This window comes from Sinohyriopsis cumingii, chromosome 12 (genome assembly GCF_028554795.1).
Source record: "Sinohyriopsis cumingii isolate HCF-2022 chromosome 12, ASM2855479v2, whole genome shotgun sequence".
Classification (NCBI taxonomy): domain Eukaryota; kingdom Metazoa; phylum Mollusca; class Bivalvia; order Unionida; family Unionidae; genus Sinohyriopsis; species Sinohyriopsis cumingii.
This window is the reverse complement of record NC_142972.1, coordinates 99,925,910-99,997,998: the sequence shown is the minus strand read 5'-3', so window position 1 is coordinate 99,997,998 and position 72,089 is coordinate 99,925,910. Positions and strand designations below refer to the sequence as shown.

The following is a 72,089-nucleotide window of genomic DNA, read 5'->3' as shown; positions in this document are numbered from 1 at the left end:
GTACGGCTGGGACTTCATCGGAGACTTCAAAATGGTGGCATTCCTGATCGGTCTCCAAGGCAGTTTTACAACGTTTCTCTGCTATATTTGCCTTTGGGGCAGCAGGGACACCAAGGCGCACTATGACAGGCAGGACTGGCCACAGTGGACCAAGTTCTCTGTGGGGAGGAACGACGTCAAGTGGGAGCCACTGGTGGACCCCAGATGTTGATGATACCACCACTGCACATCAAATTGGGCCTTATGAAACAATTTGTCAGAGCTCTAGATAATGAGTCGTCAGCCTTCATGTACCTTCAAGACTTCTTGCCTAAGCTGTCTGAGGCAAAGGTCAAAGCCGGTGTCTTCGTCGGACCACAGATAAAGAAAATCCTGGAGTGCAATGAATTCCCCAAGAAGCTCACTAGTAAGGAGAAAGCGGCTTGGAACAGCTTTGACGCAGTGGTTCGGGGTTTCCTGGGCAAACACAAGGCCGAAACTATGTGGAGCTGGTTGAGACTCTGGTGAAGAACTACGGCACAATAGGCTGTGGAATGTCCCTCAAAGTCAATATCCTTGATGCTCATCCTTATAAAGTCAAGGCGAAAGTGGGATCGTACTCAGAGGAGCAAGGCGAGTGCTTCCACCAGGATATACTGGAGTTTGAACGCCGCTACCAAGGACAGTATAACGAGAACATGATGGGATACTACATATGGGGGCTGATTCGTGAAACTGATTCACAGTATAATCATAAATCTTGAAATACCACTCATGTCTAAATGTGTTTTGGCCATTTTTGTATTACCTAGTATAAATACATGTTAATTTTGATTCATAAGTTGTTTGTTTGACTTTATGTGAACGAAACGACAACATTTCGCCCGTTTTCTCATTGGCAATAGGTGCATTTCAAAATATCACTGTCCTGGTCACAAAAGCAAAGTTTCTGGGGAAGAATGGTCACTTTCTATACTTTTTAGGCATAAGCAATTACTAAAAAGCACTTATTACTCAGAAATAAAACTTGCCTTACATAGCATAATCGTTTGAAACAAGCTAATCACGCATATAATATCCCTCAAACACCTGCCACGAATTTCCTTTATAATCCCCATTCCACCACGAATACCCTTTTCTCATCTGATATATTATACTTATCATGAATTCATTGTGTCTACTAAAATGGGTATGTCAGAAGTTTTGCACGTTTAACAACTTTAGATATTAGTGACATGGTTTAAAGAATTTATGTTGTAAGCAAAACTATTAATAATTTAACCCTTTTAAGAAGTGACTAATATGCTTTAAAAAAAAACAACACCGCATTGTGTATATTGTATGCAATGACTGCGCTTGCAAAATATTTAATACAGTGTGCTACCTTAGATACCTTTTTATTTATCATCTTAGTGTCACATCATTACCAATATTGATTTACAATGCTACCCTAATGCCACGAAGAGATGTTGGAGTTCCAGATTGTGAAGGAATTTGAGATACAACATGAACTGTCAGTGATTAAGCGTTCCCATTTTGTAGTCAGTTATTTTTGGAGAAAGAAGAAATGTATTCTACAGTGTACTGACTTAGCCATAACCCAGCATATAGCTATGTAAATAGCATGCTTTAGAACTGACTTTAAGCTGACCTAAATACAGGTCCGAATCGCTTTCTATCATACTAGTATCATGTTACTAAGAAGTTATTCACCGAAATCAATGCTATTGTTTTTGTGAAATTATAATATACCTTCATCTTACATGTGCAAAACTGTTATAGAAAATAATTTTAGATTGGGAACGTTTACTTGAAAATGCATTGGTCACTATACAATAAATCATTTTATCTGTTAGTTGTGCTTGATTGAAATGACCATTTATTGTACTTCAGTTTGGTGATATTAAATAGATCTTATTACACTATAGTGAGTTATAACAAGGTCAACATACTAATTAGAATTTACCTTCCCTACCCTCAAAATGCAGTTTTCATTTCAAATAAATAATTTGTATTTATCTGTAGACATAGAAGAGAAAGTTGGACATCACCATTTTATCTGAAAGAAAGGATGTTTTATTTTGTTTAATAGACACAGTAGAATTGAGAGTACGGCATGAACCAGTCTGATTACAAAGTATAAGCTTACACAACTTTTTTTGGCTGCAGATACATGAGATCAATAACTCCAGTCTTTACACACATTATCAGATTTCGCCATCCTCTCTGTAACTGAATATAAGGCTTTGCGACCTTGTGTATTAGATACAGTTTCAGTCAATAATGGGCAGCTTAGCTCCTAAGTACTTGTTCTGGATCCTGTATACACCTTTAAATAACATAGACTAGCAAGGCAAATGATAATGTCGGCAAGTGAAACTGCGTTACAAATTAGAGAAAAGTTTGGATCCGAAAGGGACATGTAGCTCGCAATATAGGAATTGTTCAAGGACGGAACAAAGGCACGTGCACTATTACATTCCCTACAATCACAAAACTTTTAGGTCAAACAGTCTGCATTCAGTCTTGAACAAGACAAATTATTTGAATCATATGTATGAATGAAATTTATATTAGCACAACAAATGAAATTTTAAGAAGAGCCTGAAATTATAAGATAAATAAAAATGGGATTAACAATACTTGTCTCGGCTTTCAAATGACGTGAAGGTTGCCGTTAACGTAAATTTAAATTATGATTTAGGACTAATAGGAAACACCATACTAAAGTCTGTGATTATGTCATAATAAGCGTTTGAAATTTTAGTTTATTTTCCCTGAAAATATCAAATATAATATAAGGGAGATAACTCCATAAAATACACAAGACGTAATGTTTTATCTTTCCTTTACTTTATTATCCGCGTAATATAAATTACTTCATGGAAACATGGATTACACTGTAAGGGTGAATTAAACTTTTTTCTTCAGAGATAAGGATGCTATGACATGCAAAGCAAAATAAAGTTCACCAAAAGACTAATATGTGGAATGTAGCCATGTGAGAACATGCCAATATACCATATGTTGTTCTGGATTCATGTGATCGTACCTAGAGTTAAACATTTGGCTTAAAACAAGCTCTTAGTACGTTTTCCTGTTGTACACATGATACTATGACTAGATTTAATTGTCGCTAGGTCAACAGGCCAACATGCCATACAATTTGTGTCTGATATAACTATCGTTGCCAATTTCTTTCCTCCACAGCAGGCACATTTTGTTTTCTTTGCATTCATCGATTATTAAAAGCCTGTAACCTGTTCTCCCAAATGCTCTGTGTCCATTTAGTTTTACTAAAATTACACTATTATGGCTAATAAATGGTTTTGACGTGTTGTTATGGTTACACTGCGATGCTCTTGTTCCCTATAGTGGTCACGCGCCAGATACTTGATATTGTGTACAAATACCACAATACAAGTGTTCTCTGCTCCACTACAGCATACATATGACACACTGTCATATTAAGAAATCTAAGTTTGACAGTTTGACGAGGACAAAACCGAAGCACTTGCATCAGATAATCCTGTTTGAACCAGACAAAATAAGAATTATTCTGTCAAAACTGATGCATTTTCACCGATGTGTATCCCACTTGGAAAACAACAACAAAGCAATCATAACGAAAAATATAATTTAAATAGAAGTTAACTTAATGTCATACATTGCCAAGTAACAAAACATTTTTTTCAAAGCGTGACAGAAACATCGCTCCTTACATAATGCACAATCCAACAAGCTTTATCTATGAATACGATGCATTTGCCAATACCTCTGTCCCTTGGTTATGCATCATTGGTACATTCGCTTCAGTGTAGACAATTCAGAGATATCAAGGTTTAGTAAACCAATATTAAGCATTCGATTTAAAACACTTGGGAATCTGCTAATAATATTAAAGAGAATATGATAATGATGCTCTAGTCGACAAGTCAATGCGTCATTGATTCATGGTATGGCATTAAGGTAAAAAGGATCGATGTAAAAGAAAACTATACGTAAATTATTTTTACATTGCTCCTACTTTTGACCACTCCAGTGGCCTAGTGGTTAGAGCGTCCGCCTCTGATGCGGGAGGCCGCGGGTTCGAACCCCGGCCGAATTATTCCAAAGACTTATACAAATGGTACTAACAGCTGTCTCTCTAGGCGCTGGAGCTCATCATTAAGAGGTTAGTCTTAAGACTGGTTGGCCTCGTGCCAGGATAATGTGACTGTGTGGGACATAATGCTACATGTCTGCAGCATGCTGTCCCAGTGCTCTACGTCACTATAAACCGCCACACTGCACAAGTCGTAGCGATATAATTGAAAACATGTTAAAGCTACGTTAAAAATCCAAATCACACACACACACACACACACACACACACACACACACACATTCATCTCATTGGATACATTTGGCATAACCATTATGTCAAACATATTCTCCACTTATATTGCAGTTTTTTATATCATGGACTCTATATTTTATAACAGATAGATGCGAAAACATTTTTTCATTTCTCACATTACCATTTAGTGTGATATATGAATCATTGGGATCAAACGTTATAGTAAGTAATTCCGTATGCGTCAGTACTGAAAAACAAGCATTCATTAAAATAGGAGTGCGCATCTTGATACTTACATACAAACAGCATGAAAATACATCGCATTCCTTGTTGTTTCCTTATATATGGTAAATTCGTTTCAAATTTATTATTTTCTCCTGCTGAAAATTATGCTAACGTGGTGGTGCAATAACTGCAGGTTTTCATACAGTGACATGTGAAAAAAAACAAACAAAAGAATGAAGTGTAACGTTGCTAATGCACAATATATATATATATATATATATATATATATATATATATATATATATATATATATATATATATATATATATTAGCAAAAAAGACTGATTGTTCCATAACATAACCTTTGCTCTTAAGGGAATAAAGGGTAATTTGTATCAATAAATTGTTCAAGCTGTAACAACATACCTAATAATTAAATACAGAAAACGGGTGATACCAATATGGTCCGTGCTATTACATAGCTTCATTAAATCAAAACAAAAAATATCATTCATTTCTTATGACAAGTCAATGGAAGATCATAAAGTTTCGTTGGGTCGTTGTTGACATAGAGTAATGCTCACAATGTAAATGCAATTTCTTTCCCTTTTTCGAGTTTAGATAAACTTTCTAAACAACATGATTCGATTCAAAGTAGCTGTCATCAGGGTCCTTTAAGATATTTTCTACTGGATACGAACCATTTTGTGTCTATCACTATGGGTGGCAAGCTCGTCCTCCTTGGTAGCTATTTTTATTTCAATGTCATGATAATTTGATGTGCCTTACACGACCTTAATTATTGAACGATATTTGTGGAAGATATCAAAACTTTACTGGGTAAAATGAACATATTTATTTATTTTCATAAAGGTTCATATATGATAGACCATTTTGTGGATTTGATATCAAACACAGTTAACTGCCTAAAATCAAAATGGCGAATGTAATCTTAATACGCAACTACTAGCAATATATTATCGCCCGGATGTGAACAAATAATTGACAAAAGTATTGCAGAGTCAATAACAAGGCGAAATATACGTAAGCTACTATGATGCCTGTTATCATGTGCATTTCTAAAACGAAATAAAATTTTATGAAAATTCAGCGTCCATGCAAATTGTTGGCAGTGTTGATCATTGAATGAATGAATACATTGAGATGTAGGCTCTCAGTTTACGATTGTAGGAATATAGATTGGCGATGATAAGAATTATCCGGAGATTTCAGAAATACTTAATCAACATTGGTCATCTTTCATTTTTTATTTTGCGAGAAAACTGTATTGGTGAAACAAACATAGAAAAGCTCGCATGAGGGGACTTTTGCTATCAGAATACAACTAGAACAGGGCAGAATTCAAAAGAGCTACATTTAGCATAAGTCGTTTCATACGACAACGTCTTCCTTGTATGTATTGCTTGTTAGTCGTACACGGTACGATTAACATCATAAAGACCTTAGTTAAAATTTATGAGTAATCGATATGCAATCAGAAACTGACACTTCAATCCGATCTGAAGGGCAATCTAACAACACCTGTTAATAACTATCCTCATTGCAGGCATGCATACAGTCCACATTTTAATTTATCCTGACATGTAATAAATATCATATGTGTAAACAAATATAATGCACAAGGCATGTGTGAATAACATCAGCACAAATAAATTGACGAAACAGTCAAATTAGGAAATCAAGGTAGAATCAAAGGTGACGTTAAACTATGATCATCTCGTTTCTTTTTCGTTTTTGTCGTCTGCTTTAAACTACCTTGTCGAATACGTTCGTAAAATCAACACCTGCCTATGTCTAGATTATCACAAAAGTCAGCACGTGAGCTCATATGTTGTAAAGAATGAAAAGAATGTAAATATATATTTGTTTTTATTTTAGATTTAAACATTCTAAGCGCTAAAAAAAACTATACGTGGCGGCCAGAGTGGAGGCATACTATCCTAATTAGTTATTGCATATTACCCTTGCTTTCATGTTTCCTGTAGCCTGAACGAGAGAGACGAATATCACATCTCATCTGAGAATAAAACAACTTGAAATTCTTGCTGATTGCAATATACGATCTTTTCCACTTATATTGTCTACAACTCTCAAACGACATACACACTTGGGTTTATGTGGTACAAATAATTCGATGATGTATATAAGAAATATATTATTTGAAGGATATATGTAATGGGCATTTTTATATTGCAGCGTTGCATGGGAAGAGTAATATTACTTTATACTTAAAATGCAAATGTTCAAGTTTTGTTTATCGTCAACTTTATCTTGATTAGATCAGCTTGACATGTGTTTATATTCAAGATTCAAGAAAACAATATTTAAAATGGACAACCAAAGATGCACGGATTCTTAGAAACTTGAGTGAGAAATTCGGTCTTTCATTTGCATAATTTAAGCAAGTAGTTGATTCAATGAACGTGTGTATTAATACCTACTTTCAAAGGTGTTCAGTATAAAGAAAAGGCAGTCAGAAATGGATTCATATGAATTAAAGTTAAATAGTGTATAACATGAACAGAACATTCATTCAAACTCTGCTTTAGCTGTAGGTCATAGCTTACGTTCGATATTTATCAATACGAGTTCATGTGGTGTTAGCACCTATTTTGATATATGACATTGCTATATGACACATAAACAGCATAAAGCATAACTATTTACAACATGTCGATTGAAAAATAATCTAATCACAAAAGAGATGCATTTAGACATGAACATATGATACAGGCGATACAATACCTGTACCGAATCTAAGCTTAATCGTATGAAAATTTCGAGGTGACATTATTGCCTGAGACAAATATTTGAACTCACTAAATAGTTGTATCACCTCTCTCATAACTGTTGATCAGAGAAAAAGTTTGTTTTGTGTTTTATTTTATCATGACTAAGAAAGCGTGTGTAAAAATATTCAGATTATTTTGTGCTAGCTGTGCTAGCTCAGCTATGTGGGATATGCTCGTATGCCTCAAAAGGGTAAACCTAGTTTCAAATTTATAATTGTGGTGTGACTTTATGGTATTCCTATACCAATGTGATATCTAAAAATATCATAATGTGCTAGTTGGCATAATTTTACGATTCTTAAACATTGTTTTGTTCCACAATTTCACAATCCACAGATTATCATCGCATGAGACTCATTCCAATAAAACATGCTAAACATACTTATTCTGTGCAAATATTGTAGAAAAGCACAATTGTCCGACTCCATGAGTCTGCGTATTAAACATAATTATTTTATCTCATTGATTCAAATTTTACCATTGCATTAGATGCCAATAACATATCGTTTTTTGTGAATATAAATCTCCGTTTATGTTGCTGTTCAACTGAATACTTTATACGTACACGCTAATCAAATTATCCCCCAAATCGACGATGGAACATAAAGGTTATGTCAGACTTGAAGAAGCAACGACATCAAAATAGTACATGAACTTCGATTAATATTTAAATTGTATTTAAAAACGGGGCAGAAGCATAGCGTGAAATCACAACAAGGCGAATTACAAATAGCTGTATATTGATTTTAACGCTTACGTTATCGATTTATATGTAATCTTGTTACACATGATAGAAATAATGTGTCTCAAAACCTGTTCTGAATTAATTATTTAAAGTTTAAGCTTAAAATCATATCGCCCTTTAAAATCATTCTAAAGTATGACAATATGGCAAGTATTCTCTTCCATCATAAACACCAACCAATCTCATTTTGGTATTAATCAATGCCCATTTATGCAAGTCAGTGTGACGTAATTGTATCATAGAGCAAATCAATCGTATCACTTATAATGATTCGTGAGTCTTGTAAATTCTTTAACCATATCAGAAAGTTATTTTAAATCTTTAACCATGACCGAAAGTTATTTTAAATCCTTAAATCTGTCCGAGAATTCTGTTAAATATTTAACCCTGTCCGCGTGTTGTTTTAATCTTTAGCACTGTGAAAGGTTTATGTTAAGTCTTTGACCCTTTGCAAGACATGTGTCAAAATTTTGACCATGAGTTATGCTAAATCTTTTACCTTATGAGAGAGTTATGTTAAATCTTTGTAAGAGGATAGATATACAGAGTACAATAATCTCTTAGCATGTGATAGTGTAATGGTGTGTTTAGTATGTGGTAGTCTAATTGTATTCCAAGTAGGTGACATATTATAATTTGTATTCTCAGTCATGAATACAGGTAACATATGAATCAGTATATTCAATACACGAAGAAACTGTCGATCACAATCTGATTCTCGGTGATTGAATCATTACATGTGCAGCTTCCACTGAAATATATTTCACAGGTACCCAATGCGAAATCCATGGTGGCGAAAAACGCATATGACTGATCTGCAAAATTAATTTCAGTTTATTTAATTACGTTTACCTCTGTTTCCTGATTTTGAAATTTTAGAGTAGTGCGTTCATGTCCAATTAACCTGTAAACTTCGCGATTAAAGAAAAGAGGCTTTATCAGTTAGTTATTTCATTATATTCTATAGTTTACTGGAAATGAATCAGTTGTTGATTTAGTTTCAAAAGATTAGCAAAGAATTAGTCCCGTTAAGAAATGAAAGATATGTGGATTTCTTTGTCTGGTTGTGTGAGAGACAGACATACAGACGGACACAGACAGACAGAGATTCTGATATTGTAAAGCTGAACACGTCGATTGGCATGTGTATCCCAAAATACTATCAAGAGTAAGTGCATACGGTCTTAGATATTAAAATCAACAAACTACAATTGAAGATAAAGTCAACTTCTTTCAGTATTTCATTTAGGCCAAAATGACGCAAATAAAATGAACATGTAGGAATGAACTTGAAAGACCATTTCATATATATCTATGTCTCTCATATATATATATATATATATATATATATATATATATATATATATATATATATATATATATATCCGCAAATTATGGCAATATGTTTGATCAATCTAACTTTGAGCAATATACTTTAACTCTAATTGTGTATTTATTCTTACTTACAATATTAGTTATTAAACACTATAAGCATAATCTGAACGTAAGTGTTTAATGTTGATGGCTTAACGTTATTATTAACACGCAATATACATGGCAGACAGTATAAATGGTGGAGGAAGGATCGGGAAAACCAAGGTAGACGACAATACAATTTTAATACGAAATTTGCAAGTATTTATTCTATACCAGGGTGCAGTATAGGTTAGGTTTAATTCTACAGATTTCCAAATATGCACCTTATGAGAAACACTATATTGAAGTTCACAAATAGACAGATTACTAGTTTTAAATTTCAAACGATCTAAATATAACAGAGATAATGTATGAAGACAAAATCTTCCTTGTATGGGTTACATTACAGTCGAACATGCTATGGTGAAGATAATCAATGTATTATCCTCAAGGAGTGTAAGTTCTTCTTCAGAAAGGTATCATCACTTATTCAAATGTATTCGCCATATTACACTTGTTTAAAAATGCCGAGAAAGAATGAACAGGATATAGGACATAATTCAAAGAGCTATGTATAGCAAAAGTCGTGTTTGTTGAAAAGTCCTTTTTTTTAGCATTAACATCATAACATTGACACCTCACTCTCAAGGGTAATCTGAGAAGAGTGATCCATAAGTAACTTTAATGCATAATAGATGCAATTCACAAGGAAATGGTCGAAACGAGAAAAAAAGAGTTGATTAATGGAGATGTTGATGTGCGATAAGAACTTCCATATCGTGGGCTTTACCCATCTTCCACGCTTGCCTTAATTCAACATCTTTGTCTAGTGTATCAAATGAATTCGGAACGTAGCACAAAGAGTGTAAGGATATTATTCGGTATTTTTTTGTTGCTTTTTTTTGGGTGGGTTAAACGTTTCGCAGCAGAAGATAGGCTTTACATGGCGGCCAGTATAAAAGGTAAAGGAAAAACCCTGGAAAATCCCGGTAACAACCACATACAAATTGGATACTATTGGCAGGTTTCTCACATGAGCACTAGTCTCGAACCCTGTGGTGAAATCGCAATGATTGGCAAAGGCGAGTGCTTTGCACCATTAGACCACCCGGGGCCATCAAGAATCAAGTATATATTTAAGAAAGTTTCCAGATTAGAGGCATATATATATATATATATATATATATATATATATATATATATATATATATATAAATTAGGCATATCATTCTTACGTCAATATATTACATCATCCTCGTATATATTATTTCCTGGATCCTGGAATAGAAAGGGAACTTCAAGATTTAAAATGTGTCGTTTGGGAAGAATATAACATGATATTCCCAGGTCTCCCAAGGTAAGGTTCTGTTAGTCTGAATTGTTACCTTAAAAATGTGATTGAAAATCAGCATTTGTTTACATTAACGATATCAAAATTATAGTAGTAGAAATTTGTCTCACATCATGACTTTTACATTTTATTATCGGAATTATAGTTAAAGTTTAGCATCATGAATACAGGTTTCTATTAACCTCGTTATGACAATGTATGTAAATGAATTTACATGCATTAAAGTTAAGCAGTGCATAACGTAAACATAACGTTCCTTCAAACTCTGTAAGGATGTATGTTATGGTGACCTTCATTGTGTTACGTTCCATATGAATCAATAAGCGTTTATAGGCTGTTAATACGCATGTCTGGAACATGACAGTGCGTTATACGACACATAAATAACATACAACATACACTATATTAAACGTTTCCATTGAAAGAGATTCTAATGATGATAAAGATGCATTCAGTCATGAACACAGGACATACGTGATAAAACACCTATGCCGAATCTAAATATAATAGCAAGAAAATTTCGATGTGACATTCTGCTAAACACAAACATTTAAGGTCATGAAATAGTTCTATAACCTTTCTAATAACTGTCGATTCAAGCACAGTTTTGTTGTGCTTTAGTTAACGCTGAGTAAAATAGCTTGTGTTATAAAAAATCCGATTATATTGAAATAGCTGTATAGGAGGCGCCTGCAGTAATTAGTTTTGTCTCATGTGGGTCTGTACTATCTATGCCGAGTAGGAGGTTTGCTTTGCATAATTATAGACATCCTCTCTCAAAAGGGTAAACATAGTTTCCTATTATACGTGTGGTACCATGTTGTGTTATCCCTATACCACTGTTATATTTAAATCACCTGATAATGTGCACAAATTTTCTTCTTTTCAAACATTGTTTTACTCACGATTTCCCAATCCACATATTATCATGTTGTTGTTGTTGTTGTTGTAGGGTTTAACGCCACATACCCACATTGGCTGAATCCGAGACTCGAACCCACGCAGACAGAGGTGAGATAGCAGTGATCCGTAACGGACAGCGCTTTAGACCACTCGGCCACTCGGGGCCCCTATTATCATGTTACGAACCTCCTTCAAATACAACGTGTTGAAGATATTTAATCAGTGCTAACGTTGTAGCAAAGAACAATTTTCCCACACAATAAACATCATTATTTAGTTTAGTGTTTAAACTTTTGCCTTAAAATTAAATGCCAATAACATATCGTCTTCGTGAATGTAATTATTCCGTTATGTTGCTGTTCAAGTGGATACCTTATATGTATATGTTCATTAAATTATCTCACAAATCGACCATGTTAAGTCAAACTTTTGGAATAATTCGTGAAAGATCGTATATTTACTTTGATCAATAATGCATTGTATTGAAACAAATATGACAGAAGCATGACATGAAATCATAACAAGGCGAATTCTACTTCATTTTGAATCTTTTTTAAACATTTATGTTACTGATTTATATGCATTGTTGTTACATGTGACATAAATACTGAGTCCCATGTGCGGCACGTATTGTATGTCTTCCCTGAGCACCTGCTGGATTCAAAAATTGTGCGGAATTAATTACTCAAAGTATTACGCGTGTGTCAAATCGCCCTTTGAAAACGTTGTAGGAGAATAAAGTATGAGACGTTGTGAAATTATATGGCAAATATTCTCTCGTGTCACAAATATCAGCCACTTCTAATTTTGTATGTATCGATAACCATCTGCACGTAAATGTGACGCAATTCTATCACAGAGCAAGTAAATTGTGACAAATTTTAAATTTATGATTTTCTATCCCTTCTGGTGGTTTGCGAGTTATTTTAAATCTTTCAGCCTGTGCGAGAGATATGTTAAATATTTGAAAGACCACAGATATACAGCGGACAGTAATCTCCTAGTATGTGATAGTCTCATGGTATTATTGTAATCTGGTGGTATTCTTAGTATGTGATAATCTGATGGTATTCTTTGCATGTGATAGTCTAATCGTATTATTAGTATGTGAAAGTCAATGGCATTCTTCGTATGTGAGAGTCTGATGATATGTGTTGTATGTAATAGTCTAATGGTATTCTTAGCATGCGACAATATAATGGTATTCTTAGCATGCGATATTCTAATCGTATTCTTAATATGCGAAAGTCTGTAGTATTCTTCGTATGTGAGAATCTAATGGTGTTCTTAGTATGTGACTGTCTAAGGTATTTTTAGTATATGATAATCTAATGGTATTCCTAGTATGTGATAATCGAATTATATTCGATATTTCTTCTCGCAAACTGCAAGCTGCATAGCCCTTTTGCCAGTCGTTTATGCGTTACTAATTCGTGATTTAACTTTCTCAGTTGGCTTGGATAACGCTTGTTCAATGAAGGATTGATTGTCTATTGTTTTCTTATGTGCGTAGAAACATGAACTGGAAAAATACGCGTGCATAGTTTACCAGAGTTAAATTCAAAATGCATAGTGATCATTCTTGTAAAATGTAAAAAGAGATACAAGCTTGTCTACCTGTGCATGGATTAATGTAAAATTGCAATCAGTATTCGTAATACAACCAGTAAACTGTCGGTCACTATCGGATTTTCGGTTACTTAATTATTACATGGGCAGATTCCGCTGAATTATATGTTTCAAGTACCCAAAGCAAAAACCATGGTGGAGAAAAACACATATCATTAATCTGCAAATGATTTTCGATTTATTCAATTAACCTTTTTCCTGATTTTGAAATTTGTAGCATTGCGTAATTGTCCAAAGTAGCGTACAAAGTTTGCAATTAAAAAAACGATGCTTTATACCTTACTTATGCTAATATAATCTATAGTTTACTGGAAATCACAACTATGTCTATTAAGAAGAATTTCAATGTTTGCAGAGAGAAACCACGAGCCATCACTCTTTATGGGCCTCAACAATGCACGCAGTTTTTAAAACATCCTAAAATAAAGTCAACTCGCATTTTAAAACCTGATAGTTAGTCATGACTCCAATTGTTGTCAAGACTAATAAAGCTAAGCTATGAGATATTAATATCTACAAATTACAATTGAAGATAAAGTCAACTTTTCTCACTTTTTCATTTTGGAAACGATTTTGTGCAGAACAATATAATACGACTATGGGCCTAGATCCAAAGTTTATCTGATCTCAAAGAGAAGTAATCAAGCACACAGCCAAGCCTAAATCATCAATTCATTTTGGCCTCATTTAATGTCAACATGTTAAAATAAACATTTAGGAATGATTCATGAAAGATCATATATATATATATATATATATATATATATATATATATAGAGAGAGAGAGAGAGAGAGAGAGAGAGAGAGAAAGAGAGAGAGAGAGAGAGAGAGAGAGAGAGAGAGCCCTTAATATTCAATAAAATATGCATGGTAGCCAGAACAACTGGTAGAAGAAGAACCCGGGGAAATCCAGGTAAGAACCACCGACCGTCGTGTACACAATTAGACTTCAATGAAACCTTAATGAGTTTTTTCAAGGGATATTTGATAGTATTTATTTTATACCAGGGTGCTTGTTACAAAAGAGCGCGTACGTCAGGTTTAATTCTATACACTAGCAAGTACTTATCTTTTGAGACACGTTATAGCGAAGCTCACAAATAAGATATTTCTATTCGAAAAAATATAAGGATAAACTTGGAAAGATCTATATATAGCAAGTATTGCATATGACGACAAAAATCTCCCTTGTCTGTTTTGCGTCACAGTCGAGTTAGGTCTCCTTTTATTAATTTTTAAAACTATGTCTTGAGAAAAATCCAAAATTGTTTATCAGACTATAAAACTGTGGGGTGGTAAACCATACAGTACGGGAGTGTGTGGTTTAAGAAGACACGTCAGTGGGTTATTTACTATGTATTGCCCTATATTTGTGTTTGTGTTTTGTCTATTTATGGTCCTTATGGGGTGTTTTTCCAGACTCTTTCATAGGCCTGTCCACTTCGCGTAACGCCATGTGACGTTATAGCCTTGTACTTTCCCCATAAAGATTCACTGTATTTCCTTATATATATATATATATATATATAGTTTAAATAAAAACGTCCGTACATAGCTATGAAATTTTCAAAACATTCAAAGAATTAACAATTCTTAAAATTTAAATAGCTATAATTTTATAATTAGTTGGGGCCTGTATGTGGATTCTGGGATGAGGTGGGGGCTCTAGCCTGCGCACTGGCAGTCACGCACCCCTAGTGGGTAACATACCAAAACACCTCCTCCAATCCCTCCCTCCATCCAGGTCCCATTCTCCCTCTATTTAATTATTATCATTTTAATTTAAGAATTTGACTAAATTAAATTATTTAAAGGCTATAATTTAAATTTAAAATTTGAATCCTTAAAATGGGCTTCTAAGGTTTGGTGGAGACCATGTCTGGGTTGGAGGATGAGGTGGAGGCTCTGGCCTGCGAATTGGCAGTATCACACCCCTAGTGGGTAGCAAACCAAAGCACCCCCTCCCATCCCGCCTCCATTTTGCCCCTCCCTTTCCTTATTTATTTTTAAAACAGTTTCTTAACAAAGTATTACATCTACTTTTTACCTCCCTATTACTATTATCTGCCCAGAGGCTCTCATTGTTCCAACTATCCTGTTTTTTTATATAATGTATTTCTATCGAATCTCCCATCCTAATATGAAATGTTTTTTCTTCTTTATTTATCTTTTGTACAGATTTCGTGAGTACTTACATTCGTGGTTTTGCCTGTCAAAGTTTGCTTATTAGTAGGTATTTAATTTCATGGTTTAACCTCTGTAAATACCTGGCATGTTCAATACTTAACACTGTGTTTTCGACCAAGTTAATAACATCAATCGAAGCCGACGCAGCCAACAGCACTAAAGCAATACTTCCATCTATATGAGCACAAAAAACACGTCAAGATTAATCACTTTTGCCATGTTTTAGTTTGAGTGCTCAACATCAAAGGAAACCGACGCAGCCAGCAACACTAGGCCAATCGGTTATCGAAGCACATATGATTGATCTCTTACTTAAACCTCTGACCATCACGTTGCACCATCAGTACTTTCGGACGATCATGGCGTTAACACAGTGTCTTAAGAGTGGTAAAATCCAACTTAGACCCCCCCACGCTGAATGGATAAATGCAGCTCACGCGACAATGAGTGAACGCTCGTACCTAATTAACAGTGGTTGTGAGAAGCTGGACTTGTTTAATTTAGCAATTTGGTGATTATTTACCTGAGAAGCATTAGTGTGTACCATGAGACTTGATTGACACGATGTTGTTACAGTGGCTTTGTCCAAAAATGTGTGAAGTGTGAGATTTAATACTCTGCTATAATTAGTGTTTTACATAGTGTTTCAAGAAATACTAGTGCACATACATAGCATTTCAAGAAATAATTATAGTATTTTACAGGATTGTTGTTTTTGCGGATTAAACATGAATGGATAAACTGAAATAAACTGACACTAGATTTAAACCGGTATTGGAACACTTTTTGAGCAAAAACAAATTAGTAGATGTATACAGAAGACTGAATATGCTAAAAATGGAGTATACCTTTGAGTAAAGAGATAAAGGTATAGACTGGTCAAGTTTTATTGCACTAACTTTGTACATGTAAAGTACATGTAAAAACAGGAATTAAAAACATAAAAGTGTCTGATCACAAATTAATTTGCCTAGAAATAATTAAAAAGGAGAAACATAAATGGGGAAAAGGGTCGTAGAAAATGAACAACAAAATTTTAGAAGAAAAAGAATCTGTAGAGGACATAAAAGCAATTATAAAAGACTTTACCAATAAAGAAAATAAGGACATTATTAATGAGTGAGACACTTTAAAAATTATTTTTAAAAAGAAAGCCATCAGCTACTCGTCTATAAGGAGAGAAAAACAACAAAATGGAGAAGAGAATCTATAAAAAGAAGACTTGAGAAAAATCTAACTGAAGATGAAAAACAAAAACTAAATGATAGACTAAACATAATCCTAAATGAAGAAAAGAATGGCAGGGAAATTAGAGCGGAAAAATTTACAAAAATGTAGAAAAAGGCAGAAGAGCTATATAAAAGAGAAGAATTCAGGAGAGGAGTGGAAAAACATGTAGAAAATTTTAGGGATGGGGAGAGAACAATTTCGGGGAAAACATAAATTTTAGATTACATCAGGGAATTTTATAGTAACCTGTACAAATCACAAGAAATCGAAGAAGATATTATGGACAATTGTTTAGCAGGAATACCATGTGAGATGATATCGCCAGAACATAAACTCCTATGATGATTTCATCTCCACACAAGAAATTAAACAGACTATAAACCAAATATCTAAGAAGAAATCCCCAGATGGAGATGGACTCACTGCGGAATTCTATCAAAAATTCCAAAGTGATTTGTCGTCCATTCTAGACTGGTTATATAATAATATACTCTTACGAAATGAAACAATGACTAGATCAATGAGGGAGAGAATCATTACTTTAATATACAAAGGGAAGGGGGAGAGGCAGGATTTAAAAATTGGAGGCCCATCTCCCTCCTAAATATAGATTATAAAATTTTAAGTAAAGTTCTAGCTAATAGAATTAAAAAGGGAATTTTTAAAATAATTAATTATACTCAGACATGCGGTACGGAAGGTAGAGACATACAAAATAATATTCTATGCATAAGAACCAGAATTGATTACTTACAAGAAAAGGGCCGAAAAGGTGCTGTGGTTCTTTTTGACCAAGACAAAGCCTTTGACAGATTGGAACAAAACTATGTACAAAAAGTACAGGAGAAATTTGGTTTTGGAAAAATTTCCATGCGTGGACTAAAATCCTGTTCAAAGAAATCGCTGCAAAAGTACATGTAAATGGCTCTACCACAGGAATATTTGCCTTTAAGAGATCGGTGAGGCAAGGTTGCCCACTATCAATGCTATTATACGTAATAGGAATTGAAATTCTGAGCATAAAAATATGGATAAACAAAAGTATAGATGGCATCCAAATCCCAAATATAATGGAAAATATAAAAACGTTCCAATACGCTGATGATTTTACAAATTTTATAAGAGACCCAAACTCATTTAAGCACCTTGAGAAGGAATATGAGAAATTCGGTAAAGCATCAGGGTAAATAATCAACCATGATAAAACTGAAATATTAAAATTAGGTAACTGGCGGGGTAATCACCCGGTACTTCCCCCGCATTTAATAAAAAGTTGAGTGAAACATTAGGGATTTTTTTTGGAAAAGGAGAGGAACAAGAAAACTGCAAAAATATAGGGAACAACGTAGAAAAGAATGTAGATATATGGGAGCTTACGCCACTTTGTTTAATGGAGCGAGCACAAGTGGTCAAAACGTATATGTATGCCAACATTAATTTTATTTTAAAATCCATAGATATAAACAACAAGAAACTATATCAGATAGATAACAATATTATAAACTATATATGGAATTTTAAGACACACTATGTCAACAAAAACACTCTGTATGGAGCAAAGGAAAGGGGGAGGGCTAGGATTACCGAACCCGATATTAATTAAATGTGTAAATTGTATAAATAGATTTAAAAAAAAAACTAAGCTCAGAACCAAGATCGGCCTAGGAAGGGTTATACATATACTGGTTTGGGTTTACAATGCGAAATAGGGGAGATATCTATAAGAATAATAAACTAACGAAAAAACTTGAAATACCAAACAAATTTAAAGATATTAAAGACTTATTAATTATATACAGGGATGAGAGGGAACTATGGAAACAAGATGAAAAACTGACTTATAAATGGTCAAGGGAACAAAATACAAAATGGTAAGATCTACATTGGAGCAAGAAAATATACATATAAATTGGGATATAGCATGGAGTCACTGAGCGAAACTAGGCTACCTAAAAATTCAAAGCCTCTGCTTCAAATATATGCACAATGCGTGGTTGTCAGGAGAGGTGGCAGTGCGACGGCATATGATCAGCGTATCGCCAAAATGTCAACTGTGTAAAAAAGAACCCTTTAGTAAAATACATACAATGGTGCTATGTAGAAAGATGCAAAGCATAGAAGTCATTTTGGAAATACAAAAGAGAAAGGTACCGGAGGAACCATATACTCTATCTAGATAGAAATTTTGATAAAAACCTTAGATAAAATAGCAAATTACATAACGGCTACTATGATGACCTGTGGGCAAGTTGTCACAACAGTCGATAGCCTGCCAGGACTACCTAATAGGGTAGGGGATGGGAAAGAGACACTGGTATAACGCCCAAGTAGGGGCGCTACGCAAATGCGGACCGGGGCCCCGATCCCACCCATCTACCCTGGAGGGAACAAAGAAAGTATAAGTGCCATAAACAAAAATGAAATATTAGCATAGAAACGAAAATCTGTCTTCAAGCTAAACTATAATATAATATATAATTTAATGAGAACTCTATTAAGTAATAATTTCCTTACTTCACCATTTCCCCTTAAGAGGGATGGGACAGAGCAACTATGTGGGGTAAGTACAAGATAATGACGCCATGGGGCTATATCACATGGCGCCACACGAAACGGACAGGCCCATGAAAGAGCCTAAGAAAAACATCACACATAGAACACAAACATACACATGCAAACATAACATAAATAGAGGGATTAGGAACCCTTTCAAACCCTTCTAACTTTATTTCTTCTGAACAACTATACAGCTTCCGTGCTATATAGTTCAATAAAAAAACATTTGGAACACTTTGGCTAGTAACCTAAATTAAGAGAGGGCCAAACTCGAATCTGGAGATATACAACTAAATAAAAAATGTATGGACCCTAACTCGAGTACAGCCACCTCATTTTAAGAACAAATTATACGAGGAATGGCACACATGATGACACACATAAAACAATAGGTTTTCTTTGTCTAATCATAATTAACGCACCACACACTCGTCGAAATTCGAAATTATACTTCTATTATATATAACAACAATATAGGTCAGTATGACAACTGGGGTGATTGAAGAATACTGCTGTCCTGACACAAAAACTATATATAGCACTCACACAATATCGCAAAACACACATAGCATACATGGAACTTAGGAGACCTCTAGCAAAGGTCACAAATAAATTCTAGGGAAGGGATTTCGAGTAAGGTGAATGAAACCTTTCTCGGATGAACAACCCTATAGAAAACACTAGGAAATGAGAGAAATTTTTGATCGAAATTCTTTATTTAAATATAACAAATAACACACCTTCGGGGATACACATACACATAAAACACTCTTTTTTTCGGAAATGGGGGGATCTGTCTGGTGCCGCCCCCCCCCCCCCCGACAAAAATGAAATGTGCTTTCAGAAGGACTTAAATGCTTCAACTAAAGTTGTACTCGAATGATGACACGATTTGAATAAGTATAACATTTCATTTTCATGTACTGTTATTTTGTATTATTTTTTCTTTCGTTTTCAGTATTACTATTGTTTGAATACCTTATGCTTTTTCTTTTTTTTCCCCTATCCTTACTTACCATACATATCGCTTTAAAGCAGTGAGTGTAAAATTACAGCTATCGGATATTTTATCGAACGTGTGCATTGAAACAATATACAATGAATTATAATTATTGTTTCAAAAGGTAAGAAAGAAAACAAACACATACAAATGCTAATATTTTATTACCAGATTAAAGTATTGACCTTAATTTATCAAATACTAGTATTTGTGTTAATCTCTTGGATTGAAAACACTGTAAGAAAACGGAGGGGGGGGGGGCATCATCCTACGTGGCTCATTTTTCTTTTCGGATTTACGTTCGTGGTTTGGGGCAATAACGAAAACCACAAAAATTGGTCCCTAGGAAATTTGGTGATACTACAGTATATACCGTCTTTCATGCCCAATACCTTTCCATCTAAATATTCTTTAACACATACTGTTTACATTCCCTGTTGATCGGGAAGCTTTATATATTACCCTTATTGTTTCCCATTAATAAACGCATGTTACGATCAATATTACAGGCTTTCTATTAGCCCTATCATAATCCTGTATTCATCGTCATTCCTTGTACCACGAGTTCATGAGCAAGCTGGTTATGTCTTCTATCTATCTATCTATCTATAAATAAATAAATAAATATATACATGAGCAATCCACCCACAATTCCAGACTGACACTTTACTTAATAGTTAGTTAATAAGAACACTTAATACCAAGCCTCAGTGCGTACAAAAAAGAGTAAAAAGTCAATAAAGATGAAGCGATAAAATAATAATCAACGCGAGTAAACAGGAAGAAAAGAAAACTAAGATTACGGTTCACATGCCTTTGAATGTTTATTTGTATCAGACAGGGAGAACGCAAATATAGATCAGACGAATAAAAATAAGTGAAAACTAGTATTAAATACAAACATACCACTTATCTAAATTAGTAAAGAAATATTAAATCCTGCAAGATCACTGAGAATAGAGGAAAATGAACATAATCAAGTAACCGAAAATTAACACCTTACTGAAAATCACTCAAAAATACATAATCCACTTTCAACATTAGTGGATTTTAACGTTAAACAAGCAATTTTCAAATGTTTCAGAACACAATACTTTACACGTGATTTATGGTCTGTCATCTTTTTAATTTGGATATCGGTAACATCGATCTGATGCATAGACGTGTCGCGCGTTTTCATGCTGCCATAGCTCTCATAGCGTCGTTGCACAATCGCTTCGGAGAGCATACATCATAAACGTTGATTTGTTTTATACTGGCTATCTGGGTGCTGTAGCACAAACGTTCTCTCTCTATCGGCCAGAGGTAATAAAAATGTCCATCATCGCCGTGAACATTGATATGCACTTCATTCAAATGTACGAGTCAACTTCCTACTTTGGAGTGGCAATCATTTTTAAACTTCTCATGTGCGCTGCTTAACTCCTCTTTTATAGATGGAGGAAAGTAATTCTATGGAATATTTTATTCTGTTTCGGTTGACCTTAACCTTCAACCTCTGAATCTCTCAGAAAATGTATTTACTCGCCTTCCCTCGGACATATTTGCAACAAATTCAAAGTTAGATGTTTTAGACCTTACTAAAAAGTTATTACATAATGACGACTGGCTGACAAGTACTTTGGTGCATCTGCGTTCATTAAATCCAATTGCAAAGTGTATCTTGACCATAGATACTTGAACAAGGCATGTGATGGAGGAATCTACAAATGAGTATAATTATTCGATTGTTGATGCAGTTGGTGTTCATCTTAAGTTAGCTAAGAACCCAATAAATTCCAGCTGTCAGCAGGAAGACATGTTACATTGGTCAGAAAATAATAGACATTACATAATAGATATTGATAGAATAGTCTGTTCTGAAACCGGGATTTTCTTTCAACTTAAGAATGACGAGATTGACTTTACAGGCATAATTGTAAGTTTCGGAGATATAAAAATTTTCTTACGCTATGTACCATTTAAATCACAGCGAACATCTTTGCTGTTTTGTACCTTCGACATTATCGACACATCCTAAAAATCAGAATGATATATCAATAATTTGATGAGTATCTTGCAAATAAGTTTCACGTTCAACAGAGATTTCTGATAGTGACATGGTTTTTAATATAATGTTTCACGAACTAGGTAGCAGACTCCAGTAGGAAGTCGGGGTGAACGATAATCGTCTTTTGTATATCAGATGGAGACCTTGATTTTGGAGCCAATATCGCAGATGAGGTCATACTGGACGTTTCATCATCTGTTGTATTCTTCTTTCTTTCAAAGAACATTGAAAACAGCAGGCGGCCGGAATTTTAGGCCAAATTGTCCTATTTCAAAGGAAACTTATCACGTTGGTACCACTGGAAGACGTGAAGATCAGATCTCTGTTTGCCTCTTTGATGAAGATCTGCTTCAAATGGACAAGACATGAATGGCCAGGCACCGCGAACCAAGACAAATTGCAAGACCTCTATAAAAGCTGGTACACCTATCATTAAATATGCAGCTGATGTTACCTTACTGAATAACAAGATCTGAAACGTTTCCATCACATTGACAAATGTACAAACTAAGTATGTTTTTACTTTGGTCTTTTTCCCACAGACATACAAACAAACATCTCCCTCTATAATACAAATTATGCTTCAGTGATTAAAGTAAATATAACCTACATTAAAACCGTTATCATGTAGCGGAATTACTGGTAAAATGTACTGAATATAAGCAAGAACGCTAATATATCTCTGGAATCTGTTGGCAGAATGACGACAAGCGGTTTATGTTTGTTTTATTCATTTCGTCTTCAAAATGTATGTTAATCATTAAAAACAATAATTTTCAAAGTTACAACCGGCAAAGTATGTGTGTTGTGTCAATCTGTTTTCACATATTTTTTTAACAGTATTTGTGCAGAAATTCTCGAAATGTACGATGTTACCTTTTTATATTTACTAAATTCACAAGGTGGTTTAATTTGAACAGTTAAAGTATGGTTGCATGCTGTGTTGGGTCTTCACTTCAGCAGAATATGATAAAGATGGTTCGAGCATTGAATATTTGTTCAATTGAAAATATTTCCTTGCAGTAGATATGTATTTACATTTTAATCTAAAAATGATACAACAAAGTCCTACATAATGATGCAGGTCAATGGAAATGTGAAATGTCTCCAATTGTATATAATCGAGTGACCAATATGTGTTTGTGTACAAACTGTAGGGCCCACAGGTAATTTATTACTATTACCCGAATTGCCTGGCCACTGAATGCCCTACTTTTATGCTACTGTGCAAATCAAAATCTAAGGGTGCACCATGGATTTATGTGGTTGTCTAAGACCTAACCAACTTTTGCCAACATATTGGCGGTGTAAGCTGTAAGTCACATGTATGATGTTATTGATAAACAATTCCCCAAATTACCATTGTTAAATATTTTTTTCTTCTGTTGTTGTGCTTAGTTGCAATTGACCATCACATTATCATCAAACTTGGCAATGGAAAATGAAGCTTTTGTGTAACTTAACACTTTCCCCTTTGAAGCAAAATGAGATAAATGTCATAGTTTTACTTTGATTAACAATCTAGTGAATACAAAGGTGACGGTGTAATAGCATTAAATCATAGCAAGTCAAAGTATATATGGTTCTTGGAGCATAATAAGGCATATTCAGACCCTGAAGGAGTATATCTGATCGCCTACGTTACCAATTTATATGTCCCATTTGACAAATACTTCAAATTATAGCACTTATAAGACTGGGTTTTACGGAGTTCAAAGCCTGGATCACTTTCTCAAAGTTTTAGCGTGGTATTACGTCGTCCTTTACAATCAATATGACGAGTAATGTGAGATTATGTTATCTTGTAAGTATTCTTTCCCGTCATAACATGAACCTTTCAATTTTTGTTTTTATAAATACCCCTTTGTGCAGTTTATTCCCACGTAATTTTATTGCAGAGCAAGTGAATATTTTCCAATCAGAAGTCTTGATCTCACTCTATCACATATGATGATTCACGAGAGCTATGTTAAATTTTAACCTCGTGGATGAGGTATTGTAAAACTTTAATCCTGTGAAAGAGCACATGGACACTGCGAACTATGGTCACATATTAAGTTAGAGTAGAACGGCATTCATAGTTTTAAAAGAGTAATGATATCCTTAGGATGCGATAATCTAATCACATTCTTAGTATGTAATAGTATAATGGTATTCTTAGTATGCGATAGTCTAATGGTATTCTTAGTATGTAATAGTGTAATGGTATTATTAGTATGTTGTAGTCGAAGCATGTTGTAGTCTAATGGTATACTTAGTATGTGATATTCTAATGGTATTCTTAGTACGCGATAATCTAATTGTATTCTTTTTGTGTATTGTAGTCTAATGATATCCTTAGTATGTTGTACTCTAATAGTAGTCTTAATATGTTATAGTCTAATGGTATTCTTAGTATGTTATAGTCTAATGGTATCTTTAGAATGTGACAGTGTAATGGTATTCTTAGTATGTGATAGTCTAATGATATTCTTAGTACGCAAATGGTCTAATAGTATTCTTAACATGTTATAGTCTAATGCTATTCTTAGTATTTGATAATCGGATAGTATTCTTATTATGTAATAGTCTAATTATATTCTTAGTATGTGACAGTCTAATGGTATTCTTTTTCTACAAACGGCAAGCTGCGAGGTTTCTTTGCCGGTCTTTTGTGTGATACATATTCGTGTTCTCAACTGCTTAAGTTTATGTGATAATTCCCATTTAACTGAGGACTAATATAATCTAATGGTGTGGTTTGCACCTAGGTTGCATCATAGAATCTCTCGACTGGGAATTCCTTGTCTTGGTTCAAATACCAACACAGAGTATTTGTCTCAAATATTTTGTATTTTATAATTAAAATAGCAATACATTCTTTGCATTAATGGTAGCATAATCAACACGTAGAGTATTAATCAGGTACTACTTTTGCCTCTCACTTTCTATTAACATCATCAGGTCGTTTATGAAAATCTGACTAATTGTCTAACTAATATCTAGCAATATGTCCTGCTCTTAAAAAATGAATCAAAAAGCAAGAACAAGTGATTCAAGTTGTGTTGAAAAATATTTCATCATGAGCGTATGGAGCAAAGTTATTCAGATTCACCAGCGGAACCAGCCTCGCGACCCGACTGATTTTGGACTAATACAATAACTCTTCCCTTGGGAGGTCTCAGCTGTGTCCCATGTATTAATACGAAGATGTTAATGAGGGCAGTTGATTCATCTGTCCACCATAAGCATACAATTTCAACTCAGGGAAAATAGAAGCATAAAACAATTTGCATTATTACTGTAATATCGTACTTAAATTATGGGTGTCACATGACACTAAAATACGTAATTCATATCTTTAATACGGATAAGGTTTAACTACCATCTGTTCTAATTTGGAAAACGTTATAGGTAGACTATGACACGATACAATACTGGGTACAGAGCTCCAGCGACATGTGTAATTACTTTGAGGAGATTTCTAATCCATTATATTTTGGCAGATCTGTAATATCTGTCCTGGAAATACGGTAAGTGTTGTTTGTACTAGTGCAATGATAAGCTACATGAAAATCTTGTGAAAAAGATTGTGGACTAATGAATGAACTACTACTGTAAGGAGATTTCTATTTCATAATTTTCTTGGAAATGTTTAATTTGCTATTGTGTCATGTTTGTTTCAACAGGGACGATAGCTATTCAGAGTTTGAATTTTTGTAGCCAGTGATGTGTAAAGCATTAATGTCTAAACCAGTGGTTTATATTAGCTTCTAGCATAAATATTTTCTCACGCTTGGGATTATATGATGTGATTAGAAGTCAGCGGTTTTCACAGCCCTTTTTCATTAAGGGACTCAACTTTCCTGCCCCAACTGGTACCCGTAAAATTCCATTGATCATTTGACACAGATACATCTACACGGATTACATGCGCCAGGTATAATATATGGTCAGGTCACAAAAATCACTTGGACATACAGAACACCTATCCGGAAATATAAGGTTAGCGTTCATTCTTGGTTTCTCATTGCCTTTGTTTATTACGTCGCCCTATATCCATGTTTTCATCTGTTTCGTGCTAAACTAGGAATATCAATAATTTGGTTCGCAATCTGTCTTTAAAGGGATATTACTTCACTTTATGTTTCTATGTTCTTTACCCCTCCACCGTACCCCAAAGAGTAACATAATGTAAAAATAATGTGTGTAATAACGTTGATCGTATCTCGGGCCCAGAAGCGATGATTCAGCTGTGTTATAAGCACTGATCTTTGCAATTTCGAGTTATATGATACGCTTTAATTTATTAGTTCTGATAAAAACTGCGCGACTGCGTGTACGTGTGTGCGTCTGCCTCTCTGGAAATGTTTTATGTTGTGTGTTGTTAAGTTGGTGACACCTTAAATTATTTTATGAGTGAAGTTATTTTTGTTATATATATATATATATATATATATATATATATATATATATATATATATATATATATATATATATATTGCTGTTGTTTGAGATTATAACAACTCCATCTGCGACAGCAGAATACAATTAGTCTGTGGTTTCCTGAAAATGACAAGTATGTCCATTAATAATGAGGATTGTGTGTGTGTGTGTGTGTGTGTGTGTGTATGATTAGGATTTTTAACGTAGCTTTAACAATGTTTTAGTCATATTTCTATGATGTCTGCAGTGTGGCAGTTTATAGTGATGTCTAGCACTGGGGCATCATGCCGCAGACATGTAGCATCATGTCAAACCCAGTCACATTATCCTAAACTAGGCCGACCAGTCCTATCACTAACCCCTTAATGCTGAGCGCCTAGCGAGGCAGCTGTTAGTACCAGTTTTTGTAAGTCTTTGGTATGACTCGGCCGGGGTTTGAACCCACGACCTCCTGCTGCCGAGGCGGACGCTCTAACCACTAGGCCATCGGAGCTGTCTTAATAATGAGGAAAATACCTTCAGAGAGGAACGGAGAGTTACCATTGTTTGTGGATTTCACCAATTTACAAAGTGATAAAAACATCCCATACAAAAGCAACTCTAGATGGGAGGAGCTGATAGCTAACGCCGCGGTGGGGGTGGGGGCGGCTGCTATCAACGAAGCAAATGTTGTTGATGTTTGTGTGTGATATATATATATATATATATATATATATATATATATATATATATATATATATATATGGAGAGAGAGAGAGAGTTTGTGATATCATACAGCTGCATACACGACAACAACATTAGTCATGCGTTTAAACAACTGGTTTAGAGCTGAAAACTTTCATGCACCCCGCTGTTTCAGGGCCTATCCAAATGTTTGAATTTCCTCCAGACGCACGCGTACTATATCTATACATCCCAACATTAATTTAGTTTTTTCTCTTTTGCCCCCATACTTAAATTTACAGATTACATTTCTCAGTTTTCATCTTGGCCACGATTACGTGCCCATTGGTAAAATACGATTATAAGCTTATATCCAAAGCTTGCCCGATAGCAAAGAGAACTCAAGTACACAGCCCCCCCCCCCGCCAATCATTGGTTCATCCTGGCCTAACATAATGAAAATACCTTAAAGTGAACATGTAAGAATTATACTAATCTAATAATAATAATTCATATTCACATTAATATTTGTTAAACACTACAGGAGTAATATTGCTGTTACTTTTGTATGATTAAAGTTATTATTCAGCTGAGCATGACGGCCAATACAACTGGTGGAGAAAGAACTCGGAAAATCTCCTGTTTGGAGACATTTGAAACTATTTATTCTGTACCTGGATGGCTTGAACAAACCCGCCGTATAAGTCAGGTCTATCAGTACATTTTCAAATAGATAGGTTTTGAGAAACAGTATAGTGAAGCTCAAATATTCGGGGATTTCTGCAAGAAAGAAAGATAAGGATAAAATTTGACACCATCTATATATAGCAAAGATCGTGTACGACGAACAAAAGCTTTCGCGTCTGTTTTACTTTATAGTCACACATGACATGGTTAATACAAGTATGACCTTGACTCGAGATTATGCAAAAGTAGGACAATAATTTAAAATTGGCACATCAACATCACGAGCTATTTCAGAAGAAGAAGAAAAGCTTATCCACAATGTACAAATGGTACTTATAGAGAACTACTAAATAAGTGTACCAATTATACTATATATGTATCACGCTTATGTTCCTTATTTCAATAATGCAGAGAAAAAGTGAAACTTATTTATTAAAGGTGGAATGTATTATTCATTGTAAGTTAAAGGGACAAACATTCAGTAAGATAATATACCATGTGAGTCTAGGCATACGTTCATGAAAAGTCTGATATTTTATATACAATATAATTGCAAGTCACAGTGACCCATTTGCAGCATAAGTGAGTTGGGAATTATGTTTTGTCATTAAAAGCGTGATAATAGCTTCTTTACGTAATTTAAAGTAGGTCAAGAGGAATTATTTTAGTATTATTTGGTCCCATTAACAATCATCATTATCAAAGTCATTGGTTCAAGGAATGTGGAATATTAAATGTGGCCGTGGAATATACGTCAATGTGATCTACATTATCTACATTATTACTATTGCCAGTTGAAAATTCATCAAAATACATTAATGTTGTGATATTGATTTATTTTAGCATGCAACAATCTTTTATATCACATATGCATTGCATAAGGATAGAAAACGTATACTAGAACGAATTTTCCCTGAGAGAGACAATTAATTAGTGAAAAACACGTTTTGGATTACCAGCTGGGTAAATATATACTAAAATCTACAAGTTAAAGAATGAATCACGGAAAACGTTTTCTTATGCTATAGGGAACATACATGTGTTGCAAGTACTTATTCCGAAATCTACACTTTACAGTACAACTAGCATATAGAATTATTGAATATTTTCACTTGTTGGAGTAAACGAATATTGCCGAGCGAATCCAAAGGATATAGATACATATTCAATGTCTACTTGATGCGAAGTTCAAAAGGCAGAATCTATGAAGTCACATTAATATGCGACAAATAGGGTACGTTAAGAACAGTCTAAATGTTAAAAATTTGGGTGTGTCTGCTACATACGGATGCCTATACCATCAACTCAGTAGTGATATGTGCATGGTAGAGATGGTATAGGGTTCGGTTCTTCCAGGAAAGGCCATGGGTAACGTTTACCCGCTGACCCGGGTTCGAATCTAGTACGAATTAAAATTGTCTAACCTGTCTGATAATGCTAAATTCCCCATTATTATTCTGAATGGTTTTCATTTGTCTGTTCCAAACCGTAATTTTGTATTGTTCTACTTCTGTCACTGCGTGTGTGTGTGTGTGTCTCAGGTGTATGTTTGTTATTTTCCAATGAGGAATAATCTGCTTTAGGTCGAAACATAGGACAACATTACTCTTTTCTTCGAGCTATATTCCAAATTTATATATATATATATATATATATATATATATATATATATATATATATATATATATATATATATATATATATGCAGTTTAATTTTTATATGCCATGATTTGATTCTAAACTGCATTCCTATACTACAGGCCGAACTTTTCGTATCCTTCATTTTAATAATGAGACTAGACATGATAGAAGAGCAAGATTTTAATGCCCGAAGATGCGTCATCATGTAGGCTACTCGTTACCAAATCGTTTTTTCTTAAATAAATGAAGGATAGTTTCAAGGGATTCAGCACAAACATAGTGAGTGGAATATCAGTAAATTTTGTCATTACACGATTAGTTGATGAGAGCTATAATGTTTATAAATTTTTCTTGATGAGAGCTATAATGTTTATAAATTTTACAAGTAATGAAAGTAATATGCCATCCTCATTCAGTTTATGTCAGTAAAAATTGAATTCATATCTTAAACAAATAAAATACCAAATGTAATATTGTCAACAAATACTTACACTTTTCTCTGCCGAGTCAACATTATTTCCTTGTGTATCTGCCAACACTTATGCTTACAAATGACCAGTCACATGACCGCATTCTAGAAGCAGTACACTGCATGGTATTCTGGATGAGCATTTTAGGTATCACTGAACTAATTATGTTTCTTATATAATTCCTTCATTTGTCCACAAATTGTATGAAATCTCAATGACAAATTAGAGTAAAAGTATGAATTACTTTCTTAGGGACTACGACAGAATGCAACAACAGCTCAAATAGTACTGTGAAACTTTTACTTCACAGATCTATAGTACGCGTCAGTTTTAAAACCTTTCCTGAAGACTTGCATAAAACTATTTTCAAGTTCATTATAAATAATGGCAAGAACTAGTATTTACAAAAAGTATAACACTTCCTTTTCAGGCAGCCAAACCACCTATGAAAGGAAGAAAGAGCATCCCCTCAAGAACGTTCTAAATGTCTTATCAGGGAGCGAATGCAACCCGATTCTTTGGAAATACAATTAATGACGAAATCGGTGAGTATTATTTTCATTATAAAAATTAAGAGAGGACTGAAATACAGGAAAGGGTGCATCAGGAAGCGTTACACGCTCACTGTAAAATTTTTTAAACATTCTTACATTTTACCCGTCCATATTACAACTTCAGCTAAGAGAATACGAACGCTTACAATGCATGCTTCCTCATAGCTTCCAAAATCTGACCAAGAAGGTAGATGCCAAAGAATAATTACATTGAACTAATGGCAACAAATAGCGTCGTAATCAAGTGTTTCTATATTTATTTTAAGAAGAACCTCTGATCCCATTTCAGGTGATACAAATTCGTTTCGTTACAATATAGATAAATATTTTTTCTTCGTTTATATGAATCCAGCGTGGTATTTTGTATTCACGATTGTTTAAGAAATAATAATTACTAAAAGGTATAATATCACTACCTGTGCTCTTTGCCAGGCTATTATAACAGTAGAGATACCATTACGTTATTTACAATCCATTTAAGCTGGCTGCTAAGAAATCTAAAATGTTGCAAAATAATTTTTTCTCCATAATTTCATTTATAGCCTCTACATACAAATTAAAGTAACATTGGAAATGGTGTTTTAGAAACTACCACATCACCTGGATTCAGAATAATGAACCATACAGTCCTATCACAAGGAACAAAGGTAATACATCTATCAAGTTAGATGTGAAAGCTCTAATCTGTATTTACATCGAGAGTAGATACACAGGTGACTAAAATAATCATCTAAAATTTTAAGTTTTGCTGTTTGTTAATAGCTTTTGGTCTAAATTCGATTAGTATGGTTTCTGATACTTTTTTCCCTCGGGATAATAAAATAAATAAACATTGTTGGGGGAGCCATTTGTTTAAATACGTTTCTACTGACACACCTAATTGCTTATACAGAAATGTCGTTTATTAATGCAAGTGGTGCGATTGTAATAAAGCTTTCATTTAAAATTTTGGAAGAATAAGAAAACATATGAGACCTAGTGAAAGAGGCAGGTATATCCGACTTGTTATCATATACAGTACCATTGACCTGTATTGACATTGAGAGGTCTTAATATCTATAATGTAACAATATCCGTTGGAAGTGACTGTTCGTGGTTTTGTTAGCACGTCTATCATGACTCCATTTAAACCTTGAATTATTAAATCACTACATATGTCCAATATTTCATCATACACATTACACTTGAATTTAACACACACAATAACCTTGATATATATTGGCATCGAGTGGTCTTACACACTCATATTGCTACAGTCTCTGGAAGCGACTTTTTGCTGTATTGATCGAACGTCTATCATGACTGCAGTCCTGTTATTGCATATATCCGACCTAGTATCATACACATTACCCTTGACCTGTATTGAATTTGAGGGGTCTTGAGCACTTGTATTGCTAAAGCTTCTAGAAGCGACTTTCCGCTGTATTGTTAGAAAGTATACAATGAATGCTGTCAAGTTATTGAAGTATTACAGGGTAAAACATCATGACACCTACGATCCAGGTTAACGAAACCACGCTCCAACTGTGAGGAGACACTCTTATAAACACTTTGTGAATGACAAGACTACCATATTTATTATTACTATTATTATTATTATTATTATTATTTCCGAAATCACTAGCATGTATAATTTCTACAAAATGTACAATTGCATATACGTAATCTCTATTATTTGTTGTTTGTTTAATATTATCAGTCACACAAAGGCCTTATCATTTTAAAATGTGATTACTAAAACAGTTCATTACTATTTTTTTTGATCTGGAAATAAGTTTAATCAATTTGGAACTCATTAGCCGTTTATATTCGGTGATGCAGTAGTTGTAGTGGGTTTAAAAGCACGTCAACACAATGCCCCTAATCGGATAAGTATATTGCTGGAAAAAAGAGGATCGTTTCAAACATTGTATATTAAATTATATTGCACTGTGTTCTTATTGGCTGATACATTTTAAATTGCTTTGTTTTATTGAAAAAGGGTATCACAGTTATTACTCTCCGTTGATATAATGACATTTACATATATCCAACCTTAACATTTTGGTGTTTATGATTCCTTTGAAAGTTAAGCTTTCGGATATTTTAAAAAGTTTTAATTTCGAACGGTTGTTAACATGTTTGTAAAAAGTTAGATAACAATGTTTACAGCGTTCCGTACAACCGATGTTTGCTAATGAAGCAAACATGTATGAAAATGCAGCTAAATATATAAAAATAATGTGAATTGTCTGCCTCGCAGATACACGTCGTGAACTGCCTTATCGTTTCCAAAGTCATTTTTTTTTTGTATATGCTGCTGAAATAAGAATATTATATATAGCTTATTAGTATCTTAATAAATGTTAATTCAAACAAATTTAATGATTCCCAAAATAATGAAAATCATAACGCGCAGATAAGTACAACTAAATTTAGATAAATTATATTTATATCATTTTGTTCCGATGTAATTTGGGACCAGTTATGTGTATCGCCGTTGCATCGCTTTCAGTCAAGGTATGTTCATATTTTCATCAAAAATATATTGTAATACCCGTCTGATATCCATCGGCTATGCAACATAATCTATACGTTACATCCCTACTTAATCTAATATGTATAGTGTCAGACATAATCTTGCAATGAAGTTGTCAATGTGGTCTGGATATCGGTACGTTGCCTGCATTGTGACAGTTTATAGTGATGTCTAGCACTGGGACATCAAACCGCAGACATGTAACATCATGTCCTATCCAGTCACCCTATCCTAAAACCAACCTCTTAATGCTGAGCGCCCAGCGAGGCATCTGTAAGTACTATTTTGATAAGTCTTTAATACGACTCGGCCGGAATTCAAACACGCTCTGCAATGAAGTATGAAGTTAAATTATGTTCTGTTTTGTTCTGTCATAAGTGCTCTTTTATTTTTGTAACGTTGTACCTGATATTAGATTTTGTAATGATATTATTTAAGTAAGTTATTGTTTAATATGTATCAGTCAGAAAGGTAGAGCGAAGGACAGAGAGAGTGATAGAGAATACACAAAAGCTACTTAAGTTTTCAATCTTCTGTGTGTACATATACCAACTATTTATTAATATTTTGGTACTAGAATTATTTTGAATAAATAGCAAAGTACTTGTTTTATTTCTAAGTATGTATATCCTTCTCCAAGAAACGAATTAAAAAATTATCACAATGGCTTTGTCTCTGGAAGTAGACAACCTTATATGGATTAAAATTAAAAAGAATGTATAGGAATCTTTGCTGATTAAGCAGTTGTCTTTTTTGAGACGGGCATCTATGTGTGCAAAGGGCTACGTTTAGTTTACTGCATGTAATTTTTCACACAAGCAGAAACTGTGTAAATGATCTTGAGTGTGGTGCATGAAGTTGTTAGTTAATGCGCATGTCCAGGCAATTTTAATATTTAACATTATTAACATAAAAATGTCACAGCCACATATAACAGTACGTAGAAAGACCAAAACGATCTTAAAGATGTTTTACATAAATCAGCAGATATATTCAGTTTCGAACATTCTTATAAAATGAAGCATGTTATATTATATTAGAATATATTATATGGTTTTCCTGTAGCTAGTTTCAACCGTACTTTAACACATTTGTTTTAGCTATATGATGTATCAGATATTGTATTTTGTACGTTTCTCAAGACAGTTTGGCTAGCCTTGGTTGGTATTCAAAACGTCAGTTTTATTTAAAGTGCACGACGCTCTAACAAGTGATCTGTCGCATGTTAATATACTAGCAATAACAAATAAAAGCACACGTATCCAGGCCTTAAATCTGTATGAATTCTCAATTACTTCCTTGAATGGAAACCTGGGAGAAGGGTGTAGCTATCTTTAGTTATAGATTATGAAGACAAGAATGTAAATAGATAAACTGATTTGCGCAATCCACACTTCTTCACTAAACTAATTATTATGGCAATCAATAGTACGTCTTCATATTATTAATACATATTGATTGTTCCTTTTAAATAGGCTGAAAAGTAAATAAATATTTGGAGAGCCTTGGCGCCAGTGCGAGCCGATTTATCACTTAAATGCAAACAGTTTTCTGAATAAACCAAGACCTTCTTGTAAGTCAGGACAAAAGATTTATTACTACCTGTGTTGGAAAATGTACTCGGTGGACTCATATCTTTTGTAAACGTTCTGAAATGTAATTATCAGAAATTGTTGACTCACCTCCTTACAGGAAATCTTGCAATCTATGTAAACCGTGTGGATGGGAGATATGTATCATAGTCATTTCTTTAACAAGCCATTACAGATTAATATTTCTGTTCTCTTTTTTTGCATTCATTTATGCAATACAGTTATATAAACAAATTATTAAAATTAAAATGTTTTTAAACTAGACTGTGGTTCACATAGGTATTATTTTACCTCACGAATGGCAGTATAATAAATCAGCCGTATATGGTATTTGTTATAAGAAAAAAGACTTCTTTGATTAACTTATTACAAGAAAATTTATTTTATCATGCAAGTAAATGCACATATTTTAAATAAATGTAAGTCTGGCTGTTACAGAGTTGCGAAAATTAAGTTTGATGTATTTTGATGGTGTTTTTAATTCTTAGGAGAAATGGAAAACAAAAAAGTTGAAGAACAAATATTGACTTCTGATCAAAAACATAAGCTATACAGACTCTAGATTTCCTGAGAAAATAAAAGCAAATAGGAAAAGAAGGAAAGAAATACTTGAAAAAGAGAAAGAAAGAAAGAGTTGTGAAGATGATGATGATAATAATTAGTAGTAGCGGTGGTGGTGGTGGTAGTAATAAACTTAAAAGCTGTAAAACTGCATGCAATGTCACCGTTGTTGCAATCATAGCGAAAATTCTAATTACATCATCAATGTCTGGCAATAAACAAAAGCAGTATTTGATATAGAACATTTTTACTACAAACACATTTTAATCGTTCATAATTTGAGATATACCGTTATTATTCTAATAGAATTCCCCCTTTCTAATACCACCACTCCTTTAACAAAGTAACATACATTCCTAACCTATCGAGGCGTGTAGATCAATATATATCCATTATGGTATGTCAAAAAAATTCAAACAGTACTTTATTAGTCCCATGAAGAAAGGAAGTTATGGAACTGGAACAGTTTTTACACGCGTGATTAAATATGATTTTTATGTTTCAGGATTGTTGCTGGGGTCGTAGTCTATTTTTAAGCTGGTTTTTGAAGGATTGTTAGGATAATGGTATTAATGTTAATAGTACTCCAATAAACACCCCCATTAGAATAACTAAGGTAATAATTTTCAAAATACAATTAGCTCTTGTAAATAAAAGATAAAATTACAATAAGAGCTGTTTTATTTCTTAAGAATGCGTGCATAAATTATATCAGTTTGCTGAATCATAGTGTTGTTTACTATATTTGCAAAACCAGCTATTCAGTTTGCATTTTCTCCCCATCTGAGGTCTAGCAATAAATAAATATAACTGAGGTTTCTTCTCTGTGTTAATATCAAACTATATAATACCTATTTATATTAAATACCCATTTTGATTTGCATAGCTGATACGGAATACGATACAGATATTAAATCTGTTATTCCATATCGCACATATAAGATTTCATAGTTTGTAAATACTTTTACAATTTAAAAGATTCAATAAGGACCAACTTGAATGAATAATTGCAATACATTTTACATTATTTATAAAGTTTGTAATTTGTAGAAATGTAGTCATGTGTGATGAACATTACGGTTTTTGGAGTTAGGGATAATCGGATATTTTCATAAGTAGCGACAAGCAGTTTATGGGCACTTCACTGTATCTACTGGTATCTACAGTCGAGAAATTAGAGTAAGTTGAGGTTGAAAACAATTTGCTTGACAGAATGTTTGACAATGTCTTCACAGAAGATACCTGCGTGGACAGTGACTCCAAACTTGGCACAAAGAGAGAGAGAGAGAGAGAGATCCCAAGGACTTTGCGGGCTACAATCTTGAATTCTCAGTTTAAAAATGCAAAGTACAAAACACTCAGGGATTGATGACAACACATTAAAGCATTGTTGAAAGTGCCTCCACGTTGGGTGAAGACTTTGTCTCATGTCTATTTCAAAAATTAAATCTTTGCAAATCTGTTTACTTAAATGATGCCGGACAGCTTGTACAGCGAACCAGAAAATTAATAATTCAAGTTCCCGGCCACGGCAATTGTAACACAAGGAAGATATATTACACAATATAAATAATTTTAACTACGGAACTTATCCAAAATCGATCTCAGTTTCAAAATTATGGTCTGCGGGATATTTCAGCAAGTTTAAGGAACTTTTAGTTTGTCAATTAATATTACCGATTACTCGAAAATGTTTATAAAATCGGACGATATAACTGACACACGTTTGCAACATTAAGGTAGACACATCGAATACTGGAGCAGTTGTTTTGACCGTGATACAGATGTATAAGAAGTACATATAGTTACAAGATTGTTGAGCCTTTTTCATGACCGGGCACATGCAGGGAAGTGTATTGCTATTTCTATTGAAAATGTTTCCGACGTTTAAGTTGAAAACAATGAGAAGAAAATAGAAGAATATTGATTAGAAATTTCTTCTTAAAAATATCCAAATAATGTTTAAAGTCGTCCATATGATAGACAGATATCGAATCTTCGTTTTCGTAATGAAATATATGCTGAAATTCTCAGTTTACATTCAATGTATCAAACATTTCTTTAAAGAAAAACACAATCAATCTTCATTTTTCTGTTAAAACGAAATATCTGAAACATATTTGTATGTGCTTGCATACCTAATCTGAATCATGTTATTTCTTATTTAATCCATTTTGGGACTGACGCATATGGGATATGTATATTGTTATGTATGGTACACTAAAATAAAATACCAAATGAGGACACGATCTGTAACTCTCAGCAATAGATATTTTTTTATAACTACATGAGGTCTAAGCAACCTGTTTTCGTTGCTAGCACAAAAGGGGATGTCCTTGATTCGAAGGGTAGGTTGGTGTCTACTCTCTCCGATATTCCACTGGCACACAACCTCACACACATATGCACAGATCATTTGCTTCGTACTCCATTACAGGTGACCTTAACTTTAGCAGCTTTAAGCAGTCTTTTAATTCCATTTTACAAAGCTAAATATATGTTAACTGATCTCAAACAATTGTAGAGCACATTCGACCTAAATATAAGATTACATACGTGTATACCAGGTAGTCTGTCCTATGTACACATTTGAAAACCAATTATTTCTTCTCTGAAGCATTAAATGTCTTTTGAAAAATATTTGTTTTAACCAACATGACGTCGACTGTGATTTTAACAATGAAAAAGTAATCAAAAGCAAATAATGATTATAAATTATAAAGTATATTGCCTTACTAATGTACCTGTTGTTGGGATGGCTGTCAGACGACACTTCAGCAAACTCTTTAGTGGAGATTATCTTAAGCTCTTGTCACGCAAAGGGATACACGTCTCTATTAAAGTAACGTTGTAACAAGAGTACGTCCCCTCTAACTAGTAACAATCATAAGGACAAAATTAGAAATACGGTGGATACCATAGCTTACATAGCAATACAACAGGGACGCCATAGCAGGCACAATTTATAATGGGAAAATTGGTCAGAACAAGCACGTTTTGTTTATTTATCGATGCATCCAAGAGGTTTCTACCACTAGTAGAACAATCGGATACCAAACAAAACTTCCCATGACTAGAAACTAGCCCGAAAACTACCGCCCTCACATAATCCATAGAGTAACCCTGGCTTATTTTGGACCCAGCTACAGAGAGCTCATATCGACCAACTCACATACCACAATTAGCGAGGCCCAACACACGTACCGCAATGTTCCCACATCTAAACTTAAACGATTCGAGTCCTTTTAGAAAATATTAAGACCCCACAATTAGGAAAATGAGTTAGACAACTAAACGAAGGCAAGAAACTCAACAATCAATCACAGAAATGTTTTTGTACCAAAATACAGTGGTCCAGATGTATCCGGGCAGTACCAGGGCCAGGGCAAGGCAAGGAACAGTAAGGATAACCTTTCGGGAAATGGTATTATAGCCTGTAAATGGGCGAAGGTATAGATCAAATAATAAAACAATTGCATGTCTTCATTGAGGACATCTAAGGATTTGGGTACCTATCAAATTGAGACGTTGTATATATCATTTGAAAGACAATATGAAAGAAAGGCTAGACGGGGTCCACCAAGTAAGCTATGAGAGCCATCCACCTAGACAAATGCAAGTACAAAATTCCGACATAGTACATACTGTTTTCGTGGCGACAAAAGCGGACACGGGAAGAAACTGAAATAGATTGAGCTCCAGATCAACCAAAACGCATGCTTTGGTTGGGTACATCTTCTATCCTAAACGAACCAAGCCTGCAGACGAAGTAGCATATATCACCGACCACGTGCATCCAGCACCATTGACTCAATCGAAAAAGGCGTTGTAAGAGATCGTAGCAGAGAATGAAATGGCTACCAGACGGCAGTGGAGGTATTCTTGCCAGAAGAGACATAAAACCCGCCAGATAGCTTTTTGAATGCAACGCAAAGGAAGATCACTGTGGAAAATGCAAGTGGCACGAAGACAATGGATGTATGGCCATTATTAATTTTGGTCAATGTAGATGCCGAAAACTAAAGTCATTGTGCCAAAAAGAAGAAAAAACTATACAGAGTTTTGAACAGATGGAGAGATAGGTAGAGAAACAGAGTGGTAATGTTATACATTCCGCCGAAAGATAAGCACATAAAACGTAATGATGTACCTCCGTCTCACTGTGATCTTTCGAACGTGCCCTCCGTGAACTAGTTGAGACGGTCTGCTCTCTAGTTCGGCAGTTGTTTGTGGGGTTGCAAAGGTCTGTCGTCTAGATCAGGCCCTAATTTATTCATGCATCCAACATATTTTATTTTTCATGCATAGTCTTCAATCAGTCTTTTACTGAGATAAACGCTATTTCAAAGAAAACTTCGTGAATGAGCACAGCGAAAATGTTTCGTTTTCGTTTTGTTTGTGTCTGTCTTAGTCTTACATTGGACTCCTAAAATGTAATTTTAGATGCGATGTAGAAGACTCCATTACATAGAGAACACTTGGAACTGTGTTAGTACAAAGTTGGACTCACACAACGCATAATTTACACTGTTATAAAAGAACAGCCTAAGATACGACACTGATTAAATCGCCATCGCAACTTTAATCCTCTTCACTAACTATTGATTAACAGTGTTCGTTGTGTCTCAAAATGTTATAGCATATGTGCAAAGTCCATTTTTTTTTTGTTTTGAGCATATTGGCTTGTTTAGAGTAGACATGCATGTTTGATGACAGTACTTTATTTATTTTTTCATTGTGTCCTTTAAATATCCAAGATAATTAGACACGATACATTACATTGCATAACATAATACGAAAAATGACCAAGTAAATTGTGTATGATGTTTGTGGGTTTTAATTTTAACATATTATTATATATATCATGCAATCATAAGTATTAGCTAAGTGACATTCCAAATGACACACCGAAGCAGCCTATCACGGAGTTGAAACTGATCATTCAATTGCGAGTCAGACATTCTACAACTGAGCTACTACGGCTTTTTGATCTAAAATAGACTAGTATTTCATAATGAAAATCTTTAAGAGAGGACATCAATAAATATCAACATTGAACGCTAATTCAATATATCAGTCTTTCAAACTATATGATAGCATTATCTAATCCGATTCAAAAGAGCTGACGTCCTCTTCTTCTTGGACATTTGTAAGCATCATTAGTTCACTTTTTAATTTCTCCATTAAGCAAGCTCGTCGTAGGGACGCAATTGATTACCTTGCGAAATTTCTCTTCCTTGTTTCCTGTTCTCCAATACTCTTTGCGATTTTGTAAAGTCCACGCTTGTCCATTATTTGATGTTATCTTTCAATTTCTTCTTCAGTCTGCTTCGTTTTCTCTCTTTCTCTCATTGTACCCTGTAGGAATGAATTTGTTAGGTCAAATGAGAGTGAGACGTAACATACAATCTTAGATTGCTTATCTTTACGGCGGTGAGCAGATCTTTCTATGTCACAATTGCATGTTGTGCCCAAAGGTAATGTTGCTGTCCTTCCAAATATTCTCCAGTCTAGGCAAAACAATTGTTGTCGGGACAACCCTGTAAAGAAGACTAGTGTTGAACCTTCATTAGAGGCGGGAATTGAAGCTTATAACTTTTCTGAGCTTCTGTCCATTCACTTTTTTATCCTTTGGATGCCACGCGTTTTGTTTGTCATAAGCTTGGTCTTTTCAGCGATGATCTATATCCCGTACCTTATTGCTTCTTGTTTAAAACAGTTCACTAAAGTTTCAAGTTCCTGATCATGTCTTGCTGAGCCATCTGTAAAAAAGCGCAGGTTGGACATTGTTCTGCCTCCAGCACTAATTCTGCCCACATAGTGTTTCAGTGCATCAGGGATTCGGACATGATTCTTTCCAGGTAGATGTTGCAGAGAGTGGGTGAGATATGGCACCATTGTCAGTCTCTGACTGTGGTTATGAACCAAAATCTGATGTTGCCATTGACAAGAACTGCACTATTTGCCTTGGTATACGGGTGTTCTAGGTATTTATTAATTTTACATTTATGGTGCGTTTATGTGGCCCGTAAGGTTGCCTTCCATACTGTGTCCAAACGCTTCTGGAAGTCAGTCAAGACATGATAGAGGTCTTTTCGATGTTGCAGACATTTTGTTTTCGCAGTAGATTTTAAGATTCAAATAACCGTTATGTAGTGCTATTTCATTCTCTGAAGCCTGTATGTGCTACAGGAATGGTGTGCTCAGTTTGGGATTTCAGTCTGTTGGAGATTATTTTAAGCACAGTCTTGCTTGGATGATTTCTATGGGTGATCTTCCAAACAAATTTTTAATTCTTGTCTATTATGGTAACCTTTCCAATGTTATAACCATGCTACAAGCCCAAAACGGCTTTCTGTGTGAAACCATGGTATAGCCATGCAAGCATCACTTCTGCATGCAAGCACTGTTTCTAAAGAATCCATGTTCCATGTGGTTTAAGTGTTGTTCATCTTTCATATCAAACTAGATTTTTTAAACATATTACTTTTTGTATGTTAAAGTGAAAATATGAATGGTATGAAGTATATATATATATATATATATATATATATATATATATATATATATATATATATATATATATATATATATATATATATATATAACAGAAACCGTCAAGCACGTTCTCCACTTACCATTGCCATATTTGCAATGACCGAATCTTACTGCCATTGTTGAGCGGCTTCATTGATAATTGACCTATCGCCATTTGTCAATCATGCTGAACTATTAGCCAATAAGCGAGCGTAACTTAGACTCACTTCCATGCATTGCTTGCGTCCGACATTTTCCTCCGACAAGCTGGTTGTGGCAATAATGAATTGGTTATGGTACGTATTTACAAATTTTGCAATGTTTATTTCTCGATTGGCAAGGGTGAACATAAGTCAGTGGGTGTCCTGTAATTCTTACATTCAATAGCCAATTCGTCTGAATGGAGGAATTAGATTTATTCGTTTCCCGATACATAGACAGAATTTCCATGGATAAAGACTTGTTTGTGCTTGCGTGAACGAGCAGCTGAATATGGAAACAATTGATTGCAATTTTGTTAGCATAAAAGTATGTAGAAAAATATGTCCCTTCCGTGACTTGAAAACAAAAGAAAAGAAATTGAAGTTTAAAAATATATGTAAACATAAATGTTCTAGAATATTGGTGGAAAACCCACCAACTTTCGGGTCTGATGTATATTTCTTGTATCGGAAGTACTAAATCCCATACTGCATTATTTTAAATTTAGAAAAAGTACGCCTCATTGTTGACTTGTCCCAACAATAATGATTTATCGTTGCGATCTTTCAGACAAATGCATGACTCTTTACATTCTCACCTGGCTGAAGGGGTGGGGATACTAAAATTTAATAATAAAGAAATATAAAACACAGACAATGGTTTCAGATAATTATCATTTGTATGTTTCCATCAACATACATCATTGTTCAAAATTCCATCTGCCGAATACAGTAGAACTTTAAAATTATGTACAACAGTATACGTCTAAATAGTAATTATTTAGGAATGTTATTAATTTTTAATTCATTTACCTCCAAGGCTGTATCAAAATAAGCCAGATAAAATTAAGAAAGATACGATTTTATATTAAATATATTAACATCTCTTGGAGTGAATTTCCTTTTTCATGAATATCCGATTGTTAGGACATGTGATAGAACTTTTGGAATTATTTTGGATTTAATTCTTAATACTGTACTTTCCTCTTCATATTTTGTTTTATAACTTTCATAATTAAATGATTTGTTCAGTTATAAAGAAAACTTATTCTGTTACTTAGTTTTTGACCATATTGTCCTAACATAAATTTGGGGCTCCTATAGTATATGAATTTCAGATAAGTTAATATTTATTTCTGATATCTAACTTCTTTTCATTCGGAATTTCTTTGTCCCTGGTGTTATGGTTTCACAGAAGGAACCAATCAGATTTCACAATGTCTTCTAGGGTGGTAAATTTTGTTTACCCAATCCTACCCTGAAGGATTTGGAGTGTTTAAGGAAAGATGAGTTGCTGGAGCCAGCCAATTCTCAATATAGCACAACTTATCGGTATCAAACTTCTGATAGTCTGATCAAAAATAGTTTTTTTTAGACATCAATGACCTCTATGTCTAATTGCTACACATTAAGACATAAGCAGGATAATGAAGACAGTTATTACGAATGATCTTATTTTAGGAGGTCAAGGTCATGCCCATATATAGGAAGCAATATATTTGTTGGGTCAAATAAACCAATGTCTGATTCTATTATGGAGAATTATGAACCATTTATGTCGATAGGTTCTGTATTAGTTATTGGTGATTCCGCCAATCCTATCCCTATTAAAATATTAAGGGACACGTGAACTTCCCAGAGCTAATTTGTCATTGTCTGTGAAGTCTCTTTCTAATGAAAGCGTTATTATTCAGGCAGTGTCGTCAGACTTAGGTCAGGACACGTGGCAGTCTTAGCGGTGTTGCGTTGCCCATTGAGGGTGTTCGTTTATTGCTAGGTAATTACTTTGCCGGATATAAGGTAGTAGTTAATCGATTTGTAACTGACAAGTTTATTTTGGACCCAAAATTTGATCTTATTGAAACTGAAACCCTGATTCATACAATGCCTGTTCAGTTATTACAGCTATGACAACATTAGCTCTTGAGAATGAAGTTGATCAGTAAAATATTTATATACCTGATACATTTATTGGTCATTATTTTGTTAGGGTCAACTTTGCTCCAGATATTGATCATTAAAAAGGTATTAATAACAGCAATCTTCTTTTAACTACACATTCTCTTGATTCTAATCAGGATGTAAAAAGACAATTGCTAGTTATCTAACAGGAACAAGATCATGATGATTCCTATTCGTTTCAGACGACTATTAGCGAAATTGAAACGTTACATGTATACGGCTGTTATTTTTTAAAAAATATTTGTATTGGGGACCTGACTTTGTCGAAAACCAAGTCCCTGCTGTACCTGCCCAGTAACATTTATTTTGTAAACAACATAATGCATAACTAATATTTTCCTATGACTTAGGATTAATTATTCAGATATTTATTAAGTAAGCATGTTTATTTTTTTATGTGGGTCTATGACATTGGAATTCGCTCATAAAAACCTGGTCTACCTGATGAATCCCATGTTCTTTATTATAATTTAGTAATGCACTTTATCTTGTTGACAACTTAAAAATCTTCTAGAAATGACTTTTCACCATCATTTCGGTTCTAGTTTTTGTCTTGGTTTTCTTTATATAATCTTGTTTAATTGAAAAATTACTCATTCTTGCAGTTAGCATCTGATGCAGAATGAGTATTATTGTTATGTTCAGTATTTCATTTGGGTGGAATTATTCACTGAAATTGCTATTCACCAGAGTTACAAGATGGTCATCAATAATATTCATGGACTGGAATATTAATTTAGAATTTTGGGGAATTCAGATAAGAACATTATATTATTGTGATGGAGTAAAAGACTGTAAGCACATCGTCACACTAAAACAACTAGCTCATTGGCAAATTTGAAGCTACACGCACATCAACACATTTAATATTGGAAATTATTTGGAATACAGCTGGAATTCACTTGGAACATCATACATTTGAGCTTGTGATAACACTATTAGGACTATTTGGGATTTAATTCGCATTAACGTAAGTTCTTTTAAATATACACTTTCTATTCTAGGGTTATAAATTATTTGTTAAATTTTACAAAACTTATTGGTCCTTGATCTTTTCAGTTACTTAGTGTAAGACCATAGAGTCGTATTAGCTTAAAAGGTTGTATAGATAGGAATTTCTTAGTCTTCCAATGAATCTCCATTCAATGGTTATTTAGGGGTCAATAAGACCTCACATTTGGGATCAGTTCAATAATCATTAAGCTAAAGTCCTTTTGAATTTGTGTTTGACCATACTGTCCGTAGATCATTTCTACAGATGATTCAGGGCTTGACCTTCTTAATTATGTCTCTAAGTTTGACAATAATCCCTCTTGCCCCTGTTTCAAAATCCTCCTTAGGTTAAGGATTACGCTTTCATAGAGTTAAAAAGAAATTTAATTAAATTATATTATCAACACTTCTGTGAGGCTGGAACACATACAAATCTGCTATATAAACATGTTAAAGGACTATGTAGATAGAGATAGTCTTGTGAATCATTATATCAATTTAGTTGTACATGTCCCATACAGTGTGGTTTTAAACGATGTCTTTCTATCAGGCTGTAGTGACTTTGGTGTAACTAGTCTTTGGAATTCCGATATTTGTTTAGATCTGGACTGGATACTTTCGCACACAAGAAATGAACGGGTTAAAGCAGGTGATATGTAAATATCTGACTTATTTCCAGATGTTCCAACACGAAATAATAAAATCTACCATGGTGTTGAAATTAGAGATTCCACGCATGTGTAAGTGCACCTTCAAGGCTGAATTCCCTCAAGCAGAAATGGTTGATAAAGGATATTGAATATTTGTTTTAAAATGGTGTTATTGAACCAAGCAAAGTAATTTTTGTTCGCCATGTATACTAGTGCCAAAACCAGATTAAACTTTACCTATGTGCACTGACTACAGAGCATTGAGCATTGGCACCAAAAGAGATTCATTTGCAATGCCAACAAACGATGACCACATCGACAAAATTGAAAATGAAAAATTGATCACCAATTTCGTTTTGTAGTGAGATTTTTGGAAACTTACACTAACGGAAGGGCAAACGAAATGTCGGTTTTTGTGTCTCCCGCGTAAACTTTATTAATATAAAGTGATGCCTTTCTGTATGACAAATTCTCTTTCTACATTCGAGCGTTTAGTGAACATGGTGCATCTCATGTAGATAGCTTTGATGCTTTCATCAAAGACATCATTATATAGAGTAACGCCTTGAAAGACCACCTGGAAACTATCCGTAAATCCTTTATTCGATTGTGTGATACAACTCTGATGATTAATTTGACTAAATGTGCGTTTTTGCCGAGCTTGTAATACATTTTTAGAAAGTAATAGGAACAAAATCAAGGTCAACCTCTTCCACGTTTGCTCTTGCAGGAATATAAATGCAGCATTAGGCTCTTCAAGGGAAACGGGCGTCTGATTGCAGATGCACTTTCACGTAGCTTTGTAGTATAGTGCTTTGTTTTATATATTTTGTGTCATTCATAAATCATCTTTCTTTTCATTTATTAGGAGAGATGTTATGTATGTCTATATTGTTTTACTTTTATTGCATGACAGTATCTATTTTTTTTAAATTTTGTCACGTAGATTGTGTAGGAGCTGTAAACATGTGTTGTCAAGTTTCTAATAATCAACATATATGCAAGTTTAGGGTTATTAGTTGTTGGCTAGATTAAGTCAAGTGGACGTGTACAATGGTAATCATTGTGAAATATTAAATAGAACAGTAATGTCTGTCAAGTAGGGTATTCTACAAAATATAGCAGTAATAGACTCTTGGAGATGTATACAATAAAAAACTGGCTTTTCAGGTACTTTTTCAGTCAGGCATGACCTCTCAGGCTCACTTGGGACTATTGTTAAATAACTGACGTGATCCAGTTTGTAAGGGAATGGAACTAAATGCATACGCAATGCCTTTTACTGATTTGCAGATGCCGTATATGTTAAATTTCAATTTTAAGGAATTAAATACAAATGCATATGACAAATTTATGTTAATTTACTTTAGGTATAAACAATATATACAGCATCTAATCTTTTTGACACCAAATATGTAAGTAAATGTGAATAACTTGCATCTATTTGATCAGATTACTGAGGTTTTATTTTAGTTTTAGCAAACGTGTCCAGTGGGTTTTCATGAGCTCAACATAAGCAGTCTGACATGAATGTTTAAATCGAGATGTTTCACTCTACGTCGTAGATTTTGAAGCTAATATTCATTTTATTCCTAACATCAGTTTTACTACCACTGTGAATACAAACATAACATATGTAACTCTATGTGTATTTATAAAAATAATTGTGCCGGTTAGAATCCTGCCACCATATCAACACGGGATGACTGCCGTGATGTGACGTAGTGTAACTCCATTTGCCCAGTACAAAATAATCATATTGTGTTGCTCTGATGTAAACCATCAAACCAAACCTAACCATGCATGTTTTTAGCAAGTGTGTCAAGGAGGAGACTTTAAGGGATCCAAGCCAATGGCAATAAACTTGCAGCATCACGATTCTTACAAATCTTCTACTACTACTACTACTACTAAAACTATTACTACTACTACTACCAATAATAATAATAATAATAATAATAATAAAGTAGTTCAGTTCTGAATATCAGTCAAGTTAATCCAACATTGTATTTTACATCATTATTGAACTAACTTTCCGCAGATAATATTTGTAAACTATATAAGAAAAAACGCAATGTATTACGTCCTGAATGGAAACTATTATCATGGAGAGGGAATATGCTAAAGGGAATAAAAAATACTGTGGCCAGCATACGCTATGATGTTAAGACTTAGAAGAAAAGAAGCCAAGAAAAAACGGAAAAAAAGAAGAAAACGGTGCACTCTTGACAGCATTTGAAATATTTCCTCGCAGAGAGAGTGCCTCGAAAGAACGAGTGCCGGGATTCTATGACAAAAATATCCTATATTGGAAGGCAAAACCTGGCGATGTTTTGTCAATTTCCTTTCAAGTGGAGAATGTGCTTGGAACAAGGAAACTCAAAACTCAGCTTTTGTCACAACAATGAATCCAATATGTTATATTGTTCACAGATGATATCTTTTTACCACTATATCTAATCATATAGATATCTAATCATACAGATTTGAGCTTATTAAACAAGCATGAAACCACTTAACAACAAATGAATATATGTCCAATCCATTCAAATGTGTCCACAGTTGATACAATTTTCTTATAATTACAACTCAATTTAATCAAGCCATCCGCATATGACCACACCTATTAATACTAGAACTCAAAATAGCACTACCTTTTGTAACTGTTGCTCAAAAATATTAAAGTTGCTTATACGAGAAAGGTCGAAGTCCAAGCCGTTCAAGAATGTGCAAAACAAATGTAAAATTGATTGATCAGCCTGAACATATAATCAAATTGTCCACATCTGCAAACCAATACATCTGAAAAATGTTATGCCTAACTTGTCTTTTTCCACTGTACAAAACCTTTCTACCAAATAGAGCTGAAAGACTAAGCAGGTCATGGAGATTTACATACTTGTATCACCTTAAAATGTTCCTTGAGCGCGTTTTGGTAAAAAAGTGTAAAACAAAAATTCGAGAAATGCATAATTAAACATTGCTGTAATTGCCTAAAATTATAAAATATCATATATGTATGACTTACAGGTAATACAGTTGTAGATTGTCATGGTTCGCAGCAAAACAATATGCCCTCATAATGCTATTACAGAAGGTGCATAATGACACGAGATATTACAGTCTATATTCAGGAATTATGGACTATTTGTTTTCTTCGTGTGGCGAAAATGCCATTTATTCAAAAAATGCATGTAAATACAAAACTTAAGTAAATTTTACGAAACCTTTTATATAATATTGAGGTCGTTTCTAATGTGATGAAGAATAACTTAATATATTTTGAGACTTCCAAATTCAATACATGAAATTAATACACTAATTCCTTTAATTTGGTAAAAATGTGATCTGCAAAATTTCTATTGGAAACCTTACCTGTAGGGATAAATTGCAGTGCGAAATAGAGTTTTCAGCTACTACATGAGATGTTTCCGCAATATGATATAGGTTCGTTTTACTTAATAAACCGGCATATGCCAGGCAAATGTTTGCTTGACCTTCATTGGCTGCACTGAAAATGTCAATGACCTTAATTTACATGTAGTCTAAACTTTGTATCTACTGCATAAAATATATGTTTGTTTCCAAAACTGGTTTTGCTTGTGTATTACGTTGAAATAGATTAATACAGTATAACCTCTCTTGAAAAGTCACCGCTATCAAGAGAACCCTTCTTAAACATTCACTTATTGCAAGAGAAACAAGTAGCATCTGGAAACTATTGTTCACCTTAAAGAGGTTTATTTCTTCTACATGTTTGATGCAAAACTCCTACACATTTAATTGTGGAAGAAAGGTACTCTCAAAATGATAATGACCTTTCAGGTAGATTCGACCAATATTTGTTCTCATTTACAGCATGTGTACAATTAATTGTTCACCTCGAATGTAGATGCATATCATTGCATAAACTCAATGTGCAATAAGGTAACTCGTTCGGTAATCGATTTCGTTCAAACTAAATGCACATAACCTTGCCAAAGAAATGAAAATGTTTTTGTAAATAAAGTGTTTGAGATCTAGCCTTTTAATGTTTATTTTTACATCTTCTTAAAATGACGTGTAGGCCAAGGATGACTGCTGCTACTTTAACATTTAAATGAATAGTGTACGCGTGCCACTATGATCACAATGATATGTGCTTGCTTGATTTAATGCTACTACATCAAAACTATCATAAAGTCAAATATAAAAAGAATGTGCTTGCTACTTACATGTTTAAAAAAAAATAATTCATGACAAGATTAGGTGCTGCTTGGTTAAGAATTGGCTCCAAATAGGAACATATATACAAAACGAAGACCTACTATATAATTATTACTGGCCTGAAAGAATACATTTTATCTATGGTCAAAAACAAGATTTCACTCTTTAAATTAAATTCATTAATGTACTTAATCATGCTTGCTCCTGATATCTGTGAAGATATTCCTAACTATTATTCTACAACGTGATGTAATTGCAATAAAATCGAGTAACATGGCCGTTTATGTGCGTTTATTTGACCTTAAACAGTCCCTATTTATAACAACCACAGCGGAACCCTTATCTGCTGGCTTAATTATAATGTTTGTTCTGCTTTTTAGTGAGTGTAGAGACGACTACATCAGCGAAGAAGTAGACAACAAAGTGACGGTAGGTTCTACCCAAAACTCGACAATGATCCAACACTGGAATATACAAAAACCATCACTAATATTATTGTCGAGGTATACCAGATTGGGCACATAAACAAGCAAACGAGAAAGTACCTAAGCCCAAAAAACCTAAGCGGGTATGTTTTATCTTCTAACTAAAATCCACAAACGAGGAAACCCGGGCAGACATATAATCGCTGGTAACGGGCATCCCACAGAAAGGATATCAGAATTTTGGATCATGTCATGAGACATGTCCACAAATTACCATCATATCTTCAGGACACTACAGATTACCTCATAAAAACGCAAAGCAAGCGAACCATTACTGCCAGATATATTGCTTGTTTACTTTGACGACACATCCTTGTATACTAACATACCGCTCAACGCATGGATACGGCGTGTAGAGAAGCATGGGAAACTAGAACTGTTTACATATATATATGCTCGATTTACCAGATCCAAAGAGGAAAACCGTACAAATTCCCTGACTCTGGCTGACAAATGTTCGAATAGTATTTCTTTTATTCAGAGTGTAAGCATTATTATAAAAGAAGAGTCATGTGAAAGGGTTCTTCCAAAATTTGACAGATTTGCAGAGAGCGTAGTGACCTTAATATTATTCAGAAAAATAATATTGTTCAAAATTGTTATGTATATTTATATTGTGTGTTTAACGTTTTCCCATGAATACAGATTGTAAGTGTCATTCGTTAACACCATACGTTATAGCTAACTTTTTTCCATGACCGTAAATTATATTTAGTTCTCGAAACCAGGTCCAACCTATTTGGTAATGTTCTGGACTAATTTGCCACTGGTCGTCTGAATTGCTGAATCGCTGCCAATAACTATATATAGCTCTATGAGAGAGAGAGAGAGAGAGAGAGAGAGAGGGAGAGAGAGAGAAAGAGAGAGAGAGAGTGATAGAGAGAGAGAGTATGTAGGTTTCTTTGCTTCGTGGAGTTCCTAAGGAATAGGTTTATAGTTAGGAAGGTGAAAGCGTCCAGACGATACCATTTCGGACATAATTGGACATACTTGACCATAGTTTAAAAGATTGTGAGGATTTAACATGAATTGATTAAAGTCGGCTAGCTTTTTGGCTAGTTTCAAAAGGCCAGGATTCACGGCCAGTGTTACTAGTCACTCAAATCTTGCAAAGGGGAAGAGACTTCTGAAGAGAGTTCCTGCTCCAGGCGTTTCAATGGGTTATCGCTGTGACCATGGATAATTATTATGTCTTTTTCATAAGAGGTTTTGAAGTTCATATAATGCGCCATGAACATCGGCATACCCCGAAGTTTGATTCACAGCTTAAAGCGAAATCATTTAACAGATTGAAAGAGGTATATGTGAAGAGATCGGAATGACATCATGCTATCACCAGTTTTCGGCTTTTCTAGGGATATTACGGGGAGTATGGCAAGCTTAGTAACAGGACATACTCGATACCATCACTTGAAAGTCACTTAAGCCCACGGGAGAGGTGGACGAAGCCAGTTAGGAGAATTAACCCGATTAGCTGATTCGGAGTCAAACGTCTATTGTACATAAATGGTTACACGGTACACCTCTGCAGTAAGCACTTAAGAGTGGAAAAGTGATTTAGAGTCCAGAAGAAGGAGAGCGACCCCATAGTTACAATTTAGAAACTTCCACGCAATGCAATACACCTCACTGAATGGTTCATTCCGTAGAGCGATAGTAATGCCGATACAAAACGGAAACGGCTAGAAACGTTCATAATAGTTAAGTCTATTTGCAATATTTATGGAGGAAATGTGCATAAAATGTCCCGAATTAAAGACATAAAGAACACAACCTTAATTCTTCAATGTAATGGCTGCTTCAGTGCTATCTAAAGAGACCAAGCTGCTTTAATAAGATACAAACAAAATCACAAAAAACAAAATAACACAAAGCAAAGCCCACTCGTCCTTGACGGTATGAGCTTAATTCATCGTATCAGTCTAGATGACTCAGATTCAGTTTTCCAAGAATCAACATAAAGGCCTTCTTTCCGTTGAAACTTGCTGGTAATAAAGTTGTTTATTTCCGTTTGAGCTAACACGATAAGTGAATATTGACGCACATGAGTTGGGATCTTAATTACCCCAAGCTAACGCCATCCACAGGATCTGGTAACTGTAGCTGATTGTGAACTGAAAAAGAAATATTATCAAGCTGGTGGACATACAGACAGGGTCATATCATAATGTTCCTTCATAAGACCGGTGCATACAAAAATATAATTTCTCTTTATGCCATCAGGATGAAGTCAATTCTTTAGAATAAAGATTCAAAATTTTCTCAAAGAATGTCTGGCACTTTATTGTATTTACGTTAAGACCAGTGAACCAGTGCTTGTCTTATGTCTTGCAAAAAGGGACTTAACCTACAGTGTACATCTGACGTTATTATTTTATTATGTTAATATTGTTTAATTTGTAACTCTACTGGCATGTTTCTTCTTTCTTTCATATTCTCCTCCTTATTATGATAATATTAAATACATGTTTAAATTACAACATTAGTAAATATGCTTGAATATTATAGTCTTTTCTAGTCTTGAGATGAATATCAATCATAGTGGCCTAAAGAACTCATCTCCAGAATAAAGACAAACTTGTTTTTTCTGCACACGCATATTGGTGGCATATGTCATGGGGAAGATTCTGTGAAGGAGAACTGCAGAAAATGACTCAGACAGAATAATCAAGGATATATTTGGCACAATGATTTAAACGACAGCAGCGAAAGCGATTTCAACTGCAATACTATAGTCTCTTCTAGTCTTAAGATGGTTCAGGGTGCATATTTTCCACTGTTGTGTATATCTAAATTGTGTTTCACTTTTGGTACATGACTGTAAATTATATTTTAAGATTGCACTATAAATTAGCTGCTTACGAGTTTAAACTCAGCTTTGATTATGGTATAGCTTTAAATTTGCTACAAGTGTCTGATTAGATGGATTACTATTGCGACATATGTCACATGAGAACTAATTTGTTATTCCTAATAGAGTCGGAAAGATGTATATAGAACATTCAAGAACGATGGCACTTCAGCAAATATAACGATGACGGTACATTAGACATGGAAGTCATTAGGAACACCCTGTCACGGAATGGTGTAAATGTTGTTAATTAAATACATGTACACGGGTTTCGTTTCTTTTTCTCTGTACAACGATACCCGAGGGTGATTATATCAGGGTCTATTGTATTTCGAAATCGTGAGTACGATTCGTCCTGTGCCACACGTGCAAGGTGCCTTTGATAAAGAATAACGAAAATTCTAAAGGTATAAATACGTTACTACATGTAAAGGACCTTTACAATACTAATGGTTTTGTCAGCAAGCGGCCTGCTAAAAGGATTCGCACAACTCCAGCTGTAGGGGTAGGTAATGTTTTGGGTTTTAAGTGATAACTAGTGTATTACCATATTTGCCTTTGCATGTTTGTTATAGTTTTCTTTACATACCATAATGCGTGCATTTTTTATTCTTGTTGCGACGTAGTGCAGGACTTATGTTGGTAATGTAAAGCTACATTTTTTAAAAGAATTGTTTACTATTGTCTTATCAAGCAGGGTTAGGTTTACTATTGAACCTCTGTTTTGTAATTGCCATTATAATATAATCTTTTTAGCTTACCATGTATAACGTCCTTACGTTATGTCTGTATCAAGTTTAGTACACTGTATCGGGTATATTTTCAGCTGAGTTTTTGATGGTAGGAATATCCGGGGTGTCCGGTGTTGTCAGAGGGTAGAAACGTCCGTGTGTCCGGAGCGTTTAAGGTGCCGGAGCGTCTAATGTCTAGCGTCCGGAATGTCAAGAGTGACTAAGGTGACCCAGCTGTAGAGCCGTCAAAGGACAGGGGGTCCGGAGGGTCTAATGTTTCAAGTGATCATAGTATTCCGAGGGTCCGGAGTCTATATTGGTTGTGAAATTGATTCGGAGGAGCTGTGGAGCGGATATGGTGCACGGGTGACGGAGTGCATCTCCACACATGTATTTTTAGCTGTATGCTAATTTTGGGTTAGTAAGACCCAGTGTATTATTCAGGACTGGAAGGATAGATTGTATATCCGTTCTTGTTTAGTGACATAATTTCGCTACCTGAGTGAATACATTTTTTACTATGTGTAAAGACTTACATTGTTTACTATTTGAGTGAACTATATTCATCTTTCCATTATTGAATCCTTTGTGAAATCATTTATCCTGTGTTTTAGGGTTACTGAACTAATTTATTTGTATATTTTTTCCATCTTTGAAACTGTGCGTTTTTTATGTTAAATAGATCCAATATTTGGATTATAAATACGCACACATCTTCATAATCCACTATTCATATAAATCGCCACATTAAATCATATATATGTGTCGTCATTACGTGTTCTGTTGTTAATCCGAAATATCCCACCCGGTTATCTTGTTACACACCCCATTCTTTTTTTATTTGTAACAGAACTTTCATGATTAGTATTGTATGTTCCTTTTAGATTTTACCTTAATGACGTAGAAAAATAATGTTCTTGTTAAATTTAAGAAAGTACAGCGGTTTTGCTTTTTTCCGTTACTTAGTGTAAGACCATTGAGTCGTAATACGTGGCATATATCAATTATCTCATATTTTTTCGTCGAAAGGCAGATGCCGCGTATTCTAAATATACAACATGTATCAACACTTCCTCTGCTGCCCATAAAACATGGTACATTGTATATTTAAGGAATTCACATATTTACACACAAAATAGATGGCTCGAAAAATAATACCTGCCAACTACAAGATTTCCGAAGCCTACAAGTTATTACGCACACCAATTCGCCATGGTATAGCTGAATTCTTTTCCAGACAGCCTGTCATCGCTATTTACGTCACCCAACTGAAAATTGTGGACAGCTTCAAATATCTAGGCAGTGTAATCTCCGACGAAGTTTTCCATGATAAGGAGACCTCCGCAAGAGTAAGTAAAGCAAGTCAGTCACTAGACCATCACTCTGTTGCCATATGCACCAATCGGAAGGTGAACAACGCAGTGATCTCCAATAAACCCCTTCTCTACTGTTTTTGGTACCTGAAGTGTATACATTAACATCAAACAGCTGAAGAAATTCCATATGTTTGCTCTCCGCTCGATCTTCGTTATACCTTGTTTATTTCCAGTAATATGTTATTTACATTTATTAATGTATTCCGGATAACATCATCTGTTTCTTTACGTTTTCGATTTTCAGCCGAAATATGACCTGCAGTAAATACTAGATACAATGGATTATCAACCAGAATAATTTGAGGCCCGTTACTAAGCAAAAGATAATCACATAATTATGCATATTTTATGTTTATGTCATATATCTGAACTAAAATGTGACGGGTTTGGTTACCGTGTACATCGTGATCCAGTTTATTTATTTCCTACATTATTTCAAAATAATGAGTTCAAATTATCCCATGCTGCATGAGCAAACTGCTTGGAATCGTAAATCTAATATACCTTGAGGTCACTGGCCATGGATTGCACTATAGGCAGGATACATGTAGATTCGAAGTAAACAATAATTTTAAAACACGAAAGATCTTGCCAGAGAACTTTTACATATAAAGGAGCATAATATTTTGCTGTAAAGTTGTTGTGCAGCTTGTAGTTCAGTGTGTCTGTCTGTATTTGTATGCCTGAATGTGCTCGCGTGTCTTATTATTCAAATGTGACCTTCGACGCGGTTCTAATAGCTTCGATGCAAAATCGTGGTTCTCGGCGTGTTCTTGTTGGACATGTGTACTTCTGTATATTGGCTCAGTGAAAGAGAGTGGATATGTCTTCTACTGAGGGACCTGATCTTTGCGACCAACAGTGTGGATCGAACAAAGGGGTTCTTAATATCATTCGACACACTGGGAAGAATGGGCTATTTGTGGAAGCTCCTTGATATTCCGAAAGAACTGATGAGTTCGTCAGTTGGACTCGAAAAGTTTTAATTGTTTATCACTGTAACTAATTCACTGAAATTCTAACATTATACAGTATCTTTTTTAAAGTGAAAATTATATTTATTATTATACTTCCGGAGCAAATAACATCCGTAATTATTCAAACTACCCACACTATATTCACTCTCTGTGAATAATTACATTTGTGTAAACATATAATTCGATCACACTCAGTGGTAAATTGATCATTGTTTTTTTAATTCAATTTCTAATCATTAATCATTAATCATCAGTGGTGAAAGACCCATATATTGATCATACGTTTTTAATTTCAATTCATTAATTCTTGATGATTACTAATTTTGGTTACCTGCAATGATTCGTTCATGTTTTTAATGATTTGTACATATTGTTAATATCATTCTCCTTATATCGATCGATCCAGTGGCCTACGCGATTAGAGAGTCCGCCTAGGATGAGTGAGGTCGCGGGGTCACAACCATGCCGAATCATACCAAAGACTTTAAAAAATGATACTAGCTGCTGCCTTGTTAAGGGCTCAGCTTTAAGAATTTATGGTGAGGACTGGACGGCATGGTGTAAAGATAATGTACAGGGTAAGACATCATGCTAAATGTCCGTGTCATGATGCCCCAGTGCTTTACATCACTATAAACTGCCACACTGCCGACATCCTGTGATGATTGGACATGCACTCCTTCCAATAATTGACTAAAGGACACGCAAGCATCATTTTCAGCAACACGTTTGTTTGAAAAATCATACACATACAGCTGTGTATGTCTCAAAGACTTATGTCAGTAACGCATTTAATTAAGCCTTCTTCAAGCTTACCAGCAAGCATTTACTTTGTAAGCATACGAAAATCCCCGAACAGTGATAATATGAACACGTTTAAACAAATATGCGAAACAAATCTAACCGCTATATCGTTCATTGATGCAATAATAATAAACATTATTTGTGAATATAAAGACCAATATTAAATAGACCATAATATTACCAAATATTGCAATGTTTCAAATCCTTTTAGTAACAATTTCCAAAAGAAATTCAGTGGTTAGCTGAAATGTTTTTTGTCCCTAGCATATTCTCTACTTATTCATGTAAAAAAGTTAGAATTGAACATAATTGATACGCCTTCCTTAGGACTCCTAATTATACGTAATTATTTAAAGGCATACAACCTAAGCTTTTCTTTTTCTGTTCTTGCAAATGAATGATATTATGAAAAGTATAGTACAAATAATGAGTAATTACGTCATTCAGCTTCATAAAGTGTACAACTGTCAGTTTAATCAATGAAAATGTAATGATTTTCTAGTCACGTATGTACGAACTGCTAATTAATTATGCGGAAACGGAATTTACCGATATTACCCGAAGTTGGAGTATCACGTGATGCGTGTCAAGAAATATGGAAGTCGAGGTAAACATGTGTTTTTCTTTTGATGTAATTATTGCTTTATTCTTCATATTTCTTCGTCTGTCCTTCTCCTTAGTTCTTTATAGTCACGCGCAATATACGCATTGATTATAGATTTCTCATTGTATATAATAAATTACAAGAAGTAGGCAAAAAAGGCAATATGATGGAGTATCATGACGATAAGGGGTTCCTTTAAGGGGCAATTCTTATAATTTCCATTCCGAATTACTTGTGTTTGTGAGATTGTGTGTTACGTTGCAAGATAAACTAAATAAAAATATGACAATTCGTATCATTGCAGTCAGAACCGCTTTTAAAAGATCTTGCTAAAGTCGCCTCTTTGGCTCAGAATGAAGTTAAGTGTCTTGTAAATTTGCATCTCCACCTCAGGCTTAAGTATCCGATACTTGATGTGATTTGCGTATTTGTTTTTGCACTTCAGTAATAATAATAATAATAATAATAGTGTTGTGGGCAAGCTCCATTCTAAATAAATATCCATTTCATGGCTTTGTCAGTTAAAAAAATGTGGTACATTGTTATGTGATAGAAGTATTAGCTTCTACAAAAGTGCAATTAAAAATAAAAATTAATAATCCCCCCATATTACAATTGAAAAACTTGTAATTTTTCTGCCTTTTATCACATATGATTTAATTCTAGGTTTCTGATAACACGAAGTGAATCAGGATCTCAGACATCATCACTTCATAACAGTACTGACAGCCCAGACCAACATCAAGTAAGAGATGTTTGAAGAGGTATTAGAGGAAGGGAGTCTACTAGAACGGGTACAGAAAGTGAGTCTAGTAGAAGTACAGGAAGGGAGTCAGGTAGGGGCAGCAGAAGAGTTACAAGGCAAAAGAGAGGAAGAGGAAATCAAGGACCATCACTTAGCAGGACAAAAGTGGCTACTACAGCTGAAGCCAGGGATCATCAGTTGTAGGTAAACATGATTTTTGTTACCCATTACAGTTAGCTTTTGTATTAAGACTTGTACATTTATGATTCATTTTTTGTCAGTATTTTTTAATTGTTGAATTCATTTCTTATAGGAACACATAGCCAAAATGACAAAGGAAGGAAAAGAAACTTTATGCTCGAATATGCCAAAAACACCACAATATAGTCTTTGAAGTGATAAATGGCTCATCAACAGAGCAACAATGATACCATCCAAGACCAAGAGGCGAATCACCCGGTTGGTGCATATGTAGTAACTGCTGTGAAATGCCAACTGATGATGAAAAGCAGTGCTGCAAACAAATAATGCCAAACTGATATTCAAGGCTTCCTGTAAGTAATATTTTGGTAAATTGTCTTTGCAGTTCTACTTTCCACAAGTCTCATGACTATAATCAGACTCAATTGCCCATCCAGAGTTAATATGTTTGTTATTTATAATTTACTATTAGTGAATTAAGCAGCTGAATGAACCACTTGTTTATCATTATATGTTTGCTTCATTACATAACGGAAGAATCATTATTTTCCGACAGAACATTTAATGCTTTTATATTTTTAGAATATTTTATACTGACAATTTTCTAAAATTTTGCAGGACTTCAACCTGGTTATTTTAGACGAAGTCATGCTCCTTGTTGCACAGAGGTATAGGCAATTTTGTTCTGGCAGCAGAAGAAGATAATGATTACAGCTGGGGGGGAAAGGCATGCTGCTTATAGGCAGTTTATTTTATGGACTTACGGATACCTTCGTGCTGGCAACAGACGTGTCATTCCAAGCTGCCGTGTATGGCGTATAAGGGATAAATACCCAGATTGTTTTGGCCAGTACTGTGGCGTTACTCAAGGAAGACTTGGGTGATCTTTCCAGTGATGTGATGTATGAATAATAGAATCTATATTGGGGTTTGCACCAAGACAAGAAAATCCCAATCAAAAATTGGGATTTCATTGTCTTGGTACAAACACTGACTTAGATTATTTTTCTCACCCAATTTTTCCAATTAAAAGAACCCTGCAGGTTTGTAATATAGTTAGCAGATTCAACACATATTAGACAAGTACTATTGTTGCCTCTCACTTTATATAAAGTCATCAGGTATTGTACTCTTGTATTAAAATAAGAATAATTACCTAAATATAATATAGCTTTCTATGCTGCTCTTAGAAAAAGGAAATAAAGAAAAGAGTTATACTTGTTACATGTTGGAAGTACTGCACAATAAGCATCAGGAACAATGTGCTATTGTGTATAAATACAGCACATTGATACAAATATATGAATGAGGGCAATTGGATGACCTGTCAACACTAGTTACTCAAATTCATGCATTAGAAAATAGAAAAATAAAAACATTTGATATTATTGCTGTATTAGGTCTCACTGGATAGTTTCATATTTTGACACCTTCCTAATTTTTAAGGTAGAAGGCATGAACCTAATCATCACATGCATATCATTTATAAATTCACACAAGCTAAATCTGTAATGTGGTTGAGATTTATTTTAAGTTAGGCTTGGAAATGGGTTGGCTTGTTGCTGACTGCCTATCACAGACGAGCATTGGAGATCAAATGCGTAACTTGGGCTGCAAATGACCAGCCGATTTGGCTTACGTATTTACATGTGTCTGCTACAGAGGTAAATATGTAAAAATCTAAATGGTTGAGGGGTGATGAAAAGTATGCTAATTTCTTATAGTACTATTGAATTTGATTCATGCATAAGGCACATACTGATTCTTTTAGCCGCCTTGTCACAGGAACATATTCAAAATAGGGGTTGGTGGCAGTGTTAGTTCAGTATAAAAGCCACCAGTTGCAATAGGAATTAACCTGATTGCCTCAGTCAAAATCTCACATGTATGCTTTCTACAAAAATCATTAGTTTGTTTTTATTTGTATCTTCAGTGTAAAATTATTCTCATTTTTCTGCAATATGTCCTTGTCGGATGAAAATTCACCAGATAAACTGTCCAGTGAGACCTTATGACATTTAATTGAAGGATGTCCTTTAAAAGTAATAATTAATTAATTAATAGCTTATATACTTCTAACTTTTAACTTTCATCAATTTGGAAAACATTCTGTGGTATGCAGCAGCATGATACCGTGCAGTACAATGCTTGGTGCACAGTTCTAAATAGGTATGTAATGACTTCGAGGAGATTTTGAATTGATGATTTACTTAGAAATTTATATTTTCTGTCCTGCAAAAGTGGCAAGTATAGCTATTACTAATGTAGTGGTATGCTACATAGAAATCTTGTGAAATAGCGAGTGCACAAGTTTTCATTTGCAATCTCAGATGGGGCAGATTCAGATGTTTGAAAAGTTTTGAAGAGAAACAAAAACAAGTTTGACATAACACATTTCTGGTTGTTGCTGGCTTTGCAGTAGTTCTTGAGAGAATTTGGTTTGTTTTAACAAGTGATATGTATTGCCTGTGGGTCAGCAGTTCTGCCAAATAGATCAACCTCTTGTATGTGTATCTGTGTCAAAATATTTTGTATGGTGTGTTAACAAAGTTGGAGAAACTAAGTTAATTTATGAACAAAGTTCTTGGAGTATATATATATATATATATATATATATATATATATATATATATATATATATATATCTGTGTGTGTGTGTGTGTGTATACACACTCCATCTGTCAAAGCAGAAGACAACAGGGGTCTTTCTTTTTAAAAGTAGACAGCCAGGCTGAGATAAGAAAAGCAACATTAGTAAAACTCCTAGATTTCTTGGTCACATGGGTGAGAAATTCTGTTATTAGGCATACATCTTAATTTTTACTTGAATACTTGTCCTTAAATATATTAGACATATAGTACCTGATTTTAGATATTAATTTCTTGGTAGGATTCTCTTTCTTAGGAACTCGTGATTTTATTTTAAGTCGTATAAAGCATTTCTTTTGTATTATGCAATTTTTATTTTGCATGAGCAAGTTTTGTTAACATTTTATTAACTACATATCTGCCAAAGAATGATTATATGTATGGCTCTGTTTTAAAAGCAACTGTGAGGAGACCATTTACTGGTATTATACAGAAAATTTATTTAAAAACTAGGAAGAATTAAAGTTGACTAGCATTGTCTTGGGATGCAAAGGATGTAAGGCACAACAGTAGATGGTGAACATGATTGTATTCTTGCATATACACATCAAGTCAAATGATAAATAATGCATATTCATGCTGAGTTGCGAAAGGAAAACTTATTGGTAGTGTTTCATGAATACAGATCGGTGTGTAAATATCAACAGAACTACAAACACTATGATACTATTCTATCAAGCATAATACTGCTCGTTAACTATGGCAGTTCAATAGAAACAAAATGGCTCTGGAACCTTCCGATACATTTATAAGACTAAAATACTAGTTCATCAAAAGCGACCTCGAATGCTATATCCCATATATGCATCAAATGCCATCTGATTACAACTAAAACAAACATACTTGACACCAATTAAAGTATCAAATTTTCATTTCTTTCAAATGTGTTCATTCACCACAGAAATAATAATACCATTTATATGAAAACCCTAATGAATGTACACAACTTCATACACTGTAAAACTAACTGTTATATATTATGAATTTACTAAACTTATATAATTACAAATGTGCACGTGCAGACATAACTTTAATTCAAGAGTATAGTCAGGTATCAAGAACTGATACATATCATCTAAGAATAATTTTGGCATTCAAAGAAAACTCTTTCTCACTCCACATTATAACTGTTGCTACTACATTATATAATTCTCAGAAGTTTGTTTCAAATGTATAGATGGACCTATCTGCTGAAGTCACTGTCATTGCATCCAGAAGTGACTTGTCCATTAATCTCCATCTTGACATTAATGGAGAGTTATTTTGCACAGTTTATGCCTTGTTCCAGAAAAGTCATAAAACTGACGTTTATATGAGGAACTAGTCTACCATTACTATAACAGATTGATTACAGACATCCCAGTCCAAAATACTAGCCATTACATTGATGTTTTATTATCCTGTGTTGGTATATATGCTTTTGACTAAAGTGATTACCATTTGCTCAATGACAAACTTTAGTACATCACCTAAACAAACTACTACACAGAAACAGATATTGTACTTAAGCCCACCCCCATGTGCTTTTCAGATTGCATTTGTTTTAATATTAGGGTAGCTAGGTACTGATATATATATATATATATATATATATATATATATATATATATATATATATATATATATATATATGTAATTATGCACAACAAATTTACTTGAAGGAGTCAGTGGTCACAAAATTGTTTGTCAGTATACCATATTTACCAAATATATAACCTGTTATGAGTATATGAGTAATGTGGATTTTATATATATATATATATATATATATATATATATATATATATATATATATATATATATATATATATATATATATATATATATATAACTTATTGTGATTGAATGTAACGTATTGTGATTGTTTGAATATAACTTATTGTGATTGTTTGAATGTGGTTATCTTTCTAATGTAAACCTAATACTATTGATCACTGTTAGTGCACGCATGCAGCACAAACCAACATTATTGTGATAGGCAAAGGACATTAGAGTTTCAGTTCATTATCAGTCAAATGTCATGTACATAATGAAAGAGGGATACATGTTATCTTCATGAAGTGGCATTAAATTGAATTTCGATATTAGTTATTATTCAGGATGATATATATTTCTGGCCAGCATTCAGTACATGTTGATACATCACATTTTGTATATTAAATTTTTTTTATCATAATTTATATTTGTTGTTCATCAAGAAAATAAACATGCACATACATTTGGGTCATTTCATTATATCTGAGTAATTAAGCAAAAGCTAACTTATTCATCAGCGCAGTAATCTGTAAATGTGAATATGTGACGACTTCTACAATTTTTATTTTATTTTCTTTAAGAAATTCAACCCTTTTACAAAGCATGCCTTTTCTTAGTTTGTGCTTTTCCTGTCTGTCATTCTTTTGTCCATTGTTATGATGCACAAAATTTTCTAGCTGGAATTTTCCAAGAATATGTATGTGCAATACTGGGCTGAATGTCCAGGGCTGTCCATTCTACCATCCCCATAATACAGGATGCAGTTCGAATTAGCCCTAAGTTTCATATAATCATTTGTAATAAATAATAATAATAGCTATCTTATAATAACAACTGCCATGTTGTTTTTGAGTAACCAATCATCAGAGTTGGGATTTAGCATGAAATTAATGACTAAATGCTGAAATTCAGCTTTCCCCACCTAAATTTCATTTTCCCACCTAGATTTCAAAATACGCTTACAAGACGAATGATCAAATTTCAAATTAAAGGTGTTTTCATGATATTTGGAATTTTAAAGGACATGTATATCTTGGATATAGGTATAGGTTTCAGATAACTTTGAGGTTTAGCTATATTAACTGAAATTTGACTTACCAAGAATTACAACTTCCTTTCCATGTAATGATTGTAATGTGTGTTCCTGATGGTCAATCCAATACTGGTCAGTGGATGGAATTAAATATGTCCTTTGAATTTTATGACATGTCAAAACTTAAAATAGGTAGCTTCAGAAATTTTAAAAACATGACAATATTCTGAAAGGTACTGCCAGACATTGATTAGTATGGCAGATGCCAAAAGTAAATCACCACCATGTAGTTGCCTATTCAGCAGAGGCTGTGAATACCATTTCTTGACACAAGTCCATTTACACAAACCTTTAGATACATATAACACCTGATTTATTTTACATACCATAAAGAGTTCTTTTTTATATTTAGTGTGACAGTTTTATGTAATAAATAGGGACTTCTACCTATCTATGTTTATTTTTATTCTGCCATTTACTAAATGTGAACCCACTGACATTAACAGCTAACATATATGTATATACCAGTAAAGTATGCATAAACAAGTCTAACAATTCAGGAACATTAGTTTATACCTTAACTGATATGATGACAAAATGTATAGTAATATAATGTGAGTAACATCCTCCAGTTTGCAAACTCTGATACATTTCAGAGCACATCTAACAGTTTTGCTGGTGATGGAGTAAATGTATCTTTGTAAAAGTAAAAGAAATATTGATAAATCTGATGAATCTTAGAAGTGCACTGTAATAAACTATAAAAGTACTGTCACCAACAAAGTTAAAGGTATTTTCACAGTATGAATACGCCAAATATCAGGTCCTTCTATTTCTGGTTGATCACTACCATCATCCTCATCATTTGTGTCGTCTTCTTCTTTAGCATCTTCCAAACAAATGTTACTGTCTGGTCTTGAAGATAAAAATGAAATATTTATGACAGTTACATACATGATAACATTTTAATCACAAAAAATTCTTAATTGAAAAGATACTAAAATTTTCATTACCTGAATGAAAGATATAAACTTGGCTTATAATCTTCATCTGACATATGGTCATCTGCTTCAAAGTTACTCTCAGAAACTTCCATTGTAAGACCAGAAAAAAACATAATAATATTCATTCCCCTCTCTCATACCAAGCTTTTAAATTTTGGTAGGTTGGTAGGAAATTTTTAGAAATTTGTGTGTGTGTGGGAAAGCGCATTAGGTATGTGAAAGTTGTTACTTTCAAAAGAAAAAGTATGATTAAAAAAAATAAGAAAAATATAATTTTGAGTCAGTGGCTGTTTAGATCAGTTGGACAGGTAAGTGAGAAAAAAGAATTCTTCAGAGGCCATCTATTTAGTATGTACGCAAAAATCTGGCAAAGCTTGGCCCCTTCCCCCCATCCCTGTACACATGCATACCTTTTCACACACACCCCACCTGCGTATGTACGCTTGCCGCACTACCACCAACCAAATTCTATAGAACGGCCTATATTTAATCCATGCAGAAATGATCAAGGATTAATAATTTTAATGTGTTTAACAAAACAGATAGTCCACTGACGTTGAATGTCTGGCTGCATGAAAGAAATAAGCTGCATAACTTTAACAAGTTTGTCTAGTGTCCGCCATAATTAAAAGCACTGACTGAACCCTGTCAAACAGGTTCTATATTAAGACAAATTGTTATCGAGGTCCCCCCCCCCCGTTTCCTATGCATATGTACCTATCTGTAGACCCCCCCATGTGTATGTACTAAATGGATGGCCCCTATCTATGGCCTTAGTGTGGTTTGTGTATATGCTACAATGTATTCATTTCCTTCCTATGACAGCCATCTTCGTGATTTCAATTATGCATCTATACTATATTTAAGATATATTGCAATTACACATTTGTAACTTCTAGAGAAAAGAAAGCTTTTGTAGGAGCAACTTTCTCATTCATACACAAATACCATCCACTTTATATATATATCATTGTTTTTAGTTAGGTTACATATATCATGCATGTATCACAATGGTTGTTTTTTTAGTTTACTACACAAATACTCTCCTTTTATGTATGTATCACAATTATTGTTGTTAGTATATTTACTTAAATGGGTTGATAAAACTTGTAGACTTTCCCATCATAACACTTTCCTTCTCCTGTAATTCTTCAACTCCAGACAAGGCTGAATCCCTAGAAACAAAATTTTGAAATTAATAATAATAATAATAATCAGGACTTTGTATAGCGCCTAATCTTTAGAAGCTCTAAGCGCTTTACAACATTAGACAACACCTATAAGATATATAAAAAACATATTATATGATTACAAAAACAAACACCATGAAATTAGAAAACAAAAACCATGCTAAGAATATTTAAGGTAGGAAACATTTTTAGGTGTTAAGTTTGTTCTTGCAGTCGAAATAAGTGAGTTTTGAGAGCACTCTTGAATGGGATCACTGTTTCTTTGTGTCTAAGTTCAGTGGTCAATTCATTCCACTTTGCTGAGCCCTGGTATGCAAAAGAACGCTGTCCGTATGAGTATGTTTTCATAGTGGGATTAATGAGTATACGATTGTCAGAAGAGGAGCGTAAGTATCTTGCTGGTGTATACACATAGGTGAGGTTGGATAGGTATGTTGGACTAGAGTCCGACAGTGAAATGTAGCACAGAGAACAAAGTTTGTGTTCGATTCTGGATCGAATGGATAGCCAGTATAGGGTACAGAGCAGCGGGAAGGCATGATATGATCATGGTACTCTAAGCATGATCCGAGCAGTTGTGTTTTGAAGTTTCTGGAGCATATATTGAGATGAACCAGACAGAGTTGAGTTACAATAGTCCAGTCTTGAAAGTACTAATGAACACACAAGTGTTTTAGTGGCATCAACTGAAAGATATTTGCGAATTGAGCTGATGCGTCTCAGCTCAAGATATGCAGCCTTGCATATGTTCATGACATGTTGGTGCAATGTGAGAGTACTGTCCAGAGTAACACCAAGGTTTCGTACTGATTGTGTGAATTTAATGCTGGTGTTGCTGATATTTATTGTTTGAGGTAAAGGATGTGAATGAGAAAGTCTTTTCGCAGTGATCAGAATGGCCTCAGTTTTATCATCATTCATCTGCAGCTTGTTACATGTCATCCATGATTTCACATCAGAAATGCACCTCTCTACACCTTGGACGGTAGAATCAACTTAAAGTTGGGTGGCTAGATTTGTATATTTGGGTGTCATCGTCGTACAATTGGTGAGACACTGGATGATGATCTATGACACTTGAGTGCGACTGAGTCTATAGAATGAATAGAACAGGTCCAAGAACAGACCCCTGTGGAACACCACAAAATAGATCAACTGGGCTGGAGTGTATTCCATCTGCAGATACAACTTGTGTCCTGTTGACCAAGTAGGACTTGAACCACAGTAAATCTTTATCATGAATGTCAAATACATGCTGGAGATGGTAAAGTAATATATCATGGTCTGTTGTGTCAAATGCTGCAGACAATTCAAGGAGGGTGAGGACTGTAATCTTTCCGCTGCCCAACGCAGAGAGAATGTCATTAACCACTTATAGAAGAGTAGTTTCAGTACTGTGGCATGGGTGATATGCAGATTGTATGTTGCTAAAAAGACTGTTTGAATTCAGATGAGACAAACTGGGATAGAACAACCTTTTCTAAGATTTTTTATATCAATATGAGATTAGAAACTGGGCGGCAGTTCTTTAAATCGCTATGGTCTAGTGTTGGTTTCTTCAGCAGAGGCTTTACAATGGCAGTTTTGAAAAATGATGGGAATTCCCTGGATGAGATAGAGGTATTAATAACATCAGTTAGTGAAGGCAATACTGAATCTAAGCACTCAAGTAGCAGTGATGTTGGAATTGGATCAAGTTCACATGACTTTGGTGCACACTTCATCAGGATTGTTTGTACGAAATCCATAGAGACAGGTTCAAATGCTGCTAATGGTTGTCGCTCAAATTCTGTATCCCAACTGTATGGTGACGACGAGTCAATTGAAATTGTGGTGTCAAGCTTATCTCTAATGGTTTGTAATTTGTCACGGAAGAAATTCGCAAACACGTCTGGAAGGTTGACTGGAGAGAAAGTAGTTGGAAGTGGCGTAGATTTGTTCCTTGACATTAGCTTGTTAGTAATCTCGAAGAGCTCTTTGCATCTGGAACTTTCCATGATCTTAGAAGTGTAGTGGGCTGATTTCGCTGCATGGACTATATTTATGACATTCTTCTTAGCGGCTTCATAGATTTGCTTATGAATAGTGAGTCTGGTGGAAAACCAAAACCTCTCAGCTTTAGGGTGGTCTCTTTTAGCAGTGCGAAGCTGGTCCGTAACACTGCTATACCATGGAGAACACTTTTGAATTGATACTCTGCACTTGGTAGCTGGGGCATGTTTGTCGAGCAATGAACACAGGCAGTTATCGAGTTGTTCTGCTGCAGGAGGTAAGCAAGTTGTTAGGTTTGCTTGGATATGTCGTGCATTAGTTTGGTTCTATTTATCATACGGAGGTTTGTCTTAGTAGCAGTTCATTCGACATGAACAAAGCATTATCATTTATCATGTTATTATGATGGGAATGAATGAGATATAATGCTTCAACAATTGATAATAATAATAATAATAATAATAATAATAATAATAATAATAATCGTATTTGATTTACAGAGGGTGACTCATTTAGTTAAGGACTATTCTCCCTTGAGGCCCTATAACTAAAATACCCACTGCATGAGGAGGAACATTTGGTTATGAAGCAAATAACATTTGCAAAAAATGACACAAGGAACTATTCTATCTTTGCTTTAGTTACTTATGTACTCTCTTTTCCACAAATGATTCATGTTCTTTGTTATTTATGTTTACAAATGCCAGCAAATAATTAACAACAAAAATATTATTCTAAGTCATAGTCTAAGTATAAAATAATGTACCATATTTCTTTTACATGTATAATCTTTACCAACTGCAAACTATTTCACAAATATAGAATGATAAATTTCCATGCAGTAAATAAATTACTTAGATATGCATTTTTAAACAAGTAAATATACATAAAACTTAAATAAAATGTAGCAATACTTACACAGGTGCCAGATCTAATTTTGATGTGGTTATATCAGACACAGCAGGAATCGGTATCCGATGAACTATTGGCCCTGGTGTAGAAACTGTGACCATGTCTTCTGTGACATTACTCTGTTTCTGATGAATCTTACCGTTTTTCTTGCACTGCCATTCAATTCATAACTAATGTACCCAGGAAAAATAAATGTTTCATTAGACACAATTATGCTATATACTTTACACAAATGTGCATGCATAAAATGTTCTCAACTGTATTGCATTACTTTCCTTTACAATCATTACCATTTGCATTGTATATTTAAAAAAAAATAATAACCCCCCCCCCTCTAAATAACGTTTTATGGTTGCTGCGAAAATGAAGCTGATCCTTAATTCCCCTTTTGGTAGCCTCAAAAACAGCAGCAGTACATGTTATGATTTACACGTGTGTCAAGCGATATGCTCTGTACAGGGCTGAAACATTTTATTGCAAGATAAATAGAATAATGTCAGTTTATATAAAACATGTTAATTTAAAAGCTATGATAAAGAATTAACTATAAGAAATAAATGGCGGTATTACAAATTGGCTGTTCATTGCAAAATTGTGACTCACCTATTCAGCAAGAATTTGGCGACCTCTCGATTATTTTTCAGGCTTAAAGTGGACTTCATTTCATTCCATCGTTCATGCTGGTCACCAATACATATGCGCGTGTTGCCATAATTTTTCCAGCGAGCTTTTTTCTATTCTTTTCCCTTTCAGAATCCGTAAGATTTCGCTTTCTACCGACTTTCGATCTAATTGATTCCTCCATGTTTTTTGCAAACACGCGTTTGCACATGGCTGCAATTTTTAATCTTCGGGAGAGGTCAACTAAGAGGTTACATGAATATAGGCGTGGCAAACAGCGAGTTTTTGTCTGCCAGACAAAAATGAAGAATCGCGTTTTTTATCACAAAATTTCCGATACTAGCCTGATTTCGGCCTTGGTAAGAACACGAATCATAATTATTAGTCTAAATAAGTTATTATGAACTGAAAAAAGAACTATATAAGTTTTTTCGTTTTTACTTAGGTTGTATGCCTTTAACCTTCCGTTCAAACTACGCAAGAGTGTTACCGCAAAATATATTTGATTTTGACAGACTGATGGCTTGACCGGTTGAATATAAATACAGTTGTTTAATTTGTGATTACAGTTGAAAATAATACCGACATTGATGAATAGAAAGGATCATATTATTACCATCAAGCTGTATTTCGTTTCGTCGGGATGTTTTAGAAAAAAGAATTATATACAGATGGGTTTTCGCAAGTATTACTTTAAAGAACAAGTTTGATGTATAATATTAAGAACATATCACAAGTACAGGCATTTGTGTCAAAAACAATAATGCTGCCACTGCTTCTAAGGAATTATATACAACAATGAGCGCCTAAGCTGACAAATATGCATTGCATGTGTTGCATTATTGCTATTTACTCATTAGTTATTATAATAAAGATCTTGATTCCAGTTTCATTATAATCGGCCCACAAATCAAACATTTACGTTAGACTTAGGAGTTACTCCAGCTGTATTTTTGATGATTATCGTCACCGCTGCCATATATATATATATATATATATATATATATATATATATATATATATATATATATATAATACATGCAATTATAAAGCATAACAAAACTGTAGAAATGGAACATCTTAGATTCGAACATAACACAATGAAAACCGGAACGATTACGCAAAATACGATCTTTTCCTTGCCTGTTGTACATTGAGGTCTCCAAAGCTTTTGTGTTTCCCAAGGCTAGCTTTATCTTGATTTACCAAATGAAGTGCTCGAGTAGCACAAAAACTATTACTATATATTTAACAAAAATATCAGTTTTAGCATATACGTATTCGGCTTTTTTAAGCAAAGCAAAGAAAGAATGAAAATGATTTAAATACAATGACGTATTGTATCAAAAATACTCGTTATTAAAGAGGAAAAGGCCTTAGGCTTTTATATCATTATCAACAGATTTGCTGATTTATTAACTTCTTTACAAACGTCCTTTGAGTTATTCATGCACATGGTTCATAGTATCGCCATTGGGGCATAAATAGGGCATGGGTGGAATGTTTTATTACCATGTAAGAATGGAAGCTTAAAATTAAGAGTTAGTAAAGCAGTATGAGAGGGTGAGCAGCAAAAATGGCGGAAAGAAGGGGTTGAAATAATCAGCAGACAAAATACATGGAACTATTGGAATGACTAATGAGCAGTAACATAAACTATATGTGACACATTATTACGTTATTTATGTAACATAACATGTAAATAGTTTTATTTGATATGAGTAACATGTGGTGGGGGAAAAAGAGTGGGTGAAAATGACTTTAAAAAAATATCCAGGGGAAAGTTTGAGTAACCAGTTCATGGGGTACTACTTGCTCAACGAGTCTGCACTTACATGGTCAACTGAGTCGTTATCTGATCAATTGTTTTATTGTTTTCTTATGTATCTCTCAATGTAATCCTCAGCGTTTTTTTATTTTCACATCCTCAGACACATTTGTTATCTCGGAGTGTCTTTTCAACGAACGATACTTTCTTCCACCACAAGCCACACATAACTGTATTTTTGCCTTACCACCAGCTCCACAATTTAGACATGGTTTTGGGCATTGACGTCAAGTTGGTTACTTATTCCTT

General features: G+C 34.2%; 2 protein-coding genes and 2 long non-coding RNA genes across 5 annotated transcripts; 3 read left to right on the top strand and 1 right to left on the bottom strand.

Annotated features, from left to right (window-relative positions):
* Positions 1-26,154: 26,154 nt before the first annotated feature.
* Positions 26,155-54,905, top strand: LOC149787085 (uncharacterized). Its single transcript, XR_016425255.1, has 5 exons — positions 26,155-26,407; positions 30,740-30,854; positions 31,406-31,510; positions 50,463-53,923; positions 54,245-54,905. It is a non-coding gene; the product is annotated as an uncharacterized LOC149787085 (long non-coding RNA).
* A 3,669-nt stretch (positions 54,906-58,574) lies between these two features.
* On the top strand, positions 58,575-59,204 carry LOC149787084 (uncharacterized). The gene is made up of 2 exons (XR_016425084.1): positions 58,575-58,859; positions 58,969-59,204. It is a non-coding gene; the product is annotated as an uncharacterized LOC149787084 (long non-coding RNA).
* On the top strand, positions 58,984-61,870 carry LOC149787083 (P2X purinoceptor 7-like). The gene is made up of 3 exons (XM_089976039.1): positions 58,984-59,011; positions 59,103-59,179; positions 59,531-61,870. The coding sequence occupies exons 1-3, from the start codon at positions 58,984-58,986 to the stop codon at positions 59,738-59,740; spliced, it is 315 nt and encodes a 104-aa protein (XP_089832165.1). The 3' UTR covers positions 59,741-61,870.
* Positions 61,871-62,017: 147 nt separating this feature from the next.
* On the bottom strand, positions 62,018-70,173 carry LOC149787082 (uncharacterized). 2 transcript variants are annotated; one of them, XM_089977606.1, is made up of 4 exons: positions 69,995-70,173; positions 69,398-69,561; positions 66,386-66,472; positions 62,018-65,208 (listed from the first exon to the last, which is right to left on the bottom strand). In XM_089977606.1, exons 2-4 carry the CDS (start codon positions 69,490-69,492, stop codon positions 65,052-65,054), a joined length of 339 nt encoding a protein of 112 aa, XP_089833732.1. In that variant the 5' UTR covers positions 69,493-69,561; positions 69,995-70,173; the 3' UTR covers positions 62,018-65,051. The 2 variants fall into 2 exon arrangements, with proteins under 2 accessions (XP_089833732.1, XP_089833734.1); XM_089977608.1 differs by lacking the exons at positions 66,386-66,472; positions 69,398-69,561; positions 69,995-70,173 and adding an exon at positions 65,307-65,807.
* Positions 70,174-72,089: the final 1,916 nt, after the last annotated feature.

Coding starts and splice junctions, on each gene's coding strand:
- LOC149787082 (XM_089977606.1), bottom strand. CDS start 69,492: ATGGTCACAGTTTCTACACCAGGGCCAATAGTTCATCGGATACCGATT. Junction 66,473..69,397: donor AAATTAGATCTGGCACCTGT/GTAAGTATTGCT, acceptor TTTTGTTTCTAG/GGATTCAGCCTTGTCTGGAG. Junction 65,209..66,385: donor AGTTTTATCAACCCATTTAA/GTAAATATACTA, acceptor TTTATCTTCAAG/ACCAGACAGTAACATTTGTT.
- LOC149787083 (XM_089976039.1), top strand. CDS start 58,984: ATGACAAAGGAAGGAAAAGAAACTTTAT. Junction 59,012..59,102: donor GGAAGGAAAAGAAACTTTAT/GCTCGAATATGC, acceptor CAAGACCAAGAG/GCGAATCACCCGGTTGGTGC. Junction 59,180..59,530: donor AAAAGCAGTGCTGCAAACAA/ATAATGCCAAAC, acceptor ACAGAGGTATAG/GCAATTTTGTTCTGGCAGCA.